Raw genomic sequence first — 72,089 nt, 5'->3', positions numbered from 1 at the left:
GGAAGGGGGTTCTTCTGACCAATATTTATATCTTGGCCATTACCAGAGTCATCTCTCAGCAGGATTGGTCTTTAATTCTGGGAAACAGACAGGTATGGCAACAATGCAGGAAGTTTTCAGAGGTTAAATACGAATTCCAGCTGTGACTGGCACTTTAACCAGAACTTCTCCTTATGGTGAAGTCTGCCACCTGGTGGTGGAGATGAATGATCAACGATTATTGCAGAAAGAAAGATCAGGGTGGCCACCTTCCTTAATGTAAGAGGTGCATATGATAAAGTTCAGATATTTGAGAGCCACAAGACTTTCATTTTTTGAAAAAAAATCACACGCACGTTTTCACTCATAAAATTTTTGTAACAAAATGTGCATGTATAAATATTAAGAAATTCAGTACATATATGTAATAATATTTATTCATGCATGTAGTTTTTAAACTGCTTATTTGTATTAGTTTCAGTAATCAAAAAGTACATAGATACATGCCAAATAGCTTTTTAAAATCCTGACTGATTACTCCTAGTCTCCATCTTGTCTGTGAGTTGTTGAAAATTCAGCTGGTATGTTGTCAAGGCTGTACAAATTAGCTCTATCAGGTAAGGATTGCAAGATCCTTCAACTTCACCAACTTCATTACAGATTCACACCAAGTATGTTATGTTGAAAATTGAGACGAGTTGCACACTGGTTTTCTTCAGTTAGGAGATTTTATTTCTGGAGCTTGCTTCCAGAACTCAATTGCAGCCTAGGAGTTATGGATTATCTTTAGACCCAGTTTAATTCTATTAATTGCATTTCTATAGCAGACGAATCTTCAACCAGAGTGCTGAGAACTGGACACCCATCATTATCACATCATCCGTGAATGGATTGACAAGAAAGGTGAAGGGGGCTTCAACTTCTGCAATCCTGGCTAGGAAATTATCAAATAGTCCTTGTAATTTATCTTTGTATTCTTCCTGTTTGTGGTCTTTTATTTCAATATTAGGGAATGTATTTACTCTCCTTTGGAGACTGGGAAAGTGACTGGTTTCTTGATAATCTGTCTCTTTGAAAAATTCTTATTATATTCTGAAAGCTGAAAATTGTCTGAGTAAGATCAAAAACAATCCTATCCTCCCCTTTTAGTGCCAAGTTGAGAGTTTGTCGATGATTCATTATATCAGTAAGGAACATTAGATCTTCCATCCATTCCTCATTTTCCCATTGAGGATAGAAACTTTTCTTCAAGAAAAGTAATGATAGACTACAACAGATCCACAATGACAGTAACCTCACACTGCAGTAGAAAGAGACATCAATGGGTTTATCTTCAAGCTCCAGTTCTTCAAAAAAACATTTTGAACTGTTGGTGGGTCTTCCCATTTAAGTGTATGAAACTGACAATCTTAAGGACAGATTTCATAACAGTATTCGGGGTGGGCGGGGCCGCGGGGCGTCAGGAACTAGAATTGTCTCAGCCAACATACTTTCATGAGCCACACGTTATATGTCAAAGAGCCTAAAATGTGGCTCAACAGTCATAGCTTGGGCACCCCTGTTCCAGATATTGCAAAACTAAAATTCTTTCTTTCTTCTTTGGCTTGGCTTCGCGGACAAAGATTTATGGAGGGGTATGTCCACGTCTGCTGCAGGCTCGTTGGTGACTGACAAGTCCGATGCGGGACAGGCAGGCATGGTTGCAAGGGAAAATTGGTGGGTTGGGGTTGGGTGTTGGGTTTTTCCTCCTTTGTCTTTTGTCAGTGAGGTGGGCTCTGCGGTCTTCTTCAAAGGAGGTTGCTGCCCGCCGAACTGTGAGGCGCCAAGATGCACGGTTGGAGGCGAGATCAGCCCACTGGCGGTGGTCAATGTGGCAGGCACCAAGAGATTTCTTTAAGCAGTCCTTGTACCTCTTCTTTGGTGCTAAAACTAAAATACATGAAACAGAAAATCATCAGCGCAGAGTATCAGTCAATATTTCAACTCAGTGACCTTTTGTCCAGACATTACCATTTTAATTAATCATTGACAATAATAAAATGTTGGGGTGGAAAAAGAAAAACCATTGTGAACAGGTGCATAGTTCCATGAGAGCGGCAACTTGGATGGACAGGATAGTGAGGGAGGCATGTGGCAAGCTCATCTTCATTGGGCTTCATTGCAGTTGTACAAGGCATTGGGGTGACCATGCATGGAGCTGTAAACAGTTTGGGTTGCACAGCTGTAGGAAGAATAGGAATGTTGGAAAGGGTGCAAAAATGATTCCCAGCATGCAGCTGGGACTGGAAGGCTGGAGATATAAGAGAGGCTGAATAGTTGCCTCTTTATTCACTGAGCACAGAAGGCTGAGGGATGACCTTATAGAGGTTTATAAAATCATGAGGGGCTCTTCCTCCTGATGTCGTGCAGGAGGGTGAGAGTCCCTGGGGACTGCACCAGTTATAGGTGAAGAGTACTGATGAAGAGTTTCAGCTCAAAACATTCTTTTTCTCCCACAGATGCCATTTGACCTGCTGAGTTCCTCCAGCAGATTCTATTTGGCTTGGTGAGGGCCAAGTCAAATCTTACAATTTGTTGGCCTTCTTTAATGAGGTGTTCAAGATTGTGGATGAGAAGAGGGGAATGGAATTGAAAGAAAAGTTATGTGAATTAGCAGTAAACAAGGGGATGAGGAACATTTTTTTTAGAAACAAAGGATAATTAAAATTCGAGTGAGATGATGAAGTATGAGAGTAAGTAGTAACTAACATTAAGGCAGATAGTAAGAGCTTGTATACCTCTACCGGCATCACCTACGACTCCTAGAACGCTTCCACCAGCGTTGTCTCCGCTCCATCCTCAACATTCATTGGAGCGACTTCATCCCTAACATCGAAGTACTCGAGATGGCAGAGGCCGACAGCATCGAATCCACGCTGCTGAAGATCCAACTGCGCTGGGTAGGTCACATCTCCAGAATGGAGGACCATCGCTTTCCCAAGATCGTGTTATATGGCGAGCTCTCCACTGGCCACCGTGACAGAGGTGCACCAAAGAAGAGGTACAAGGACTGCCTAAAGAAATCTCTTGGTGCCTGCCACATTGACCACCGCCAGTGGGCTGATATCGCCTCAAACCGTGCATCTTGGCGCCTCACAGTTTGGCGGGCAGCAACCTCCTTTGAAGAAGTCCGCAGAGGCCACCTCACTGACAAAAGACAAAGGAGGAAAAACCCAACATCCAACCCCAACCAACCAATTTTCCCCTGCAACCGCTGCAACCGTGTCTGCCTGTCCCGCATCGGACTTGTCAGCCACAACCAAGCCTGCAGCTGACGTGGACATTTACCCCTCCATAAATCTTCGTCTGCAAAGCCAAGCCAAAGAAGAAAGAAGTATAGATAACTAACAAGCCACAGTAAATGCTGATGACAGACTGGAGAATTGATTATGGAACATGTTTTGGACTGGGCCTCATAGTGGAAGGAAGGAAGAAGATCCCAATGATAGCAGATAATCCAAGGTTTTCAGGGAAGGAGAAAATCAAGGAGGCAGAAGGCTGATGGGTTCTCTGATTCAATAGCTGCAAAGATAATGGTTTGGGGTTAGCATCTACCAAAATTCCCTGGATTCTGGAAATAGCAAATGCATTGCCAATATCCAAGGAAGGATGGAGGTTGTAGCATGAATGAATGTTCTCATAATTGGAGGCAGAACATACGCTTTTATAACTGAGGGTAGGGTCTTACAGTGGTCTTCAGAGGGGCTCAGGGTTTAGGAGGGAAACCAGGATTATATAGGGGTAGATGGGGGCAGAGCCAGCCATCAGTATAACACACCACCAGTGAATCTCAGTTAACACGACATTTGCCAGTGATAAAATGCAGAAATCCATTGCTCAGCAGGACGGTTAGAAATTCACGGCCATGTATCGCGTTTTATGAAGGGAAATCATGCTTGAGAAGTTTTTGAAGTAATCAACAGGATAAAAAAGTTGATTTCCAGAATGCATTTGATAAGTTGCCACATGAAAAGTATGATGTTATCAACTTTGAAAGAAAAATGAAAAAACAAATCATTATTTGAATAAACTATTTGAACAATACATTTGACAGAGCTAGGATTTTTCTTATGGAGCGATGAAAAATAAGAGGTGACTTAATAGATTAATAATATCATGGGTGCTTAGATAGGATGAACAGCCTGCATCACACCAGCAAATACCAGAGGATACTTTGTTTAAGGTGAGTGGAGGAAAATTTTTTAGTCGGAGGGTGGTGGGTGCCTGGAATGCATTGCTGCGGTTATTGGTGGAGGCTGGTACAATAGGGGAATTGAAAAGACTCATAGGTAGGCACATGGATGTCAGAAAAATGGAGGTTTATGTGGGTGAGTAGGGAAAAATTAGATTATTGTGGAGTAGGTGTACATAGGTTGCACAGCATCATGGACTGAAAAGTTTGTACTGTGCCGTAATGTTCTATGTTCTAATGTGGCTTAGTAAAATTTGGTACAAAGCAGTTTGCAGGTGGTGCTTGAAGCTTAAAGGAAAGGAACGTTAATGGAATGTTGACCTTTATTGCAAGAGATATTGAAGATAAAAGTGGAGAGGTTTGGGTGCATTTTTGTTGGAGGTTGATGAGAGTCCAATGCCAATACTTGTACAGTTTTGGCTTTGATGTTTAAGGAAGGGTGTAGATATGTGAGGAGCAGTGCAAGGGGGGAAACAAACTAATACAGATATGAGGAATCCCTTTCCTCAGAGGATTATGGCTCATTTTAATACTTCAGCTCAGAGAGCTATGGTCAATCAACTATATTTAATGTAGCAATGAATAGACATATGAACTGGCATGGAAAGAGGGTGAGAAATTGGTGTTGATGCCAAAACAGAACATGATGTCAGCGATGGTGGAACAGACCAGAAGACCTGATTGCTCTTCTGCATCTCAAATTTTAATGTTCCTTCACTAAACTCACAGGCTGCCACTTTTCTTAAAGTTATAGTTTCTTAGGGTTTCCATTTCATCGTGACAGTTAGAGAGTGCGTTTCTGATATGGAACATGCATTTAAAAACAAATGCCTTTCTTCCAACATTTCTTGAATGTTAGAAGGTGTTTTGAACTGAGGGGTGAGCGGGTGGGTGGGCTGGTTGAAAACCACCCGCATATCTTTTCTAGTGCTTGTTTCGGTGATATCATGACTTTCTTTTTGCAGGGAAATCAAATGAACTTTCCAGCTATACACAGCACAAGTTTAGCCCTCCAAAAATAAAAAAGTTGAAATCCAATTTCTGGGCTCAGCATCCCACCTCTCTCCCTTCTATTTGAATCATTGGAAAGACTGCCCTGATGTGGATGCTCGCCACATTCCCCATTGCAGGCGGAGTGAAATACTTTCACTTACCACTTCTCCACCACGTATTGGGGAGGGAAGTTTGGGGTCACCATTGGACACTTTGGCCTTTGGAATTCACTCGGATGAAACTGCAGATAATTCTCCCCATTGGCTTTCCCTGCTAATTCATAAGGAGAGGGGAAGGAGATTGCAACTGATTCAGGGCAGAGTGGTGAAGTCGAGGTGGTTGATATCTTGGAAGCAGTTGGAAATGTGGAGGTCCTGAGCTGACAGATGGGCTTAGGCCCGAAATGCCTCCTATCGACATTGCGAGACCTGCTGAGTTCTTCCAGCATTTCTGTGTTTCCTCTAGATTGCAACTGCTGCTTGGTTCCTGCAGAACCAGGTCAGAGCTAAAAATAATGGCAACTGCCTTGAGGGACAGTGGAGGCACTGCTCTGAAACAGGATCTCATATATCAAGGAATAGAATGAAGCTGCCTGGACATACTAACGTCACCATATAATATGAGTGGCCACTTGCACACACCAAAACCATGCAATTGAAGTCAGTATTGGGAGAAAAATCTTACTACCAAAAAATACCTGCTAGAACTATGATAGCCTTCAATCCTTGTGGTAAACCCTGCAGGTTAAATGGATCTCCGGTCCTGTAAAATTCCACCTGTGAACAGACTAACAAGCTTCATCTGTAAAAAATTTGATATCAAGTCATACAGTAACAACAAATATTAAGGAAGAGAAACACTGCTTTGTGTTGATTAATACAAGATTTCTTAGCCTTGCTGACAGACAATTGTTATTACTATAAACGGAAACAAGCCACAGTTTCATGTTTACTGATAGAAAATTTGTTAGCATTTCAGATAGACAAATTAGCATTTATATTAACAGAAAGAGCACTGCTCTATGCAGACTGATAAGCGATCTGTCAGAACTTACTACCAGTCACATAAACAAACGCAGAAATAACACAGTGAAGAGAAACTTCCTTTACTTTGTGTGTTAAAGATTTGAATTAGCCTTCAGATTAATAATTAACATTGGATAATTAGATTGAAACCAAAGCTACACAGAAACTAAGATATTTGATATATACATTAGAGACAAACCCTCGAGACGTTAAAAATGTGTGAAGACCCGAAATTTAAATGGCATTAACTATTAATGTGATTAACTGTTGACGTCAGTAATTTTCATTCCTAAGAACCACAAAGGCAGATGCTCATAAGGAACAGGAACAATCTTCTTCAAACAAACTTGTTTAACAACTTGTGAGAAATGTACTGCCAAAATCACTGCATTGTTTGTGTGAGTTCGGTACTGAGGAAGGGTGACACCGTCCACCTGACTTTTGTATTTCTCACTAACGCTAACGTAATGAAATAAACTTGGTAGTATGCTTTGTGGTTCTCTCTGTATTTTCTGTTGTTACAGCATGGGCTGTCTATCACACATCCATGGAGAGATAGCAGGCTGAGCCATGACCTCTATGCATTTAAAGGAGCATGCTAACATATGCATTCAAAATTTATGATGTCAGCGGAGTCACGTGATGGAGTAGTGGCCGGTAGGAGAACACCAGCACTCTCTAGAAAAGAAGGAAAAAAGTGAAGAAAAAGCAAAGCCCCAGACACACAAATCACAACAAATAAGAAATAAAGGTGTGGAGAAAATGGCACCTAAGAAAGAAAATCCAAAAACAAGGGGAAGAAAAGAAGAAAGAAGGACACCGGAAGAGAAAGGTGAAGGCCTTACCTGCATGAAAAACCAGGGACCCGCCGTGGAAAGAGGAGCCCACTCCTCAAGGTTAGTGGCGACCCCGCAGGGTCATGACCCATCGACTGCAGGACTACAAAAATGGCTCACGGAGCCAAACAGGGGTGTGCAACTGCGCATGCATGAGGAATTGCACATGTGCGATGCGCACGACAAGGAGAACACCGACGGGAGGGGGGGGCCAGCTGGGGAGTGAAACTCCACAGCACCAACAGCTGAGAGAGGCCCGACAGCAGGGCCCCCAGCTGGAAGATAAAGAAAGCAACGGGAACGGGAGGGGTGAGAAAGAAAAAAGGAAGCAAGAGACACAACAGATAACCAGCCCAGAAGAAGAGGAACAACATCAAGAAATCATGGAAAAAATAAATACCCAACAAACTGAGACGAGCAGCTCAACAAGAAAGTCAGAAGAGACACAGATACAAGGAAGAGAAATAGAAGACACAAACCCAAGAGCAGACACAGAAGAAGAAGAAGAAGAATACCAAGCTCTGCACCAAGGAATAGGAGGTAAAATGAATGGACAGTACATAGCTAAAAAAAATTTTCAAGAACAAATGAAAGTATTAAAAGAATGGCTGACACTAGAATTTAATGAAATGAAAAGAAAAATGAAAAGTACAGAAGAAAAAGTGAGTAGAATAGAGCTGGTTATAACAGATGTAGGGAAAAGATTAGAAAATGTGGAAGAACATGTAATGGCAATAGAAATGGAAGTGAACGACTTAAAAAGAAAATTGGAAGAAAGTAACAAAAAAGTTAAAGAAACACAGGAGTTGTTAGCTCAGAAGATGGATATAATGGAAAACTATAGTAGGCGAAACAATATAAAGATAGTGGGCCTTAAGAAAGATGACCAAGGCAAAGATATGAAAGAATTTATAAAAGAATGGATCCCAAAAGTCCTGGGAATGCCAGAAATGCAGGAAGGAATGGATATAGAAAGGGCACACAGAATATTAACCCCGAAACCAGAGTCACAACAAAAACCAAGATCCATTTTAGTAAAATTCCTGAGATACACGACAAGAGAAAATATATTGGAGAAGGCAATGAATAAAAGTAGAGAGGACAAAAAAACCACTGGAATACAAAGGTCAAAAAAAAATTTTCTACCCAGACATAAGTTTTGAGCTCGTAAAGAAAAGGAAGGAGTTTAACGCAGCAAAATTGATCCTATGAAAGAAAAACTATAAATTTATGTTAAGATATCCAGCGGTGCTTAAAATAGTTATCCCGGGGCAGCAAAACAGACTGTTCTCCGGATCTGGAGAAAGCACGAGAATTTGCAGAACGTCTGCAAGACAGAAAGAGAGGTGAAGAGATGTAACAAGAACAAAGAACAATGACAAACTACATATAAAGAAGTAAAAATAATGTATAAGAACTAAAGGAGGGAAGAAAAGGGAAGTAAGGGAGAAGGGGGGGGGAAGAGGAGGGGTTAAAAAAAATTTTAAAAAGAAAAAGAAAAAGAGAAAAAAGAAGATGAGCTTTGTTGTAATGCGAAGATAAAAGTCTTTTCTGGAGGGGGTTGGGTGGGAGAGAATAACAGTCACTGCGAAATCAGTTGACACATGCAAACGGGTTCACAGTCCGAATGGAGAGGGGTGTTGTGGTTGCCCGGCAAGGGACAAGGGGTGACTCAGAGGGGTGGGGGGGGGGAACACTTGGGGTTAAGAGAATTATAGGTTGAAATATTTTATGTTTTAGAAGTGTTGTCATACAGTGCGTTCAAAAAAAAACTGAGAAATGGAAATGGGGAAAAGGGGAAAGGAGGTGGTGAGGAAGCGGAAATGAGATGTAAACAAAGTATGAGATGGCCATGTTGCACTATATGTTTATAAATATTAATGGAATGCATAACCAAATCAAAAGGAAGAGGCTCTTAAATTTACTGAATAAAGAAAAAATAGATACAGCATTCGTGCAGGAAACGCATCTAACTGAAGTGAAACACAATAAATTAAGGAGAGACTGGGTAGGGCACATAACGGCAGCATCATATCACTCAAAAGCCAGAGGTGCAGCTATATTAATCAATAAAAATGTACCAATCAAAATGGAGGAGGAAATAATAGATCCAGCAGGGAGATATGTAATGATAAAGTGTCAGATATATTCAGAGCTCTGGAATTTGGTCAATATATGAAGAGGATCAAAAGTTTATGCAAGATATTTTTTTGAAGATTGTAGATACGCAGGGGAATATATTGATAGGAGGGGACTTTAACCTTAATTTATATTCAAAGATGGATAAAGCTGGACAAAAGACTAGCAGAAAGAAAAAAGTAACCAAATTTATGGTTAAATCATGCAGGAAATGCAACTTTTGGATATATGGAGGAGACAACACCCAAAGGAGAAGGAATACTCATATTATTCGAGTAGACATAAAACATACTCAAGGATTGACCTATTCCTGTTGTCAGCCCATATCCAAGGGAGAGTTAGGAAAACGGAATATAAAGCTAGATTGTTATCTGATCACTCACCCCTGTTATTAGCAATAGAACTGGAGGACATCCCACCAAGAACAGAGATGGAGATTAAACTCCATACTACTTCAAAGACAGGATTTTAGAGAATTTATTGAGCGCCAAATTAAAATCTACTTTGAAATAAATACGGAATCAGTGAAAGACAAATTTATATTATGGGATGCAATGAAAGCCTTCATCAGAGGGCAGATAATAAGTTATGTAACTAAGATGAAAAAGGACTACAATCGGGAAATAGAACAGCTGGAAAGGGAAATAGTAAGTACAGAAAAAGAACTAGCAACAAGGGAAGATACAACAAAAAGAAGAGAATTGGCGGACAAAAAAATAAAATACGAAACACTACAAACGTATAAGGTGGAGAAGAACATAATGAAAATAAAGCAGAAGTATTACAAGCTAGGAGAAAAAACGCACAAAATACTGGCTTGGCCGCTTAAAACAGAACAAGCTAAAAGAATGGTATTGGCATCAAGGAAAAAGGACAAACAAATTACATATAACCCAACATAGATCAATGAACACTTTAAGAAATTTTATGAGCAATTATACCGAACTGAAAACGAAGGGAAAGAAGACAAAATAGATGAGTTTCTAGCTAAAATTGAACTACTGAAATTGCAAGAAGAGGAACAAAACAAATTGATAAAACCATTTGAAAAAGAGGAAATACAGGATATATTAAAAAAGCTACTGAAAAATAAAACGCCTGGGGAGGACGGACTCCCAATAGAATTCTATAAAACATTTAAAGAGTTACTAATTCCTCCTCTCCTGGAAGTAATGAACCAGATTGAAGAAATACAAAACATGCCAGATTCATGTAAAACAGCAATAATTACAGTAATACCAAAGACAGGGAAAGATCCACTAACACCAGCATCATATAGACCAATATCTCTATTTAACTCAGATTATAAGATAGTAGCAAAATTATTAGCAAACAGATTGGCCGACTGTGTACCAAAAATAGTAAAACTAGATCAAACTTGATTTATTAAGAAAAGATGAACAACAGACAATATCTGTAAGTTTATTAACTTAATCCATGAAGTACAAGGAAATAGGACGCCAACAGTGGTGGTTGCTTTAGACGCAGAGAAAGCCTTTGACAGGGTAGAATCGAATTATTTATTCAAAGTACTACAGAGGTTCAACCTACCAGAGAAATATATTAACTGGATTAAAGCATTATATAAGGGACCATTGGCGAAGGTGACAGTAAATGGATATATATCGTACCAATTTAAATTAAGCAGGTCAACTAGGCAGGGTTGTCCACTATCTCCCTCACTGTTCGCTTTAGCTATAGAACCCTTGGCAGAATTGATAAGAACAGAAAATAAAATAAAAGGGATAAAAATAAAAGAGAAGGAATATAAAATCAGTCTATTTGCAGATGACATCATAGTATACTTAACAGAACCAGAATTATCAATAAAAGAATTACATAAGAAATTGAAGGAATATGGAGAAATATTGGGGTACAAGATCAACGCAAATAAAAGTGAAGCGATGTCAATGAATAATGGGGATTTCACAAAGTTTAAGAAAGAATCCACCATTTAAATGGCAAACACAAGCAATCCGATACCTAGGTATTAGACTAGATAATAATCTAGGCCATCTATACAAATTAAATTATCAGCCATTAATGAAGAAATTACAAGATGACTTAGAACATTGGAAAGATTTACCACTAACACTGATAGGAAGGGTAAATTGCATTAAAATGAACATCTTCCCAAGGATACAATACCTATTTCAATTGTTACGAATTCCCTTAACAGAGAAATTCTTCAATGAGCTAAAGAAAATAATAAGGAAATTCTTATGGAAAGGGGGGAAACCGAGGATAGCGCTAGATAAATTAACAGAATGGTACAAACAAGGGGGCTTACAGCTACAAACTTTAAGAATTATTATAGAGCAGCACAAGTAAGATATCTATCAGATTTTTATCAAACAAGGGAAAAACCAGATTGGACCAGGTTAGAGCTAGATAAAATAGGGGAGAAGGTACCAGAACATATACTTTATAAGTGGAATGAAAAACTGGTGCAATATAGAAGTTCACCAGTACTGCACTATCTCCTCAACATTTGGAAGAAGATTTACGTAGAAAGGAAAAAAACAAATTACCAACTACCAAAATTATTATTGACACAAAATCAACTAATCCCTTTCACAATAGATAACCTTTCCTTTAGAGAATGGAAGAGAAAAGGGATAAAAAGAATGGAAATTTGTTTTTTTGGAAACAATTTATTATCTTTTGAACAAATGAAGTACAAATATGGAATAACTCACGGTACAATTTTTGCATACCACCAACTGAAAACTTACTTAAAGGACAAATTGGGAAGCAAGCTGAGGTTACCAGAAGGAAGCAGCTTTGAATATGTGATTACAGACACAATGATAATTAAAAGATTTATAACAAACATGTACATCAAGCTGCAAGAGAAAGAAAATGATGAAATAAGCTGTAAACCCAAACAAAAGTGGGAACAAGATCTAAACATAAAGATAAAAAATGAAATATGGGAAAAGCTATGCACCAGAACTATGAGAAATGCAATAAACACGAGGTTACACATGATACAATATAATTGGTTATAATCATGCCACAAAAGTTAAATAAATGGGACCCAACAGTATCAGATAGATGTTTTCGCTGTAAGAAGGAAACAGGAACAACAGTACATGCAATTTGGGCATGTGAGAAAGTGGAAAAATTTTGGGAAGATCTAAATCAGGTATTAAATAAAATCACAAAAAGCAACATACCAAAAAATCCAGAGATCTTTCTTCTAAGTAATATAAGAAGTAAAGAATTAGGTCTCAAACTGGATGAAGCACAAAAAAGATATATTATGATAGCCCTAGCTGTAGCAAAAAAATGTATAATGTCAACCTGGAAATCAGAAGAGAGCCTGAGAGTACAACAATGGTACATAGAAATGAATAAATGTATTCCATTGGAAAAAATAACATATAATTTAAAAAATAGAGTCACATTATTCGAACAAATTTGGGAACCGTACATGGAACACAACAGAGAGAGCCTCCTGCGGACCTCCACCCCCTAAAATGATAGAATGAGAAGAAGACGAAATGAACTGACCCAGTGTGTAAAAGTAGATGACACAATTTTCTTGTTTATTTTCATTGTGTGATGACATTGTTTAATGGTTTTATTGTATTGTATATGTTGAACATTTAATGGGTTTGGAGGGGGTGGGAAGGAGGGAGGGAAGGGAGGGGAAAAAAGGGGAGAAAATGACACTGTATATTCAAGAGGGAAATGTTTGTGTGTATTTTGGTTAATATGGTTCATAGTGTGAAAAATTTAAAAAAATTAAAAATTTATAATGTCCTGCACAATATATATCCCTGCTCAATTCACTTGGCCTAATGCAATCATGTAAAAACACACAGAAATGGTGGAGGAACTTGGCCAGTCTTGCAGCGTCAATAGGAAGTAAAGCTATATTACCAACATTTCTGACCTGAGCAGGCAGGCAGCTCAATAAAGCCTGAGAGAGGAAGGTGGAAGCATGAGAGGGGAAGGAGTCCAGACCAATACGCAAAAGGTGTTAATTGGATATGATAAGAGGAAAGGTGAAGATTGATTTTGGCTCTATGAAACGAGACAGGGTAAAATGGAAGCGAGAGACAGAGCTAGAGGAAAGGAGACAGGGGGATGAAGATTGATGGGAGTGTACTTATGATAGAAACTGGAGAAATCAATGTTAATGCCATCTGGTTGGAGGGTACCCAGCAGGAAGATGAGGTGATGTCCCTCCAATTTGCAGATGATCTCAGTCCGGCAGTGCATGAGACCATGGACAGACATGTCAGCAAGGGAATGAGCACCTTCCACCTGGATGGCATTAACATCGACTACTCCAGTTTCCATTAAAACTACCCCCGCAAACTTCATTACCCTGTCTCCTTTCCCCTAGTTCTCTCCCTTTCTTCCTTTTTCTCTGTCTCCTTTCACAGTCAAAATCAATTCTCAACTTTCCTCATCATAACCAATTAACACCTTTTGTTTGTTGGTCTGGACTCCTCCCCTCCCATTCTTCCGCATTTCTCTCTGTCTTTATTGAGACCCCTGACTGCTTTTTGCTTATACCTTGAAAAAGGGCTAAGATCTGAAACGTCAGTAATGTATCTTTACCTCCTATGGCCGCTGCAAGACTGGCTGAGTTCCTACAGCATTTACTATGTGTTTTTACTACAATCATAGCCTTCGCAGACTTCCGTATTTCAATTAATTCTTTCATCTGATTTTTTTTTCAGAAACTAGGCATCACCAGCACTTACTGCCCAACCCCAACTGTGTCTTAAGAAGCTATTTCAGAGAACAATTCTGAGTCAGTGATAGGTCAGGCAAGGACGCAAGGAAAGTGGAGCCCATGATCTCCTACTGTTGTTCACCCTGGAAGATTTTTCGTGAACTCGGGTGGGTTTTATTACAAACTAGTAGTTTGTGATCAGGACTGTCACCAATGTTTGTAAAATTTAGATTATCCATTAACTTTAATCTCTCCATCTGCCACGGTGGTATTTGAATACGGGTCACTTTATTACTCACCCACTAACTTAACTATTGCGTTACAGTTATTATTTGTGGAAGTTTGAAGAGTGCAAATTTTGTTTTATATTTCCTGTATTGTAACTTTGATTGGTGAAGTACATTGGGGCACCCGGTCCTGATGAAGTTTCTCTATCATCATTCAAAGTGAGGCTCTATCTGCTTCTGTAACTAGATTCAGGACTTCCTAACAGAAAGACCACAGTCTGTCCAGGTCAGTAGCAGAACGTCAAGCGCCATCACACTGAGTACTGGCACACTGCAGGGCTGTGTACTCAGCCTGCTCCTGTTCACACTCCTTACCCACGAATGCATCGCCAGATCCAGCTCTAACAGTGTCATCAGGTTTGCAGATGACACAACAGTATTTGGCCTCATCAGCAACAATGATGAGTCGCACTACAGAAAAGAGGTGGAAAAATCTTGTGATAGGGTGCGAGAGTAACAGCCTGAGTTTCAATTAGAACAAGACAATGGAGATGATCATGGACTTCAGGAGGACCAGAAATGACCATCCTCTCCACACACCAATAACTCTGAAGTGGAGAGAGTGGAGAACACCAGATTCTTTGGAGTTCACTTAATTAGTGGCCTATCATGGCCACTAATCTTCACTTGTCAGGAAGGCTCAACAGCAACTGAACCTCCTGAGAAGACATAGGTGGGCAAGGCTACTGGCCACCTGTCAACCTTCTACACGACCTCTATCGAGACTGTTCTGGCCAGCTGCATTACAGTGTGGTATGGTTGCTGCAGAGAAATAGATTAGAGGTCAATTCCCAGGACCGGAAGAGTGGCAGGGAGAATCACTGGAGTCTTCTCCCGCACCCTCCCCCCCCCCACCACATCAATGTGATCTACCAGGATTGTTGTCTGAAGAGGCCACGCAAAATCATTGAGGACCCCTTCCACCCTGCACACAGCATCTTTCAGCTGTTCCCATCAGGGAAGAGATACAGGAGTATCAGAGCCAGCACCACCAGGCTGATGGACAGCTTCTTCCAATGGGCAGTGAGAATGCTGAATGACCAAAGGAACTGCTCACACTAACCATTCGAGACTCCCATATTTATGAAACAATATTTATATATTTATTTCTACATATGAATACTTGTCCTGCATATGTATTTTATTGTATATCTGCACGTGTGGTATGTCCGGCAATGTGTCTGTGCGAACGCTTTTTCAACAGGCTGTACTTGTGCATTCGGATAACAATAAACTTGACCTCTATCAAACTTCTCTGGAACAGTGGCAGGAGATCAAGGTTGGAGAGGTCATGGGAGGAGAGGGGTGGGGATTTTACAAACATCAATAAAATGATGGACGTGTTCAGCCAACTGTTCACCCACTGTTTAGCCTCCTCTTTGAAGAGTCAAGATTGTGAGCAGTGAAATCAATATGTGGGAAAGAAAGAATCAATATATGGAAGAGAAAGAAATGAAATGTTTGGCACCTTGGATGTCACAAAAGTGAAAGAGCAAAGTGGCCATTGAATGGTGGTGTGGGAAGGAGAGCCTGCGTTCTTTCTGATTTAAGACGGGGGTGTGGGAGGAAAACAGAACATAAGAAAGAGGAGGAAAAACAGACCCTACACTGCCTGAACCCTGCTTCATTATTCAACAAGATTGTGATGGACATAGTATTGCAGGCATGTTCCCCACTGAGCTGGGCAGGCTGGCCCACCTGCTGAACCAGTAGCCCCTCCCCTTAAGACCCCTAATAAAGGCCGAGAGCCCTAATCTCCTGCCTCATACCTGCCCTTGGACTTGAGCCAGCAGCACTCTTGGATCTTTAGATCAATAAAGCTTTTGGCCCTTACTTCATGTCTGTGAGGTGTCATTGATCGTGCTACAAAAATAACACTGGGTCCACAGCCTGAGGCTTTTTCTCATCAGAAATGTCTGCTTATTCTTGCTTACATTTAGTCCATCCGCCTTCGGACCTTTTCCAGAGGTAAGTGCAATGATGTAAAGACGGAGAATCTCTGCTTTACATTTGCCGTTTTTCTCCATAAAAAGACCTAGAGATTCAGCCTCCACCAGACTCTGCAATGGAGAATTCCAAAGATTCACCTTTCTCTTGAGAAAAAGTAATTACTCCCTTATCTCCATATTAAATTGGATTCTGTGTTATTTTACTGCATTAAAGCTGTCATGCAGTTGGATAATCATGTTGAGGAACTTTGGGGGACATCCGATGCGCTCTAGTATTTGCCAAAGCCCTTTCCTGCTCACGGTGTCGAAGGCTTTGGTGAGGTCAACAAAGGTGATGTAGAGTCCTTTGTTTTGTTCTCTGCATTTTTCTTGGAGCTGTCTGAGGGCAAAGACCATGTCAGTAGTTCCTCTGTTTGCGCGAAAGCCGCACTGTGATTCTGGGAGAATATTCTCGGCGACACAAGGTATTATTCTATTTAGTAGAATCCTAGCGAAGATTTTGCCTGCAATGGAGAGCAACGTGATACAGCAATGAGCTCTCTGAACCCTTCTCCATTAACAATGGCGTGAAGCAAGGCTGTGTTCTGGCACCAACCCTCTTTTCAATCTTCTTCAGCATGATGCTGAACCAAGCCATGAAAGACCCCAACAATGAAGACGCTGTTTACATCCGGTACCGCACGGATGGCAGTCTCTTCAATCTGAGGCGCCTGAAAGCTCACACCAAGACACAAGAGAAACTTGTCCGTGAACTACTCTTTGCAGACGATGCCGCTTTAGTTGCCCATTCAGAGCCAGCTCTTCAGCGCTTGACGTCCTGCTTTGCGGAAACTGCCAAAATGTTTGGCCTGGAAGTCAGCCTGAAGAAAACTGAGGTCCTCCATCAGCCAGCTCCCCACCATGATTACCAGCCCCCCCACATCTCCATCGGGCACACAAAACTCAAAACGGTCAACCAGTTTACCTATCTCGGCTGCACCATTTCATCAGATGCAAGGATCGACAATGAGATAGACAACAGACTCGCCAAGGCAAATAGCGCCTTTGGAAGACTACACAAAATAGTCTGGAAAAACAATCAACTGAAAAACCTCACAAAGATAAGCGTATACAGAGCCGTTGTCATACCCACACTCCTTTTCGGCTCCGAATCGTGGGTCCTCTACCGGCACCACCTACGGCTCCTAGAACGCTTCCACCAGCGTTGTCTCCGCTCCATCCTCAACATCCATTGGAGCGCTTACATCCCTAACGTCGAAGTACTCGAGATGGCAGAGGTCGACAGCATCGAGTCCACGCTGCTGAAGATCCAGCTGCGCTGGATGGGTCACGTCTCCAGAATGGAGGACCATCGCCTTCCCAAGATCGTGTTATATGGCGAGCTCTCCACTGGCCACCGTGACAGAGGTGCACCAAAGAAAAGGTACAAGGACTGCCTAAAGAAATCTCTTGGTGCCTGCCACATTGACCACCGCCAGTGGGCTGATAACGCCTCAAACCGTGCATCTTGGCGCCTCACAGTTTGGCGGGCAGCAACCTCCTTTGAAGAAGACCGCAGAGCCCACCTCACTGACAAAAGGCAAAGGAGGAAAAACCCAACACCCAACCCCAACCAACCAATTTTCCCCTGCAACCGCTGCAATCGTGTCTGCCTGTCCCGTATCGGACTTGTCAGCCACAAACGAGCCTGCAGCTGACGTGGACTTTTTACCCCCTCCATAAATCTTCGTCCGCGAAGCCAAGCCAAAGAAAGCTGTCATACAAATGTAAATCGTCTCTAATGGCAACTATTAAATATTCAACACCCAGAACCTACTTCATCCACCAAGGTGTGGTTGTGTACGTAAAACATAGGTGCAAGCAATTAACATCAAACTAGTTATTCAAGTTTTATTCAATGACACCAGTTCCTCTACTGACACAGTCTGTGGATTTCCTACTGTGCTGGATTCATCCAACAGGCTTCTGTGGTTTCAGAACTTGGAGCAAAGTGTGATATTCCATCGATCCGGACTTCTGAAGAAACTGTAGTTTCTCCATCAAAAGCCTCAGAACTCCAGGAATGGCATCTTACAAGGTAACTAATCGTCAGTGGAGCTGATTCTCAGGCATGGCTTCCAAAATGCTTGGTTAAAGAACATACCCAAAAAAAAATTCTATCCCAGTCTCAAGCTGACAGTTTCTGAAAATGAATTTATTAGTGAATTTATTATGAACAGAAATGATCGTTTTGCTATTGCTGCGTTCAGCCCCATTTAGTAGATTTAGATGTGTGCATAGAACAGATTTATCATGTGAGCCACACAACGTAGTGATCGTTTGCAGAACAGGTGTGTGGGCAGAATCTAAGATCAGAAATATTCAAAAAGGGCTGCCAGTGAGCATGTCAGAATGCGTGTATGGGATTGCTTCCATGGGCAGGGTAGTTTGTATGGGGTTAGGAGCGATGTGAAGGGCATTGGTTGTGTGAAGCATGAGAACCTAGTTGCCAAAGAATGTAAATGGCTGTGGGGAGGGGGAGGTGGGGGGGGGGGGGGTCCAGAACAAGGGTCCCTTCTTATGATAAGGAGTGAGTCAACCATAGAAACATAGAAGATAGGAGCAGGAGTAGGTCATTCGACCCTTCGAGCCTGCTCCGCCATTCAACGAGATCATGGCTGATCTTAAAGTTCAGTACCCCGTTCCCGCCTTCTCTCTGTAACCTTTAATACCCTTATACTGAAGAAATAGATCTAATTCTCTCTTAAATATATTTAATGAACCTGCCTCTACTGCCCTCTATGGCAATGAATTCCACAGATTCACCACCCTCTGGGTAAAGAAATTCCTCCTCATCTCGGTCCTAAATGGTTTGCCTATTATCCTCAAACCATGGCCCCAGGTTCTGGATTTTCCCATCATTGGAAACATCCCATCTGTCCAGTGCTGCCAGAATTTTATAGGTCTCTATGAGATCCCCTCTCAATCTTCTAAACTCCAGCGAGTACAATCCCAATTTGTGCAATCTTTCCTCATAAGTCATTCCTGCCATTCCAGGTATCAGCCTGGTGAATCGCCTCTGCACTCCCTCCTTTGCAAGAACATCCTTCCTTAGATAAGGTGACCAAAACTGCACACAATACTCCAGGTGGGGTCTCACCAAGGCCCTGTACAGCTGCAGTAAGGTATCCTTGTTCCTACACTCAAATCCTCTTGATATGAAGGCCAACATACCATTTGCCTTTTTAACCGCCTGCTGTACCTGTATGCTCGCCTTCAGAGACTGGTGTACAAGTACCCCTAGGTCTCTCTGCACTTCCCCATCTCTTAATCTATTGCCATTCAAATAGTAATCTGCCCTCCGGTTTGTATTACCAAAGTGGATAACCTCACATTTATCCACATTGTAGTGCATTTGCCATGTATCTGCCCAGTCCCTCAATTTATCCAAATCACACTGGAGCTTCCTGACCCCCTCTTCCGTGCACACAACCCCTCCTAGCTTAGTGTCATCTGCAAATTTGGAGATATTACATCCAATCCCCTCATCCAGATCATTAATGTAAATTGTGAACAGCTGGGGTCCCAGTACAGATCCCTGTGGCACCCCACTGGTCACCGCCTGCCACTCAGAAAATGAGCCATTTATCCCAACTCTCTGTCTTCTACCTACCAGCCAGTTCTCAATCCACATCAATACTTTGCCCCCAATCCCATGAGCCTTGATTTTGTAAGCCAGTCATTTATGCGGGACCTTATCGAAGGCCTTTTGGAAATCCAGGTACACCACATCCACTGGCTCTCCCCCATCTATTTTACTTGTCACCATCTCAAATAATTCCAATAGATTTGTCAAGCACGATTTACCTTTTGTAAATCCATGTTGACTCTGTCCGATCCCTTCTCTGCTAGTCATATGCTCCGCTATTACATCCTTATTAATGGATTCCATCATTTTGCCCACTACTGATGTAAGGCTCACCGGCCTATAATTCCCCACTTTTTCTCTACCCCCCTTTTTAAATAGTGGGGTAACATTAGCTACCCTCCAATCCATGGGTACTGATCCTGAGTCTATCGAATTCTGGAAAATAATTCTTAAAGCATCTGCTATCTGAATGGCCACTTCCTTAAGTACTCTAGGATGTAGATTATCAGGCCCTTGGGATTTATCTGCCTTCAATCCCATCAATTTCCCCAAGACCATGTCCTTAGAGATACTGATTTCTTTCAGTTCCTCCCTTGCATTAGTCTCTGTTTCCCAACATCCTTGTGAGGTTATTTGTATCCTCTCTTGTAAAAACAGAACTAAAATAAGAATTTAATTGGTCTGCCATTTCCTTATTCCCCATTATATATTCCCCTGATTCCGACTGCAAAGGACCTACTCTGGATTTCACCAATCTTTTCCTCTTGACATATTTATAAAAGCTTTTGCAGTCAGTTTTTATATTTGCCGCAAGCTTACTTTCGTAATTTATTTTTGCTCTCTTGATTATTCCCTTTGTCCTCCTTTGGTGCATCTTGAACTGCTCCCAGTCTTCAGTTGTGGTACTTTTTTTGCCAATTGATATGCTCTCTCTTTGGACCTAATGCTGTCTCTAATTTCCCTTGTTATCCACGGTTGAGTCACCTTTTTTGATTTATTTTTATGCCAAACCAGTATAAACGATTTTTGCAATTTCTCCATTAGATCTGTGAATGCTTTCCATTGTCTATCCACAGTCAACTCCCTCATAAACACCACCCAATCAATCTTACTCAACTCCCATCTCATACCATCATAATTCCCTTTATTTAAATTCAGAACCTTAGTCTCAGTTTTCATTTCTTCACTCTCCATGTCGAGTGAGAATTCGATCATATTGTGATCGCTCCTACCCAAAGGACCTCGTACAACAAGATTGTTGATTAGCCCCTTATCATTACATAATACCCAATCTAAAATGGCCTGCTCCCGAGTTGGTTCCTCGACATATTGGTCTAGATAACCGTCCCGTAAACATTCAAGGAATTCCTCCTCCTCAGTATTTTTACTAATTTGGCTAGTCCAATCTATATGCAAATTAAAGTCTCCCATGATGACAGCTGTTCCCTTATTGCACGCTTTTCTAATTTCTCTTTTAATGCCTTCCCTCACCTCTACACTACTATCTGGAGGCCTATATACCACCCCCACTAACTTTTTCCGCCCCTTGCTATTCCTCAGTTCTACCCATATAGATTTCGCATCTTCTGAGTTGATATCCTTTCTGTCAGTCGATCCCTTCTCTCACCATCAATACTACCCCACCCCCTTTTCTTTCTTGCCGATCCCTCCTAAAAAGGAGTTAATTTTTAAACATTTTCCACCAAACAGGCTGTGGAATTTAATTTTTTAAATTTAGACATAGCACAGTAACTGGCCCTACCATCTCATGAGTCCATGCTGCTCAAATATCCTCAATTAACGTATGACCAAATGTTTTGAAGGGTGGGAGAAAACCAGAGCACCCAGAGGAAACTGACACAGGCACAGGGAGAAGATATAAACTCCTTAAAAACACTGCCTGATTTGAACCTGGGTCACTGGCACTGTAAAAGTGATGTATTAGCTACCAGAGTCTCAGTTCCTCAGTATATTTAAGACAGTATTTCATAAATTAATAGATGTTAAGCAAATCAAGGAATACAAAGATAGTGCAGTAGTGTGAGCTGAAGTAAGACTCAGGCATGACATTATTGAAAGGCAGAGTAGGTACAAGAGACTGAGTGGTCTATTTCTGCTCTTAATTTTTTATGGTGACATCTATACAATGGACAGACATAAGACAGAGTCCCTATTCCAGGTGGACTTCATACACAAGGGGTCAAACTATGAACAGCATATACTTGTATGGTCTGTGTACTGGAGTCAACACAGAGGCTGAGGTTCTGTACATCATGTGTGCAAGAGTCTGTAAACTGAAACAACCCAGGTTCTGCATATCATCAAGGACTAACATTATGGTGTGGTATAAAACGATGGGACAGGATTGCATTGGAATGCAAAGCACAAGAAGGGATTTTATTAATTGCCAGGATTTGGCATCTCTGGAAAGCCACCAGTTTTCTCTAATGAAAAAATTGAATGGCAGGAAGTCCATCTTCGTAATGCTATGTGGGGGCTGGATGTGTGTATTGATGTATTGGTTAATCCTTGATTGTGATGAATGTCTTGTGTCGTGATGGAGCTGCATTCACCAGATAGGAATTTTTTTAATAGACATACTGCTAAATGAAGTGTGTGTGCAGGTGGGGGGGCGGGGGGTGTGCATAATCTCTCACTATACAATATAAATGTCTTTATAAGATTGCATGATCAATGAGAAGGGGGTGGTGTGATCCCATCACATTTGCCCAGAATTCCCTCCGTCCCCAAACTTGACCATGGAAGAGTACTCTATCACTCGTCTAAATCACACTTTCCAGACTGTGCGAAAGCTATGTGGTGTCAGAATATGAGTCACTATGGGGCCTGCCCTTACAAAATATCTGGTTGGAGATTGCATTTGAATGGCTCAGTTGTTACCTCTTACTGAATGTTCTCTTGATGTAGCTCAACATGGCTGCAGATTGCATTATCTGAGGAAGCCAAGGAATAGTTTGTGCACAGAACGAATTAGGAGATAGTTTGTATATGGAATAGAAGTGGCAACCTAGAGAGCATATTCACATAATTGGGTCCGTACATTGGGAAAACATGGCAGACCTAATAACTTCACTCTTCTGAAAATTCATGTATGCTGAATCTGTGGATGACTCTGTGCATTAAGTGCATTGTATATGTGATCTGTGCTCCTAGAACGCTTCCACCAGCGTTGTCTCCGCTCCATCCTCAACATCCATTGGAGCGCTCACACCCCTAACGTCGAGGTACTCGAGATGGCAGAGGTCGACAGCATCGAGTCCACGCTGCTGAAGATCCAGCTGCGCTGGATGGGTCACGTCTCCAGAATGGAGGACCATCGCCTTCCCAAGATCGTATTATATGGCGAGCTCTCCACTGGCCACCGTGACAGAGGTGCACCAAAGAAAAGGTACAAGGACTGCCTAAAGAAATCTCTTGGTGCCTGCCACATTGACCACCGCCAGTGGGCTGATAACGCCTCAAACCGTGCATCTTGGCGCCTCACAGTTTGGCGGGCAGCAGCCTCCTTTGAAGAAGACCGCAGAGCCCACCTCACTGACAAAAGGCAAAGGAGGAAAAACCCAACACCCAACCCCAACCAACCAATTTTCCCTTGCAACCGCTGCAATCGTGTCTGCCTGTCCCGCATCGGACTGGTCAGCCACAAACGAGCCTGCAGCTGACGTGGACTTTTTTACCCCCTCCATAAATCTTCGTCCGCGAAGCCAAGCCAAAGAAAAAAAAAGAAATATGTGATCTGTGCAGGAATCTAAATATACAGTGAAGTTCGGGTGACAGTGTCTGACCAAAGCAAATTAGTTAATCTCCTTTTGACTGGCATTAAAAATTACAGCCAGTCAATCCCCACTCTATTCTAACTAATTCATCTGCCTCGAGGTTGCCACACAGTAGTGGAGTTAAAATCAATTGGCATTTTTACACAGAAACTTTGGAATTATTTCAAAAAACTATTAGCATACTTACCTCTGGTGTGTCCCGATGTGGTCATCTACACAGGGGCACTTTTAGGGCACTTTTACACAGCCTTCCTGTATTGTGGAGTTTGTCAAAGGGGGAACATCATATTCATTAGGCCTGTTTCTTACGGAGTGGCTGTGGTCATTTTACACTGCAGCCGCTCCATAAAAATGTGTAGAGGAAAAATTATGGGATGGAATTTACATAATAAATTCCGTCTCGACTTTTTTACATTGCCTCTGGAGCAGAATATTTCCTGCTCTTCAGCAGCTGTGTAAATGTCCCTACTGTTAGCAAAGTACACCACACTGTTTACAGGCTGTATTCTGACCAGGGCTTGGTCAAAGCAGGAGACATGGTTGGTGTAGCAGTTAGTGTAATGTCTATACCGCCAGCGATTGGGACCAGACCAGGGTTCGATCGCTCCCTGTCTGTAAGGAATTTGTACATTCTCCCTGTGTCTGTGTGGGTCTTCTACGGGTGGGGGGGCTCCGGTTTCTTTCCACCATTGAAAAACGTACCAGGGGTGTATGTTAATGGGGTGTAAATTGGGCAGTATGGGCTCATGGGCCGAAATGGCCTGTTACCGTCTGTATGTTTAAATTTAAATGACAAAAGCAAAATAAAGAGCAAAGGAAAACAGACTGAACAGGCTCTCAAGTCTTGAATAGAAAATATGGCTTTTATAATCAATCAAGAAACCGGTTAACCAAAGGCCTTGGATCTGTAAAAAAAATAAGTCACAGATAATTGCTCTGAAAATTATAGACTTGCAAAGCTGTTTCAGAAGTCCAGAGTTGACCATATTACTGTGAATCTGGGTGTGGACGCCTGTTTCCTTCTCCAAAGTACACCTGTGAAGCAGCTGGACAATTGGTTAGTTTCATGATCACCTTTTCCCATCACTTTTAATTCTGGCTGTATTTAATTGAATTTAAATCCATAAATGATGTAGTGGGATCCATGCCGAGGATGCTCGGCTAGTAAAATAATCAATCCACTATCATAACCTACAAACCATATATGTTAGGTACCATTAGATGTAAGGTTATCATTGAAGCAGCAATGGAATCTTGCCGGTTCATATACGTGAATCCAGGCACCAGTAAAAGGAAAAATGGTGATGTTAGCAGTTGTCGCAAAGAGGCAGCAGCAGGAAAGTAAATATTGCGGAAATTCTAAGGGGATTTGGTGAGACCACATTTGGAGTATACTGTGCAGCCTTGATCTAAGGAAAAATAGACTTGGTTTAGAAGCCAAGCCATTTAGATTGGTACTGAGATTAGAGGATATAAGGAAGGATTGAGTAAATTGCCGAAAACAGATCAGAATGATGAGTGATGATTTCATTGGCACATATAAGATTCTGAAAGGGACTGTCAATATAAATGCTAAGAGGCCTGGCATTTAGGGGAATAGTCTCAAAAGGCTAGCCTTTCATTTAAATAGATGCTCGTAACTCTACATTTTTCAGAATCAGAACTTATTGCCATGAAATTCAGTGCTACAAACATTACTAGAAAACAATAAAAATAATAGTGCCTGAAAAGTAAGGCAGTGCCTCTGGTTTATTAGTTGTTCAGGAATCCGATGGCAGCGGGGAAGAAGCTGTCCTTGGGCCGCTGAGGGCTCGTCTTTAGGCTCGTGAGTCTTTTCCCCATTGGGAGCAGAGTGAAGAGGGCATGGCCTGGGTGGTGAACGTCTTTGAGGATAGAGGCTGCTTTTTTAATCCACCGCCTCGTCTAGATGTCCGCAATGGAGTAAAGTCTGGTCCCTGTGATGTTGCAGGCCGAGTTAACAAACCTCTGGAGTTTATTCTATTTTTTTTTGAGAATTTTATTTTGAGAATTTTCGATCAACATGCAGTCAAAATGGAATAATCAAAAAGAAAAGCATCAATATCAATAATATTAACAAAAAGATACAAATATCAATCTGTTTGTCGATATTAAAGAAAGTGAGAAAAAAAGAAGTGTCGACATGTGATTCAATTATTGTAAAGAATAAAATAATACTACAAAAATGCAAATTCAATGTCTATGTTGAACTAAAGGAAGAAAAAAATAAGAGAGAGAAAAAAGAACAAAATAAGTCCCCATGAAACAAGAAGAAAGAGGAAAAATAAGAAAAGAGTAAGAAAAACCTAGGATAAAACCCCACTCCCATCGAGGGACAGATAACCTGACTTATGTGGGGACCTCAGGGCTGCAAGCGCTGGGGGGAAGAGACAGGAGGGGGGAATCGTTAAAGATGTACCTTGGGCATGATTTGCATATTCTTGAAAATACATCATACCTGTTTCTGAGGTTATAGCTGATCTTCTCCAGGGGAACACAATTATGCATTTCTCTCTTCAGCAGGCTAAATCTAGTTGGGAATCAGATTTCCAAGTAGCTGCTAGGCATTTCCTGGCCACTGCTAAAGCATGCATAATGAATTTTAATTGATATTTCGACAGCCTCATTTTAGGTCTTACATCTTCTAAATTCCCCATTAAAAATAATTCAGGTGCCTGAGGATATCGAATTCCAGTAATTTTTTTTCCAGATTTCCTAAATCTTCCCAGAAAAGCCTCACTTCAGGGCACAACCAGGTTAAATGCAAGAAAGTTCCTATTTCTCGATCACCTCGAAAACATTGGTCTGATATTTCCGATTTGAATTTGTGTAACTTTTGTGGAGTAAGGTATAGCTGATGCAAGAATTTATATTGCACCAGCTGATTCCTTACATTAATCATGTTAATCATGTTATCCCGACATAAGTTAGACCAGCAAAATGGATCGATTTCTATGCCCAAATCTGATTCCCATCTTTGTCTTGATTTGTCAAACCTTTGTTTATGGTTTCCTGCCTCAAGTAAGGAATATATTTTTGAAATAAATTTTTTTGTTCTTCTCCTTTTGAACCAGAGTCTCTATTTCACTACACTGTGGTAAGGTTAGTGCTGGACCCAATTTGTCCCTTAAATAAGATCTTAACTGAAGATAGCAGAAAAAAGATGTATTTAAAACTCAATATTTATTTCTAATTTGCTCAAATGTTCTTGCTCATAACAATTCTCAATACACTTGACCCCTCCCTAGGACTGAGTGTCCAAGATTTTATTAGCAATCGTTAATGGAATTAACATATTTTGAGCCAGGGTGTTTTAGGTAAAAGACCCCCCACCCAGTCCTAACTTGACCATTAATTTTATTCCATGTTATAATAGGGGGCTTCTTTAGGGCCAGATAATATTTTAGAATTCCATTTATATATTTTTGCTATCCTCTCACCAACCTTATACACTCCAATTTTACTCATGAAGACTTGTCTCATCCGTCAAAGAGAAAGGTGACAAACTTTGATTGGTTTGCCCAAAAATTAATCCTCTCAATTCACTGAAGTTTATTCTTGTCCTGAGAGTTGGCGCCTCCATACCAGGCAATGATGCAACCAGCCAGAATGCTCCCCACGGTACACCTGTAGAAGTTTACGAGAGTTTTCAGTGACATAACCTTAGACACCTTGCAAAGTATAGCCACTGGTGAGCCTTCTTTGTGATGGGCATCAACATGGAGGCTCCAGAACAGATCCTCGAAGATGTTGACACCCAGGAATTTGAGGTTCCTGACCCTCTCCACGATGAGGACTGGGTCATGTTTCTTTGACTTCCTCTAGAGTCCACAATCATCTCCTTGGTTTAGCTAAAGTTGAGTGCAAGGCTGTTTTTTCTTTCTTTTTCAATCATTTTATTAATCATATCATAGGGAAACAATACATGAGGAGAATAGTACATAATCAAAAGGAAAAAACTCACTGAATGACGTCATATAATATATCTTTGCATTACACCACAATTAATGAATATGTTCTCATCTCCTCAAAATGAAATCTTCAAAAAAAGAAAAATGTTATCATATAAAACTCCATCTATTCTAAGAAAAAAAAAGAAAAAGACTGGATATCCTATCCTGAGAATTTATTAATAAAAATTAATCATCTGGTCTTCAAAGGTTGTTGTTGCTACACCATTCAACGAGCTGATCTGTCTCCCTCCTGTACGCTTCCTCATTGCCATTTGTGATTCTGCCGACAACTGTCATGTCATCAGCAAATTTGTGGATGGCATTGGAATTGTGCCTGGCCACACAGTCATGAGTGTATAATGAGTAGAGCAGTGGGCTAAGCAAGCATCCTTGGGGTGCGCCTGTGTTGATAATCAGTGAGGAGAAGACATTGTTTCCAATCCGTACCGAGCGTGGTCTTCTGATGAGAAAGTCAAGGATCCAGTTGTAGAGGGGGGTACAGAGGCCTAGAGTTTGTAGCTTCTTGACCAGCACCGAGGGGATAATGGTATTGAAGGCTAAGCTGTAGTCGATGAAGACCAGCCGTTTTTGAGGTGTTCCAGAGCTGAGTGGAGAACCAGTGAAATTCCAACTGCTGTGGAGCAATTGTGACAAAAGGCGAATTGCAGCGGGTCCAGATCTTAGCTTTTCCTTTCTCAAAAAACAATGGATTCTCAGTCATTGAGTATATTAAAGACTGAGTATATTGAAGACTGAGATTGAATTTTGGAGAACTGGACAAAAGGCAGAATCAACCATGATTTTATTGAATGGTCTTACAGCAACTTCTATTTCTTATGTGTGCTTGTTTTTATTTTCAGAACAACCCTTTGTTTTGAGATGCCTTGCAGCAACCACTTTAATCCAATAACTGGTATTGCTTTCTTTCTTTGGCTTGGCTTCATGGACAAAGATTTATAGAGGGGTAAAGTCCACGTCAGCTGCAAGCTCGTTTGTGGCTGGCAAGTCCGATGCGGGACAGGCAGACACGGTTGCAGCGGTTGCAAGGGAAAATGGGTGGGTTGCGGTTGGGTGTTGGGTTTTTCCTCCTTTGTCTTTTGACAGTGAGGTGGGGTATTGCTTTCTTTGGCTTGGCTTCGTGGACGAAGATTTATGGAGGGGTAATGTCCACGTCAGCTGCAGGCTCGTTTGTGGCTGACAAGTCCGATGCGGGACAGGCAGACACGGTTGCAGCGGCTGCAGGGGAAAATTGGTTGGTTGGGGTTGGGTGTTGGGTTTTTCCTCCTTTGTCTTTTGTCAGTGAGGTGGGCTCTGCGGTCTTCTTCAAAGGAGGTTGCTGCCCGCCAAACTGTGAGGCGCCAAGATGCACGGTTTGAGGCGTTATCAGCCTACTGGCGGTGGTCAATGTGGCAGGCACCAAGAGATTTCTTTAGGCAGTCCTTGTACCTCTTCTTTGGTGCACCTCTGTCTTGGTGGCCAGTGAAGAGCTCGCCATATAACATGATCTTTGGAAGGCGATGGTCCTCCATTCTGGAGACGTGACCTACCCAGCGCAGTTTGATCTTCAGCAGCGTGGATTCAAGGCTGTCGGCCTCTACCATCTCGAGAACTTCGATGTTAGGGATGAAGTCGCTCCAATGAATGTTGAGGATGGAGCGGAGACAACGCTGGTGGAAGCGTTTTAGGAGCCGTAGGTGATGCCGGTAGAGGACCCATGATTCGGAGCCGAACAGGAGTGTGGGTATGACAACGACTCTGTATACGCTAATCTTTGTGAGGTTTATCAGTTGGTTGTTTTTCCAGACTCTTTTGTGTAGTCTTCCAAAGGCGCTATTTTCCTTGGTGAGTCTGTTGTCTATCTCGTTGTCGATCCTTGCATCCGATGAAATGGTGCAGCCGAGATAGGTAAACTGGCTGACCGTTTTGAGTTTTGTGTGCCCGATGGAGATGTGGTGGGGCTGGTAGTCATGGTGGGGAGCTGGCTGATGGAGGACCTCAGTTTTCTTCAGGCTGACTTCCAGGCCAAACATTTTGGCAGTTTCTGCAAAACAGGACGTCAAGCGCTGAAGAGCTGGCTTTAATGACTGTTTAATGGCGGTGCTGCCAGAGCTGCTGTAGCAGCAGTGCCGCCGGTGGTGTCGACCAGTGGGGTGCGGAGATGCAGCGCTCCTGTGGGTTCCAACTGTCCAGTCGGCTGCCATCAGCTCTGCACGGGCTTTGAATGGCCCATTGCGAGAGCCAACGGTGGTTTTATTTGAAATCCCACGACTGCAGATCTGAGCCCAAGATGGCGGACCCTAGTAATCAGAAGCAGCCATGGGGGTGCTGCAGTCTGTGGGGAAGAGGAGGCCTGGAGCAGGGGACCAGAGGATGGGAAGATCACCCCCTCCCCACCCACCCCCCCTTCTGAGAGGAGAAACAGAGAAGATGACCCGCAGGGACAGTGATCACAGTGGTGGACCAGCAAGGGGGCTCTGCAGCTGAGGGGCCAGTGCATGCGGCGGGCTGTTGGGAGATTCACGCCAGGCCACAGACTGCTGGAGACTGGCTCGAACTGGCTGGAAGGGTAACTGGCTGGAAGGGTACCAGGTATCAGAACCAGGATGCGAGGAGGGGCTGAAGGGTTCCTGACCTGAGGTTCAGATCTGGACCTCAGGTTGCCAGTGGTTTGGACTGGATTCTGTTGCTAAAGGGGCTGAGGAAGGGCTGGAGGCAAATATACAGACACTCGGTGACTCTGGGGGACTCTCCTTTGCTTTTCCCTCTCTCTCTCTGACTGTAAGTCTGACTGTAACACTGTAAGAGGTACTTAGGCAATTCCTGACAGTGGCGAATCTGTCTGCCTTATGAAAAGAAATTTCATGTAATATGACACTGTTTTATTTCTATGACAATAAAATTCAATCTTGAATCACAGCAATGGTACATAGAAATGAATAAATGTATTCCATTGGAAAAAATAACATATAATTAAAAAAATAACATCACTGTATTCGAACAAATTTGGGAACTGTATATGGAACACAACAGAGAGGGCCTACCGCGGACCTCCACCGCCTAAAATGACAGAAGGAGAAGAAGACGAAATGAACTGACCCAGTGTGTAAAAGTAGATGACACAATTTTCTTGTTTATTTTCATTGTGTGATGACATTGTTTAATGGGTTTATTGTATTGTATATGTTGAACGTTTAGTGGGTAGGGAGGGGGGTAGGAAGGAGGGAGGGAAGGGAGGGGGGAAAAGGGGAGAAAATGACACTGTGTATATTCAAGAGGGAAATGTTTGTGTGTATTTTGGTTAATATGGTTCATAGTGTGAAAAATTTTTTAAATTTTTAAAAAATTCTTGTGATTTAAAAATGTGCTGTTCTTCTAGGTGTGGACATAAAGGGTCATGTTACCACACAAGTGGGATTATAGAAATTCACCTCAGGTCACAGAATAGACATGCACATCTTGACAGAGTACACTTGCTATAATTGTCTTTCAAAGGCAATCAAAGCAAATTTGGAAATAGACTTCTAGATGCATGTATTCAATATAAATCATTGAATGTAGGTGACTGAAGATGAATTTATAACTTCAGATATCTGCACCATTTTACTTCTGGCTTGTCTGTACATCCCAAATTTTAATCAGTTTGCTGTTGATGGCTGTTCTTTCAGATGTCAGCCCAAACCAGGCCTTATTTATTTTTCTCTCCAACATCCTTTTAAGGTGGTCATCAAACCTAACTCATGGATTATGACTTTGTCCTTATGTAAGAACTGCAGCAGATCAGGAAGGAAAATCACAATAACCTTCTCAAGTGCAAACAAGGATGGGCAATAAATTATATCCTAATCAGTGATGCCAAAGACTTTGAAATTAGCTATATAATTAAAAAGGGAGATAGTTTTCCATTAAAAATTCAATTTGACCTCATGCAGTTTGAGGCGATTTTGCAGTCCAGTTGAAATACTATTGATCTCCCTGGATTCTAATGCAGCCTGTCGAGTTAGTCTGAATCAGTGACAGTAACAGTGGACGTATTGTTTCACATTCATGAAATATACCTGAAGTCCCGGTCTGTTTCACAAAGCAATGATGCTGCATGGCAATAGTTTTGCCAGCATTACTGCCTTAATGTTTGGTCATAATACCTGTGCCTGGTCAAAACTGCACATTGAACAGAGAATTTTCTGACTGGCCTGGGATTTGAAAGCACCAACAAAACCTCCAGTGTTTAATGAATTGCATGATTTACCTACAGATAATTAAATCAGGCTGATAGCTTCTGGCAACTAGATTCAGGCTGGACAGTTCTGTAAGACTTAAATTAATTACTTTACTATTTACTTCTGCGTGTTATTTTTTTCTCTTCTTGTTCCTTGCATGGTTTTGCCAGAATATTCATGTCATCAGATAAATGAATTCCTCTATCTTCTGTTACCTTTGCTGTTTATATCAAAATAGCAGACAGATTAAAGGGCAGGTTTCCAAATTCAGATTGTTTTTGTATGTGCAACCCAAGAACCTGAAAATATTTTCAACCAAAATTAGTCCCATGTTTATCAAGGCTCATCTAGCCTCTATTCAAATTTCACCAAAATAAATTAATTCCCTTCTCACCTGCATGCTTATTTAGATCACCAAGAAATTCATTGACACTTTTAGCCACATGTATGCCCATGGTAACATATTCATATTCTCATCAATGAATACAGAAAATTCCTCTGAATTCTCTCCCAGTGGATTGATGGCCTCTAAATTTGCCTTTCTCACAAATGGAGAAGTTCCTTGTATGAGAGCAAAATGGTGCAGATGATGAAAAGCTGAAGTAGAGAGAGAGAGAGAAGATGGAGAACATCTTGAAAACAAGAGAGAAATAGACCTTTCACTGCACTCTGGGTGACCACACCAGAACCTTCTGTCATTGTATCATGGCGGCACAGGTAATAGAGTTGCTGCCTCTCAGTTCCAGGCACTCTGGTGCAATCCTGACCTCAGGTACTGTCTGTGTCCAGACTCTCCTTGTGATCACATGTGTTTCCTCCGGGTGCTCTGGTTTCCATCTGTATCCCAAAGACGTGCAGGTTGAGAGATTAATTGGCCACTGTAAATCACCCTAAGAGAATGGGGGAGTGGTATAATCTGGGGGGAGTTGGTGAGAATGTGAGAATAAAATGTGGGAATTGAAAGTAGGTGGGCGGAAGAAAGTGGAAGGATCCAGAAGACGTGGCCGTGTCCTCGGCCTGATCACGCATTCTTATCCCATCATCTTTGTTTCTATTTCCTATTCTATGCCCATCTCCCTGCTGGATTCTACAGTCCTAACACCCCTACCTCTCCCCCCACCACAAACAGTTCCATCTGTTCTCTCTTCACATCATCATTCTCAGTTTTTAAAGCATTAGTTTTGGATAAAAGCAATTACAGGACACTGAAAAAAGGTGATAATAGGAAAAAGTGAAATTAATTTATTAAAGAATTCCTTTCTTTATTTCAGAATTTTTATAGCAGTTATTCACCAGAGCACATTCAACCGCCAGCAAATGGAAACACACAGGAACCATATCCGCCACCGCCTTACTCCAGTGTATCACAAGGACAACCACCTTACAATGGTGCTCCATGGTATCCTGCTCCACCTTACCCCAGCACAGACCCAGCATGTCAACAGCCTTATTACATTCCTGCTCCAGGTCCACAACATCCTCCAACTCAAATCACCCAACGTAAAGGTAGGCATGAAGTGTGTGTCTATGCAGGTGCGTGTGTGTGTCTTCAACAAATGTTTGCTGTTTTACCTGAGGACATGTGTATTTGTAACTGAATATAAATCTGTGTGTGAATGTCCGCATGTGTGAGCCTTGGGTCTAATAAATCAATATGATTAGAGACTCATCCCTGATTTCAAGTGCTTCTATATAAATAACAATACAGAGAAATATGTTTGAAATATGTAGAAAATGTTGCATTATACTGAGTCTGTCAAACTTTAGGTTCTTTGAGTTAAAGTATGTTAATGTAAGAGGGACTTGTAAACTAAGATGTTCAGTAATGTGGCTTTTTGGCATAAATGCATGATAAAGAGACCAAAATATGCATAAGTTCAATAGTTAGTGAAAATTTTTTAAAAAACACTCAGCAGCTAAAGCATGGCATACTGACTCAGATGTTTAACCTTTCAAGAAAGAATTAATGGGTTTTATCCATAGAAGCGTATACTGTGGAATTAAGATAAAATGGAGAGAGCAAAAAAAATTTACATGAGGAATCCAGAACCAGTGATCATAATTATAAGACAGTATCTATAAATATAATTCAAAGGAACTCCAAAGAAACTTGATTATCTAAAGTGTAATGAGAATGTGGAATCTGCTGCTACACAGAACAGGTTGAGTGAATAGTTCAGATACATTAAGCAAAAGGTAGATAAGCATGAGTGAAAAATGAATGGAAGAGTTTGCTTATAGAATTGGATGGTAAGAACGGAGCACAGACATTTCTGTAAACCATTTGGGCCAGAGGCTTAGTTCCTGATGTTTATTCTTTGTAAGCAATGTTATTGAGTTCTACACGCCCACTGAATACTATAGGAGTAAATCCGCCTCAGACAAATAAGAAATTTGTGTAAGTTCGCTTCAGCCCCCAAGTCTGTTACTTAGTGCAAAATCCTTCATATGTTCTCCACTTTCTTTCAGTTTCAAGCTCTTCACAATGCTGCAGTCCAAAAACGAAGACGTATGGTTGTATCATCACACTATTTCTGGTCCTTTCTGCTCTGGGCATTGGTGCTTGGATTGTTTGTGAGTGCACTTGCTAATGAGACCCATTCATGAGACTTGAATGTCTGAGTGGATGAAAAAGACAATTGAAGAATACGAGACTAAAATGAAATGTTTAAACACACACGGTCCTACGGATGAATCTGTTAACAGACATTGTTTTCTGGTGTAGAAGGGGTATGAGGAATCTGGGGACAGGAAGGCCATCCGTGCATAATCAGAATTTATTGTCAAGAAAATATCACCAAATCTGTTGTTTTGCAGCAACATTACAGATGCAAAATTGCTAAAAATTACAGTTAAAAAAAATGTACAAACCTGTTTCACCATCCAGTGACTTTATAGCTGATATGAATCTCAGCTCCATCTGCTCATCTTATTTCCCAAACTCTTTACACTCCAACCCAACCAAAATCTTTTCATGCAGACTGAGCAATCACTTCCCTGAGCACTTTGTCTCTCTCTGCATCACCAGTGGCCAACCATTTCAATTTTATGCTCCACTCACGCGCTGACATGTTTCCCCGTGCCCTCATGTACTGTTAAACCAAGACCACCCGTAAATTGGAGGAGAAAAACCTAATTTTACGTCTGGCACTCTCCAACCAGATGGCAATGATGTCGACTTCTCCAGCTTCTGCTAGCTTTCTCTCCATTCTCCCTCTCTTCCCCATCCCTCCACCCCTTTCCCTCTCCATTCATAGAGCCACACCCCCCCCCACCTTGTTTGTTGGTGTGCCCTCCCTCCCTTATCCACCTGTTACTTATGGCCTATGCGGCTGTGCTCCTCCCCCTGCTCCCCCCCCCCCCCCACCCCCCAGGACATTTTGATCTGGCTCCTGTCCACATTTTGTCCACATCTTGATGAAGGGCTCAAGCCTAAAACGTTGGTTATGTATTTTTATCTTTGCACTGCTTGACTTGTTGAGTTTCTCCAGTGTTGTGTTTTTACAAAATCTTATTAATCCTCTTTTTGGAATTTTCCTCTGGCCACCAGCTGCACATGCTGTGTAAGAATTCCATATTTCCCACGCAGCTTATATAAAGTGCTCTCTAATAGCACCCATGAATAGCCCAGCGATAATCTTAAAGTTATTTCTTCTTTTTCTGGATTCCCATTGGAGTGAAGGTCAAACAGAATGCCATCAGTAGGCCTGTATCCCAGCTCCATGTTGCTTTTACTATTTAAAACAGTGGTCACTTAATATGTTGAATTCTCCACACCTCAGTAACTATACTTTGGTGAGAGATTGAAATTTTAAACATACAGCACAGTAACAGGTCCTTCTGGCCTACGAGCACCCGGAGGAAACCCGTGCAAGTCACGGGGAGAACGCGTAAACTCCTTAGAGACAGTGCCAGATTCGAACATGAGTTTCTGGCGCTGTAATAGCGTGACGCTAACCACTGAGCTAACCGTATTAGTGTCTAGAGGGGCCTGGGAATTCTTCTCTATGAATTATTGAAAGTCAACATTCAAGAACAGCAAGCAATTAGGAATGCAAATGGTACACTAGGCTTTATTGCAAGAGGATTTGAGTACAAGAATAGAGATGACTTAAAGAGCTCATATGATTCACTCAGACCATATGGTGGAGATCCACCATTGAAAATATTCAGAACAAAGATTGATACAAAGTGGCGACTCTGTCTTCTTTATGGTAGACAAAGTTAAAGAACTGTGACAATGTGACAATAATGGAAACTTTACCTTTTACATTTTCTATCTCTAAGTAGTTAAACAAGAAAGCCTGCAGACACTGTGGTTATAGTTTACATAAAATTGCTGGAGAAACTCAGCATCTCACGCAGAATTCTTTATGTAGGGGAAAAAAAACAGTGTGACTTGCTGAGTTTCTACTCCAGTTTTCTATATTGAGGATATGGAGTTAGTTTAGAAAGTATAACTTAAGTAAAAGATCAGTCATGAAATTGGGGAATGGTGGAGCAGGTCCTGCTACTGTTTCTTTGGTTCTTAATTTCTAGTTACTCCAAAATTAAATAGAAGTGCATTATTCAACCCTTCAGCCTGTTTCAACATTCAAGTTCATCATGGATGTTCTGAGGATTGGAAAACTTGAGATGATCTCAACTCCATCTTTGACACCATAATCCTCAAACCTCTGCATGACAACAAACTATCTTTCAGTTTTAAATTTTACATTTAAATTTAGACATACAGCATTTTAACAGGCCCTTTTGGGCCACAGGCTCGTGCTCCTCAATTACACCCAACTTACCCATGGTAAGTTTTGAACAGTGGGAGAAAACCGGGGCCCCTGGGGAAAATCACCAAGACATGGGGAGAATGAACAATCTCCTTACAGATAGTGCGGGATTCGAACCCTGGTCCTGATCGTTGGCACTGTAACAGCGTTGCACTAATGGCTATGCTAACCCTGCCACCAATTTTAAAGTATGAAAATTCAGATTCCACCACCTTTTGTGTGAAGAAATTCTTCCTGCTATGATCTGGTCAAAGGCCTGACTTAAATGTTAAATGATTCTTTATATTTTTAACTCCTATGAAGACTGCAAGACCGGCTGAGTTCCTCCAGCATCTCTGTGTTTTTACTACAATCACAGCATCTGATTGTTTCACTCTGTTAAATTATTCTTCCCAGTACTCAATTCTCCCACCTGACAAAATAGTTTATCTCCATCTAATTTTTCAAATTGCTTGATCATTTTTGACATCACAATTAGAAATTTCATACTCTGAGGAATAAATCCATTATCTCTGCAACCTCTGCTCATAATTTGCTTTGAAAACGCCTATTATTTTATATATGTATACATCTCACAATGTACAGGCTGCATGTCAACAAGTTACTTTGCTTCCTCCTGCTAGTCAAGTTTGTAGTGGTTAGTTCGAATGAATCCTCGATCAGCCACTGTTCAAGCACGATGACCCTGTGCAATGGGATCAGTGAATGCCAGGACAACAGAGATGAACTGGGATGTGGTAAGATGTCTTGGCCCACAGTTATTCATGAAATATCTTTCATTGTAATGGAACAACTTAAATAACCCATTTCTTAATTTACTCATCCAGTGCAATTCAGTGGAAAGGAGTCACAGCTGCAGGTCTATGACTGGAAAGCCAAACAATGGTCATCTATTTGTTATACAGCCTGGAATCAATCTTTGGCAAACAAGACATGTCAGCAATTGGGGTTCCGAAGGTATGTTGAAATGGGGTACAGGAACAGATTACACAGGATGTTGCAGAGGGTGCTAAATCTGCTGGTGGGATGCATCATTTGCAACTGTGTTGTCGGAGATGCAACTGGAATACTGAGTTATAAAAGCCAAGGATTTGGATGTAAGGGCAGAAAGGCCAAGGCCCGTTAAAAACAGAATTTGACAAAGCAGTAGCCCAAAGTTAGAAATCTGCTGGTCCACAGAAAAATAATCTCAGGGTTGTATGTGATGTCATGGAGGTACTCTTGAACTTGAACTTTGAAAATTTTTAATAAATCTCTACTGACCTTTTGAAATTGATCCATACTTGCCCAAGGAATTGTTATTTCTCTCCCTAATTATCTTTACCAACACTCACCCCAACCCTAAACCTAAGTTGTTCAACTTGCAGTTATTGGGTTCACCCCTTCTTCCTTTTATTTTGTATGGGGCTAAATCATCTCAAGTTTTCCAATCCTCAGGCACACGCCCACACATGGAACATAGAATTGGCCATTCACCTCATGCTGTCTGTGCCGAACAGGACGCCAAAATGAGCTAAGTCCCTTCTGCCTGCTTATAATCTATTTCTCTCCACTATTGTACTCCTCAACATTTGGAATATTATGGCCAAGGCCTCTGTAATTTCTTCCCTCAGCATTTCATCCTGATCAGGTGACTTATCAACTTTAAATATCGCTGGCCTTTCTAGTATCTCCCCTTTATCAGACTTTGGACTATTATCTCAGCCACACTTCTTTTGCAAGGATCCCAGCAATCTCGTCTTCTTTGGGGAATACATGTAAAGTTCTCATTCGGTATCTCAGCCTCCATGAGATTTCCTTTACAGCCCCTATCATTCCTCCAATGAATCTTTTACCGTTAAGTATTTTTGCATTCCTTTTTATGTCTGTCACCATGCACTTCTCCTTTGTCCTTTTCTAGTATTAATCTGGTTCTCAGTTATTAATTTGCCATAGTTTTTGTGACCTCTGCTTTTACAATGGCAGAACGTCTATTCTTTCACAGAAAGTGGATACAACATTGTTTAGTTTTCCAAAGACCATGTTATGTAATTGTTTTTCAGATATAATCAAACCAAGCATATGACTGGAAGTCACTCTTCATCCCTTGTTATTGACACAACAAAAAATGGGCCAAATCTACAAAGTATGCTGCAACACAGGTGTGTAATTAATTGTTGAATAAAATGAGAAGGTCCTTGGAGAAGTTGTTATAAAGCAGTGGTTCCCATCCTTTTTCTTTCCACTCACATACCACTTTAAGTAATCCCAATGCTATCAGTGCTATGTGATTAGTAAGGGATTGCTTAGGGTGGTATGTGAGTGGGAAGGGAAGGTTGAGAAGCACTGCCCTAGACCCTAGACAAATTGTCATTGGCCCATTTCCTTTGGAGTTATGAAACTGTGCACATAACAAGCCAATTAGGTACAATTAAAACAGTGGTTTTCAACCTTTTTCTTTCCACCCACATACCACCTTAAGCAATCCCTTACTAATCACAGAGCACCTATGGCATAGGGAATACTTAAAGTGGTATGTGAGTGGAAAGAAAAAGGTTGGGAACCACTGTTATAAAGTAATGCAGCACAGAAAGAAACCAAGGCCTTGAAGGCAATTCACACTTATCCATCATAGAGCCCATTTTATTCTCCCATATTTCCATCAACTCTCTCCTGCATTCTACCATTCATGTACACACTAATGGCTATTTACAGCAGCCATTTTACCTGTCAGCACATGCCCTTATGATGCAACAGGAAACCAGAACACCTGAAGGTTTGTCTACACTGCAGAATGTCAATCTAAAAAGAATGATTGAAAGAAATCTCTAACATAATACTGACTACAGCTAGGCCAGCACTCTTAGACCATAAGAGATAAAAGAATTAGGGCATTCAACCCATTGACTCTTCTCTGCCATTTCATTCATGGCTGATGTGTTCTTCCTTTCAACCCCATTTTCCTTCCTTCTCCCCATAATCTATTACACTTTTTCTAATCAAGAACGATCAACCTCTGCTTTAAATCGACCCAATGACTTGGCTTCCACAGCCATCTGTAGTAACAAATTCCATAGATTCACTACCCTAATTATTTCATCTCCATTCTAAATAGGTGTCCTTTTATTCTGAGGCAGTGTCCTCTAGTTCTAGATTCTCCCACTACTGGAAACATCTCCATATCCACTCTATCAAGCTTGATCAATACTCAGTATGTTTCAATAATATCTGTCTTCAGCCTTCTAAACTCCAGTGAGAACAGTGCCAGAGCCATTAAACTCTCTTCATGCATGAATCCTCCCATACCTAGAATCATTCTCATCAACTTCCATGGGATCCCTTCCAACACCAGGACATCCTTCCGTAGATATGGGATCCAAAACTGCTCACAAGACTCCAAATGTGGTCTGACCTGCACCTTTTAATGCTTCAGCATTACATCTTTGTTTTTATATTCTAGTCCTCGCAAAATAAATGCTAAATTTTGCATTTGCCTTCCTTACTTTTGACTCAACCTGCAACCTGGCTCTCAGCCTGGCCTTGAGATTACCAGTGCAGCTAACACATAAACACACATGCACACACCAAATTTTTTCTCAAATATAACAATTTTAATGCAGTCATTATTCATAAGGAACTGAAAAATATTGAATTTTTGGCAGATTATTTATACAATTTTATTATATATTTTATTACAAGATCTGAAGCATTTTATTCTTTAAAAAAATACAGCACATTCGTCAACCATCTGTCCTCCCTTATGTTACATTAATGCACACTGTAATGGTCTACTTGATCTGCAAATCTTCACAGAACCAATTTTATATTTCACTGACCAGTAATGATTTGGTTTTTTTTTCCCAGCTCCCAGTGCTCCACCAACGATGTTGTCTGTCTCAGTTGTATTGGTAAGCGTAATTAACCTCAAGTTAAAATTCAATCATTGTTCCCCAGAAGAAAAAAATATTTTGTTTGAAAATTACCAATGTTGGGCAACAGGATCCGTTCACCCCTAGACACAGAGCCAATTGCATTGCTTCCATGATAGGTTCTGCACAGGTTACAAATAGAATAAAGTTCTCTTTACATTGTCCTGTTATATGTTCCTCTATATAATTCTCATATTCACTGCTCATATAATTGCTAAAAAGTTTAATCATTTTATTGACAGAATAGAGCTGTACATTTCAGTGATTTTAAAGTGTTAATACTTCTGTAATATTGCAAGGTTATAAATGCTAGTAATTCTGCAGGAACCATGGGACCACTATTACAGGTCTTGAGGAATAAATAATTAGGTGTAATCAAAATATACAATTCCCGAACTAAAACCAACGTTCAAAGTATTTGTGAGAGGAAGAATATCAAGGGTCACCGAGAAAGAACATGTATCCAAACCCATACCATGCACCCCACCCACAATCCTGCATTATTTGTTTAATTTGGAGAGTTTGGTTTAAATTTCTTGCCTACATTTAATGAGCTGGAAGTTTCATTTGGATGCTATAAATATCAAAAGGAAGAGTTGTTCTTGTCAAAGCTCTATTGAGAGCATCCTGGCTGGCTGAATCACTTTGTGGTATGGTTGCTACAGAGCATCAGATTGAACATCAATCCACGGGACCATAAAGGAGGGAGAGAGGATGACTGGGGTCTACCTTCCGTGCATTGATGTGATTTACCAGGATGGTTGTCTAAAAAGGGCTCATAAAATCAGTGAGGACTTCTACCACCCCGCATGCAGCATCTTTCAGCTAGTCCCATCGGGAATGAGATACAGGAGTATGAGAGCCAGAATCACCAGGCTGAGAAACAGCATCTTCCCATGGGCAATGAGACTGCTGAACATCAACTGCTCATACAAACCCTCTGTGACTCTGGGAGAATAAATATGGGAGAATAAAATGGGCTCTATGACTATGTTTATATGTGTGTTTGCAGAGTTTTACATTGAAGATCAGAGAAAACTTTCATCACATTCTATTTGTACAATCAGATGATAAATAAACGAACAAATATAAATAACACCGAATACCACCTCTTTGTATGTAGATTGTGGAAGAAGGTTCAGACTATCAAACAGAATCGTAGGTGGGGCACCAGCCCTACTGGGGAAGTGGCCATGGCAAGTGAGTCTTCATTACAAGTCACGTCCAGTGTGTGGCGGATCCATCATCTCACATGATTGGGTCATCACTGCAAGTCACTGCTTCTTTAAGTGAGTAACACGGATGAAATAGGTCTTCATTCCTGGTTCAAAATGGACAGAAAGAGACAGGATCCAAAGTGGAAAAGTTAGGGGGAGAAGGGATGATGTCAGAATGATTTGGAAAAGTTACTGATGAGAAAATGTACAGACCATGTAAAAATACCTGTCTGTAGCTGATTATTAGCTGATTATAAAGCACAAAATGATAGGGACATCATAATCTATGATTTTATTTATCATTGGGATTGGAGGTTAAAAGGGTAAATCTAAAATTAAGGAGAATTTGAAAGAATAGGCTGATTGTTGATAGTATGTTGAAAAAACATAAAATGTAAAACTTCAAAGATTCTAAGGAGAGTTGTCAGGGTGAAGACTGAGAAATTGTTTCCCTAAGTGCCACCATCTAAAGCTGGAAGACATGATTTCAGAATAAGAGGTTGCCCATTTCAGATGGACATGACAGCAATTGTGAACTTCTGAAATACTCAGCTCCAAAAATTCATGGAGCTAGAGAGATATTAATTTCAGGGAGTTATCAGTTATGAGAAGAGATGGGAAAATCTTGTTGAGGCCTTGACCTAAGTAACCATGATCCCACTGACTGGTGGAAAAGTCTTGAGATGCTAACTGGCTTATACCTGCCACTGTTGCTGCTCCCCTTCTGTGTCCCCCAGGAGGGGAAAAATCCAAAGTTGGAGGATTGCTCCCAATTCCTCCTAGTCCCTTAAGAAAGACTTTAACATAAATATGGAAAATCTTTGCTCTATGAGCCTTGATCCCCAGCAGGGATAATTCTTCTGTCTTGATGAAGGGTTTCAGCCCAACACATAGATCATTCTTTTTCCTGCCGAGTTCTTCCAGCAGAGTATGTTTAGCTTCATATTCCAGCATTTATGCCAACATAATTCTACCGACATCTTCTTCAGTTCTTAGGATAAAATAACAGATCAGGGCTTCAGAAATTCCATCTGGCTCAATGCCAGACTTTGGGTGTATTTCCACGCTGTTCTGGATTGCAGTCAACCAGACTAGAGCAGAAAAGATATGGTGAAGCCAAGGAGAGATACAATGAAAAACTTTGTCACTGAAGTCAGCCTTTCCTTCATTACACAGTGATGAATCATTAAAACCATCCAGCTGGAAAGTGTACAGTGGCTTCATTTCTCAACTTCAACTCTCAAGAGCAACTTTGAGATATGTCTCAAAAATCATCACTCATAGGATCTACAACCCAGATACCAATGATAATGACATTGCTTTGATGAAACTCCAGAAGCCATTGGAGTTTAGAGGTAATGTCCTGCTGAAGCCATTTGGCCATTTTGCATTATTATAAATGTTTCCCTGAGGTCTCCATGAGACCACAACTAGAAATTAGTGGGTTGAATGGTTCAATCAAGTAGCGAATGATGTTCTCTACTGTGGAGGTCCAGTGGTGAGCTGGGTAAATTCTACCTGAATGTACATGTTTGAGAAAATCACTTTGATTATCTTGCATGAAGTGATAGACATCACATGTTTTCCAGATAAAATTCAACCTGTCTGCTTGCCATCCTTTGATCAACAATTCCCAGATGGTATGTCTTGTTGGATTACAGGATTTGGTCACGTAGAGGAAGAAGCAAGTAAGTAAGGGTGTGCTTGCCTGTGGGTGAAAGGATTGGGGATTTTATTTGCCTTTCTCCTGTGCTGAGTATACTATTCAGCAAAACAAGATGAACAAACATTTCCATTTCTTAGAGGTTTGAGAAAAATAAGGCACTGTCTGTAAGGAGTTTGTACGTTCTCCCCATGACTGCATGGGTTTCCTCCGATCCTTCAAAACGTATGGGGGTTGTAGGTTAATTGGGTGGCATGGGCTGATGGGCTGGAAGGGCTTTACCGTGTTGTATGTCTAAATTTAAATTTAAGGCAATTATTTAAAAGATCAGGTTCCTCAACATTGCTGCACAAAATTCTTTTATTTATTGTCAGTCTTTTGCTTTTCCATTAGGAAGAACCAAGAGCTGAACTTTTCATTGGAAAAAATTCTCTTTTGATTTCTGACCAGCAATTCTTGTCAGGGCATCCCAATGGCATTAATTTTACTTCATTACTGATAACTCATTTGGAAACTTTAGTTATAAAACTTCTCCTGTTTCCATGCTGTAATTGTTATATGATTATAAATAAAGGAAGTGGGATGGAATTTTCCCTCAAACTCTGATACCCTGGGAGATTCTTGTGTTCCTCCAAATCTGGCCACTTGTACCTTTCTGATTTTGACCTTCCATCTTTTAGCTGAAAAAGTCAGGAATTCCTTTACAAGGATTTTTTTTCTCCTTTAAAACATTCCCTTGATAGTCATATTTTTGATCCCATTTTTTTTGTGTTCTACTATCCTTTTTTTGGTAAGGTGTACAGTTTTAATGAATTGTGTATTGTGTAACCTACAGGTTTGTCTGAGATATTTAAAGTGTGTTGGAAACAAGGAACTATTTTTCAGATACTCTACCTCACTCCCTTACTGAATGATGTTCGTGTCATTTTGCACATCAGCTTTAATTCAATTGTCTGCTTCAGATTCAAGTCTGAGTAGCCAGCTTCTCTCAGGTGTTCTGAGTTTAAAACCTTATCCAATGCATTTCAGCCTCAGTCTCTAACATCCTCCTTGAAGCTCAAGTTAAGATAATCGGCAGAGAAATCTGTAACCAACGAAACATTTACAATGGACTTATAACAGAAAACATGATCTGTGCTGGCAAGCTCTCCGGGGGAGTCGATTCCTGTCAGGTATGAGTGAGCAACCAAGCAACCTGATTGCTCTCAGCTGTTTGTTCCTGAGAGAGAGGCAGACATTCCTTTGAATGTTGACATATTATTACAGAAGCAAGGGAAACAGTTTGAGGATCCTCACTTCCATGTCCTGTACAGAATCTATCACCACAGATAGCACAACCTTCTCTCATTACTGCATTGGAGTGTCAGAATTTGTGTTCAAGTCTCCAATGTGGAATATGAAACCCACAGTCTTCTGGCTCAGAGGTACAATGCCTGGGATAAATTCATCCAGATTTTAATCTTTACACCAAGCCTCAGCCAAAGGAACCATACTGTATATTGTCTCATCAGACATGAAAATCCCTGTACAATAAAAGCTACGTCAATACTGATCTAAGCAATCACATTCAATATTCAAGTACAACATTAAACTTTCCATCACTTCAATATTGAAATAAATGACTGATATGTTGAAGACAAACCCCTAGGCTTTCCATGGGGCCCATGATCTGTGCGCCAACCAACTAACTGCAAAATTGTTTTCTTTAAACCCTAGGGTGACAGTGGTGGGCCTCTGGTATGTGAAGTGTCTGGTACCTACTATTTAGCTGGAGTTACAAGCTGGGGTTTGGGCTGTGCTCGGATAAACAGGCCAGGTGTTTATGTCAAGGTGACGCAATTCACAAATTGGATCTTCACACAAATTGAGGTAACAATGACTTTCATTTTCATGCTCATTCATGAAAATATTTTGTGACAAGAACAATCTTCTTTTGTAGAGCTCCTTTAATATATTTGATGCACCATCAATAATTACAAAAGTCTGAAATTGTGAAACTGATAGGCTTTTTTTTAACTATAGACTGGAACAGCCGTCAACCTCATCAACTGATCAAGGCAGATTGGAATGGGGAGCAAGCAAAGGGCTATGGGTAGGATCAGTCTCAGGAAGTGTGTCCAGCAGGCAACAGGCAGTATACAGTGGTTTACAACAATATTAAAATACAATAAACCCCCTGGTATCTGGAATTCATGTATTCGGCAGCCTCAAGTAACTGGCAAAAAACATTGAGAAAAATAAATAAGAATAAAATAATAGGTTAAAAATGTGTTTAAAATTTGTGTGCCTTGCCTTTTATTTCACCAATCCACCACTTGCATGCCAGGTGACAACAGCAACCTTTTCCCGTCTTGTGACCAACATAAACAAGAAGAGATTTTGTTTCGTGGGACATTATTTTGGACAAATTACCCCCTAACCATTACCATGTCGAAAGAAAAACAAACAGGCAGGCATAAACATGGAATGCTTACCCTTAAGCCAGTGGTTCTCAACCTTTTCTTTTCCACTCACATTCCACCTTAAGTAATCCCTTACCAACCACAGATCATTTATGGCATCCTTTACCAAAGGTGCTCTGTGATTAGTTAGGGATTACTTAAGGTGGGCGTGAGTGGGGGAAAAAAAGCTTGAGAACCACTGGCTTATGCAGAAGATGGAAATATGTAAGAGACTGGAAAAAGGTAACAGTCATACAGTGGTAATGGAGGAATTCAACCATCTATGACATGAAGGCCCAGTCTCAGAAAATGAAGCAGTTTTATATGAAATACGATACTGATAAAAGTGTTCAGTGACGTCACATTCTTCATAGCTCCAAGATGGACTTACTCGACCAGTCTTTTTTTTTGAATGGTTTAGTTTGAAAAGGTTAGAAGGTGTTTGCATATCAGAACCCATTTTGCAAGAAATAGGAAAGGAGTTCCACGTGAAGATGAATATTGAGGCACAGTGTTCTTTTTCAAATGGCTGGCTTAGTAGACCCTACCGTGTTTCTCTGTTAAGATTAAACATAACCGTCTGCTGTAAATTAGAGCAAATCAATGCCTTAGAACCAAAAGTAAATTTTCCTAGTGCAACAAACAGATACTCCCATTCCACCCTATCAAATGCTTTTCCAGCATCTAATAAAAGAAAACATTCTATCGATCGATATATTAATAATAATCATTTTTAATAAACCCTGTTTGATCTGAGTCTATAATCAATGGTAATTTTTTTCTAATCCATATGCTAGAACTTTTGATAGAATCTTCATATCCACATTGAGTAATGATATAGGTCTATAAGAAGTACATTCAGTGGCTCTTTCCCTTTTAAAAAAATAACAGAGATACAAGCCTTGTTAAATGATAAAGGTAGCTTCTCTTCTTTAAATGAGTCAGCCAATACTAGGCTTAAATGGGGTACAAGCTCTTTGGAGGATTTATAAAATTCAACAGGAAATCCACCTTGTCCTGGAGATTTACTAGACTGTAATGAGGAAATAGCCACAGCTATATCCCGCAAAATAGATTTTGCTAAACTTGCACATCTCTCTTGAGAAAGTACAGGTAAATTCAACTGATCTAGGAATTCCAACATTAAAGCATAGCCATTATTAAATTCAGAAGTATAAATGTTAGAATAAAATTCTCTAAAGGTCTTGTTTGTTTTGAAATAATCTGTTGTCATATTACCACCACTCATGCAAATCTTATTTTTTTTGCTTTTTAGCTGAAATTCCTTTTAATTGTCCAGCTGGTAACTTAGTAAATTTTACCCTGTGATTATAAAAAGACTTCTATTTATTAATCATTGCTGTTCAATTGGATAAGTAGAGAGAAGATCAAATTTAGTTTCAACTTCTACTCTTCACTTCTTCCTTCAAGAGTGGTTAATGAGTGCAGGGTCTGTATCTGAGACAGGAGGGAGGATTCTCTATTCAGCATGAAGTGAATCCTGGCAGAATTGTTATTTTGTGTGAAGCATTCATTGCAAATATTTTATTCTATGAATGGCTGATCACTGCCATTAATGCATTGAAATGAGCAGTATGAAATTACATCCTTTGCAAACTTAATATCTTGTCCTTGACTCTTGCAGGGTAACAAATAATGAGAAGGACTGACAGTGAACACACAAGCAGCTACAAGCCATGATTATTAGCCCCAGTCTGTGTCACGTTTCTAAAAGACTTTCATCGGGGCAGGTGACTTTCTGACATTGCTTAAGGCACTGAAGGTACCTACCGTATCAAGGAGAGATCATATTGGTTGTGAAGTGCAGATCAACAAAGAGAAAAATTCTTTACATATCAACTAGTGATACACTTCATCCAGAAATCAAGTCAATCAGATTATTTTTGTCAGCCTTTCACCACTTCAAATTGCTTTAGGTCAAGATTTCTTCTGACCCCCATGGTTATTCAGTTGGAACTTTAGCTCTGTGTGTACAAGGCTCCCTCTTCTTTCCAAAGCCTAAGCAGAAATTTTCAGATCCTTTTTAGATTCCTTTTTAGGTCAGTTGGCAACATAGGTTACAACTAAAACTGAATTTTCTTTTGGAGGTGCTTTTCCTTCAAAATGAAATGCAAATTTTGTCATGGACAAGTAGAAAGCCAATGACGCAAACATATATTTAAAGAAATTGGTTTTAGGTAGTTTTTTTTCTTTTTATTTCAAAAGTAAAACCTGATGCAATTAAATGAATGTACAGTTCAAAATTTAAAGACTAAAATGACTTTTACGAAACATACAGAGCCAGTTCCAGTGAAATACAAAGAATTTCTTGAATTTAGAAAATGTCACATTCAAAAGCTCCTAAAATGCTTATTTGGTTCCCTTTGAATTTAATCAGTTTAATTTTACAAGGATCTGCAAATGAGTCCAAATACCTTGAAGAATTGCTCAGGCCCGAAACATTGGTTATATATCTTTACCTCCTATGGATGGTGCAAGACTTGCTGAGTTCCACCAGCAATTTTGTGTTTTTACTGCAATCACAGTCTTTGCTGTATTGAACTCCTTTCTCTTCTTCAGGAGTTCAAAACTTATATCTGGATAAATGAAGATTTTTCACCCTTTGTACTCCAGTGGCTTGTTGTCCTCTCTTACTTTCTCCATTGTTTTCTCCAGTACCTTTTCTCTTGTAGTATATCTTAGGAATTTTACTAAAATAGATCTTGGCTTTTGTTGTGGTTGTGGTTTAAAGGCCAATGCTCTATGTGCCCTTTCTATTTCCATTTCTTGCTGTAGTTCTGGACATCCTAGGATCCTGGGGATCCAATCTTTTATAAACTCTCTCACATTCTTGCCTTCTTCATCTTCCTTAAGGCCCACAATCTTTATGTTATTTCTTCTGTTATAATTTTCCATTATATCTATTTTCTGAGCTAACAGCTCTTGTGTCTCTTTAACTTTTTTATTAGATTCCTCTAATTTCTTTTTTAAGTCCTCTACCTCCATTTCTACTGCTGCTCCTCGTTCTTCCACCTTGTCCATTCTTTTTCCCATTTCTGATAAGGTCATATCTATTTTATTCACTTTCTCTTCTGTATTGTTTATTCTTCTTAAATCGTTAAATTCTTGCGCTTGCCATTCTTTAAATGACTCCATGTATTCTTTAATAAGAGAAAGTATATCCTTTGTCTTGCCTTTCCCTTCTTCTTCTATTTCACTATACTCTTCCTCTTCTTCTTCCTCTGGGTTGACCATCTGTTGTTTCTTTGTTGTCCTTTCCTTCTCTTCTTTCTTGTTTTCGTTGTCTTCTATGTTCTCCTCTTGCTGCTGCTGTTCTGCAGCTGTCATTGCTGGCTGTGGAGATCGACTCCCCAGCTGGTCCCCCCTCCCGTCGGTGTGTTTTTTTGCATGCGAATCGCGCATGTGCGACTCCTCGCGCATGCGCGGTTGCGCACTTTTACTCGGCTCAGCGAGCCATTTTTGTAGTCCACTTTCTACCGACCTGAGGGAGCGGGTTTCTCTCTCCACCACGGGCCTCTTCGAACAGGTAAGGCCTTCTCCTTCTTCTTCCGTTGTCTTTTCTTCCTCTCTTCTTACCGTTGGTTTCGATTTTTCTTTTTTCGTCGCCATCTTCTTTCCACCTTTATACTCACTTTACTTTAATTTTTATTTTTGTGCCTTTGTGTTTTCCTTTATTTTTTCCGACTTTTCTGGAGAGGGCTGGAGTTCACCGTCCGGCCACTACTCCATCACGTGACTCCTCCCCTGCAATCACAGTCTTGAGACTTTTGTGTTCCACTCCAACTAGCAGAGAATCCTTGTTGGGACTGGAGGTATGAGGATTGGGCAATGCCCAGTATGTTCATCTAACTGTTATTTTTATAAACTAATGTAAAATGGTGCAGAATCTCAATTTACATTGAATGGAATTTGCAATAAAGGGCAAACTACACCAAATAATAATCAACTGCAGGATTTAAATTAAAGTTTGGAAGAGATGGACTCTTGGAGGTGCCTAGAGGTCGTCCAAGGTATGGCCAAGGCACTGCATGCTTCAGTTCAATACCAGTGAGTAGCAAGTGACTAGTACCCTTGCTCAGCTAAAGAGTACTGTAGACTTAAAAACACAATGCTGTAGAAACTCAGCAGGTCAAACTTTATGTAGCAGAGATAAAGATACATAATCAATATTTTGGGTTTGAGTCCTTCATCAAGAGATGGGCAGGTTTGTTATGTATCTGTATCTTTGCTCCATAATGTACACTGACCTGCTGAATTTCTCCACCATTTTGTTTTTACTTCAATCATGGTGTCTGCAGACTCTCAGGTTTTTACCACCAAAGAATAGATTTACTTGTTTTCATGACCATGATATCAATACACCGTTAGAACATAATAAAATGGAGCAAAGAATCAGTCTCAAAGCCACTTGAGACTCCTCTATATTTGACAAAATTAAGGCTCAATTTCCAATTCCACCATTTCCCCAACATTTTTCTTTAGCACCAATGTGCACAGACCTAATCTAAAGGACCCTTATTATCATTCTGTTAAAGAAAAATGTGAGACATCACCATACCAAAATATTACTCAATCCAAGGATCATGGAGCTTTTTAATGTTGTTGTAAGCTGTTGGTTGCAGGTAAGGAAATTTGCCTTCCCTTCATTCTGCAGCTCTGAATTCCATCCACTGCTGAATTTAGTATCTTGATCAAATCAATGTTAGTTACAAGTCAGGAGTCCAATTTGTGGAGCTACTGCCTTACAGCTTCAACAACCCATGTTCAACCCTGACTAGGAGCCGTCTGTGTGGAGAGCGTTGTGTTCTCCCTGTGACCATGTGGGTGCTCCAGTTTGGTTATTTGGCAACAGTAAATTGAAAACTAGTATGTGCATGAGCAGTAGGATCCTAGGAGATATCATGGAAACATGGGGAGAATAAAATGATTGGTGTAATATTGGAATAAGTGGGTGCTTGATGGCTCTCATGCACTCACCAAACGACCTGTTTCCATGCTTTATGTCTCGCTGGTGGTCTTTAGACTGCAGGCATGTAACGGCACAATTGATGAAATTTGCCATTACATGGGCAGTCTAAAAAAGGAAAGTTCAGGAATTTCTAGTCAATTCCTGCTCAGCGATTATCCTGCAGGGCCTCTACTACTTTTCGGGAGAACCCTGCAGTCTAAATCACACCACAAAACTCACCTTGTGAATTGGACTTCTGGCCGTTGACTCGGGCCATGTTCCTCCACGTAAAAGCCCCAGGACTTATGTGCACAGGAACTTAAGACATGCAGTGTAAATGACCACAAGGTGAGTAATTATGTTAATTTAGGTTAAATTTTTCACAGATTTTTTTAACATTGCTCTCTTAAAAAAAAAACACTACTGACACACCCTATGAAATCAAAATCTGCACTTGGTCCATTGCTATGAGAATGATCGTTATTGTAATCTTCAGATTTCTCCTCCAAAGCCAATTCTGTCTTTGCTTCTCCTCAGTGTACTCAAATGGGGGAAGAACATGAGAATAACAACTACTTGCACTTCTAAAGCACTTTGACAGGAATTATTGAACAAAATTTAATACCAAGCCACTCTAAGGTGATTTCAGGTCCCAATGAATGGATGGAAGAGGAAGGATTTCTGAAAGAAGAGAGGGGTAGAGAAATAGAGACGTTAAGGAAAGAACTCCAGTATATGGAGGAGTTCAGGCAATTGAAAGTGTAGCAACAGTTAGTGGACCAAACACTAATATGCTGTTTGAATATACTTTGGTATTCTCACCCAAAGTATTATAGGCTGGAGTGGTTGTATAAATAGGGAATAGTAGGGTCATGGAGATTTTTGAAAAAACAGGACCTATTACCTAACCAGTGGTTACCCAACCTAAATTTACTAATTTCAGATTTTAATTGAACTACTTTGCAGGAGGGACCATAAAAAAATTCTGAACTTCTCCCACAAATAGCCTGACTTTGAAATGATATTACAAGAAAATAGTAAATCAACCTTTCTACCTTCAAAGGTGGACAATTGCAATCAAATGTGATGGATGGATTAAATATTACATTATTTATATATGATTTGATATATTTTTCTATTCTCTCTAATAAATGAAGGACAGAAACAAGCCTTTTATTGTATGAAAGGCATAGGAAGTAGTTGATTTAAACAACAGAAATTGAGATCTTGAACTCCTTTGGTGTAGAAAATACAATGTAACATCCAGTGTTGGCCAAAGCCCCTTGAACACCAGTAACTTGAAAGCACAATATTTTTTGAAAGGAATCCAGTCAAACATGAATATGGAAACAAATCTGATGTTTTGTAATTATTTAGATATTGCATTGAATTTTGTTTTCTTCAGAAAATAAAATGAGATATATTTTCATTCATATTTAATGGTTTTTGCATTGACTGATAAGAAGGTGGTAAAATGTTATTGATATCTATCCCAGTAAAAATTGAGATATTTTTGTATTTCCTTCTCTGATTTTGAAAGAGAATTCAAGATTTTGGCCAGACTTGCATTCCCTTTTGGCACAGTTCAAACAGGACCAGGCCATTCAGCTCATTAAAACTATTCTACCATTTAATTAGCTCTTGGCTGATCATAGAATATAGCAGAACATAGATCAGTCAAGCACCAGAGCAGGCCCTTCAGCCAAACATCATGTCGAAGTAAAATAAACTCTGCTGCAAACCACATAAAACATATCCATGTGTTTATCTAGAAGTATAAAACTTCATCCAACTTAGTTCCATAATCCTCACTAAATTTACCCGATGTTCTAATTTTAAGGTATATCCTCCTCTGTCCTGGCCTTTCCCATCAGAGGGAACAATGCTTCTATCAGATCTGTGAACTGGTTTAATAATTTAATGATGTCAAAGAGTTCAATTAAATCAATCGTTAATCTTGACGATAGAAGAGAATACAAGTTTAGTCTATGCATCAACACTCCTTTTCTTTAACTGCCAGTGTAATCGCCAGAAGTGAATACAGTTCTTCCAATGAGATCTGTATAGAGCCTAACATATTAAAATAACTATCACTGTTTTGTATACCAACTCCAATCAGACAAATTTTGTCTGTTTAGTTAAATCTTGGTACCCACATCATTTGCTATTATTGTACAGATATCCTGAAATCTCTCCGATGCTCCAAATTCCCAACTTTTCATCATTTAGAAAATATTTAAATCAATCTTTCTTCCATTCCCCAGGTCTTTGTTCCTCCCACTGTAGGTGATCAGCATCAGGATAGACATTTTTAAATGGGTTTCATATTATCCACCATGCTTACTCCAAGATTTTCATATTTCACACAGCTTGGTGGTGCAGACATATTGGACACAATATGCCACTGTTCAAGGTGTGTGCTTATTCTTAATTTTCTTACTGGGTTGCGTTTTGGAGAATGATCAAGATTTTTTTTGCCTCCACCAGAGCCAGCCTTACCTTGAAATTTCAGAATTTCATCCATAACCTTTCCTTTCTCTTTTCCATTCCATTTGCCTCTCCCACCAAGCTTTTGAAGATCTGCCGTACGATTTCAAGTTCAAGTTCATTGCCATGTGATTGCACATATGCAACCAGATGAAACAGCATTTCTCCAGACCATGGAGTACTTACATGCACACACAACACAAACATATATAAATAAATATACTGTTTGTAAATAAATATTTTGGCTTGCTCTCAATATTTTGGTTAAACCTGTTCCTCTGAAGTGCCATGACATCTTTTACTACAATAAAGGCTCTTCACATAAGTTACACAATGGAGAAAACATTACAAAGGTGTGTAAAGCACTCTGTATTTTCCACACCATTTTATCATTTTGGATCAGGAATGAGGGGTTTAACTGGGTTTTACTGAATAAACCTTGAAGACGTTAAATGGTTTAGCAGCTTTTGCACAGAGCCGATAGGTCACAGTCCACACTCTGATTGACAGTTGTCTGAAATGGCAGCTGACATCCAAAGAACATCTTTGCTGGCACTGTTGCAGTATGTAACTTTGTGCAATTCTCTGAGGCAGCCAATCTGTTTAACCCGTTCCAGTCCGATAAAGAAATTCTTTCTAGAATTCTCTCTGGATGGTTTGTGTTCTTTTTCACTGTAGAGAATTAGAACTGGATACTTTAGCTGTATATTTGATATTTTGGCTCCATTTTAATTTCTTCATTAGTGTAATTGACCTGCTGACCTTGACCACTTTAATTTTATTTAATTTAGACATACAGCATGGTAACAAGCCCTTTCGGCTCATAAGCCCATGCTGCCCAATTACACCATATTGACCTACAGCCCTGGTGCATTTTTAAAGGTGGGAGGAAGTCGGGGCATTGAGAGGAAACCCTCGCAGACACATGGAGAACATACAAACTCCTTATGCACAGTGCCAGATTTGAACTCTGGTCGCTGGTGCTGTAACAGGATTGCACTAACCGCTACGCCCACTGTGCTACTTAAGAAATGCACTGTTCTGCTTTTCTCAACATTTTACATTCCTTTATCTGTATTTTCACTCTCTAAACCTTTAAACCTATCATCCCCATGACAACCCTCATCTAATTCCATCACAGTAATTTCCTTTGTTCTGTTCATCCCTATCTCGTACACCAACCATTCACTCCAATTTCCCTATTCTGACCTTGTTTGTTTTTTCTGCAAATGCTGCCTGAACTCCTGGGTGTTTCCAGCAGTTCCTAATTTGTTTTCAGTTACCAGCAGCTGCAGATTTTGCTTCATATTCTATTTACTATAGATGATCAAGGGATTCTCTAAAGTCCAGGAGCTGACTCCAGATGTGGGGTTTTGAGACAGTAGCTGACCCCATGATTCAGGTTCTCTGCTAAGCACTGTTAACAAAGCCTCAGCAGTTCGAGTGCCCTGGATGACAGCTGCCAATAAGCCATCAACTGCAGGATATCTAACATCCAGCTACCTTAATGAGTAATGACAGGTTGTTAAAAGCTAGGGCTTTTCGCTTTGGAGCAACGGAGGATGTGGTGACAACAGGTGTATAAGATTATGAGAGGCTAATCCCAGAGGACGCCTGTTTCAGTTGAGTTGGAGGAAAGTTTAAGGGAGATGTCAGAGTAGTTTTGCACAGAGGATAGTGAGTGGCTGGAATGCACTGCAAGAAGTGGATGCATTAGATGACTTAAAAAAACACAGGTGGGGGCGTGGCAAGATGGCGTAAGGATCAGACGTGCCTTCCAGTCCTCTCCTGACTCTATCTTATTGTTTTGTCTAGAAATGCCCGTTAAAATTCTTTAAAAGTTTAGATAACTTCAGTGCTGTTAATTTAACTTCTGATGGTACAATTGGTGAAAAAGAGCAAAAAAAAACGACAACAGATCAAAAAACTACATTTTCCAAAAGTTCAAGTTTTGGAGCCTACCTGTAGAAAAGATACTGGGACTCAGCGTGAAATGGATCCCAGGTTAGTTTAAGATGAAGTGAGAGTTGGGGGAGAGAACTGGATAGGCACTATTTTCTGAAAGTCATCTGCTACGTGTGAGTTATCTCACACCCATTTTTTTTGGGGAGTTACCGCATTGCGCGGTTTAGACGGGAGGGGGTATTTTTAACCTCCTACCCGTTTTTTTTTTCTTTTTTTTGTATTATTAGATTAATGAGTGAAGGGTTTTTTTTTGTTTAAATAATAAAAAGTTTTTTTCCTTTTTTTCTCTTTCTTTTTTCCTTTTTTTTGATCGTATTAAGAGAGGGTAAGGTGGTAAGAGTTGGGGTTTTTTTCTAACTGTTGTAAGACATGTCGAAATTTAAATTTGCTTCTCTTAATGTTCAGGGTTTGAATAATCCTATAAAGCGTAAGAAAGTACTTGCTTATTTAAAAAAATTTAAAGAAGATGTGGCCTTTTTACAGGAAACTCATTTGACAGATAAAGAACATTTGAAACTTAAGTGGGACTGGGTTGGACAAGTCTTCTATTCATCATTTAATTCAAAGGCAAAAGGAGTTGCGTGAAGTTTTGTTTGGTTATGGAAAGAATATCTTTTTCTATACAAGATAAGATGTCTTTTTATGAGTTAAAGTCGACCCCATTTATTGATTATATACAATTTAAATAAGTTTGAATTAATCTTTTTTTATTATATATTTTTTTAATATATATGTTTTCTTTTTTTTTCTTTTTTTTAGTTTTTTTATTATTAGTTGTTTTTTTTTCATTTAAGTTCTTTTTGTTTTTGTTTTTTATATATATTCTTATATAATAAAAAATTTTTGGATTAATAATGAATACTTAATTAATATATTTTTTTGTTTTTTTATATATATCGATCTTTTTTTAAAGATATATATTTTTTTTTAAATTATACTAATAGTATTAATTCTTCACTCTTTATCGTGGGGGTGGGGAGGAGGGGTTTTAGGGGTTAAAAATAGTTTTTTTTTAGTCTTAGTTTTTAGTTGTTAGGGGGAGATGCCGAGATTGGTATTGTATTAACTATGTTACTTTGTACTTGTATTACTTTATTTTGTATTTTTTCTGTACGTGAATTACTTACTTTCTTCATATGTTAAAATTAATAAATAAAGTTTCAAAAAAAAAACCACAGGTGCAAAGATGTAAGAAAAATGAAGGTTTATGTGCTGTGAAGAATAGATTCATGTGAAGTAGATTTATATCAGTCAACACAACATTGTGGCTGAAGATCCCATACTGTACTGAAAAAATGATTTATCTTCTATATACATCAGTACAACGTCTCCAGAATGGAGGACCATCGCCTTCCCAAGATCGTGTTATATGGCGAGCTCTCCACTGAACACCAAGACAGAGGTGCACCAAAGAAGAGGTACAAGAACTGCCTAAAGAAATCTCTTGGTGCCTGCCACATTGACCACTGCCAGTGGGCTGAAATCGCCTCAAACCGCGCATCTTGGCGCCTCACAGTTCGGCGGGCAGCAACCTCCTTTGAAGAAGACCGCAGAGCCCACCTCACTGACAAAAGACAAAGGAGGAAAAACCCAACACACAACCCCAACCAACCAATTTTCCCTTGCAACCGCTGCAACCGTGTCTGCCTGTCCCGCATCAGACTTGTTAGCCACAAACGAGCCTGCAGCTGACGTGGACATTACCCCTCCATTAATCTTCATCCGCGAAGCCAAGCCAAAGAGAGAAGAAAAGAGACATCTGTACAATGCACTGATGCACCAAAAATCTTACTAGCTGCAGCCAAACAGGTATGTAAGATAACACCAACTGAAATAGTATACAATAAATTACCTTAATATGGCAAAGCAGAAAAAGAGATAATAAATATAAAAGGATAGATCAATAAATATTTATACTTACAGTTAGTGCAAAAGAGGCAACATTTCAATAATCAGGAAAATATATTTTGGTGGTCCTGGACTAGTTTATGGTTAGGGTTAGAGCAGCTCAGGAACATTCCAGGGCCTGACAGAGGTTGGCTGACAATTGTTCTTCAACTTCGAGGGGCTGGAGCTAAGCTACTAAGTAGCTAATCAGATACAAGAATTTCAACAGACAGCAAACCTGTAATCAAAATATTTCTGAGAGAAGTTCTCGCAAAAAGTTCACATCTTAACTCACTTTTTTAACACTTTTGAGTCAAATAAAGAAAAATGCTGAAACATCACAAACAAATTTTAACAAAACAATCTAATTTAATTTCAATCTATGACATATTGAAATGATCATTTTGAAGAAATGACAATCAGACTGGTCATTTCTGGGGTCGGAAGTGAATAATCTGTTCATCATTGCTTGCTACTCTATGAAAATCAGTTACACCTTGTTATATGGTGGAAAACATTTTAATGTTTTCCATATTCAGAATCATTCAAGTCGCTGCATTGATTCCATTGGCAAACACTGTTCCAGGGCATCCAGACACCACACCAGACATTAGTTTAACCAGGTCTAGGACTTTTTGGCACCTAACATTTTGGCCCTCACAGTATGGCACCCACGATTTGGCATCGGATATTTTGGCAGCCACAGTTTGGCACTGGACATTTTGGCCTGCCTGCCCCACTCACTGTCTGCTGGCCAACTCTGTCCTGCATCCTACTGCACTGCCTGAATCCCCAGCATTGCAGAAGCCCTCTCCCCCAGGAAACTGCTCCCTCAGCAAACAAGGGCTTTTCGTAGCTTATAGCGATATATTTAAATTATTAAAAACAGTCAGGGAACAATCAAAAACAAGGGCTTTTGGTAAATTATAATGACATTGTTATATTTATTTTGTGTTATTATTGGTTTCCTGGGGGGAGAGAGTTTCTGAAACGCCGGGGTTTAGGAAGTAGCAGACAGTGAGTGGGGTGGGGAACAAGGACATAGCCTAACTGTGGGCAACAAAATGTCAAAAGGGCTACAAAAGTATTTTTTTCACCAAAATGTCCAGTGCCAAACTGTCCACCAAAATGCAAGTGCCAACTGCAGGTGCCAAAATGTCCAATTTATTTGTCCATAATTATTTGAACTAAAATATTGTGAGGCTTCATTAAAGTGCATGGAATACGCCAACAGGATTATTAAACTAGTAATCCAAAAAATTTATCAAGTTAATTTGAATTCAGGTCCAAAATAAAAATAAAAACTGGGGTTGTCATTATGGCAGTGAATTGCTGTAAAAACAGAACAAGTTTGCAGATGTTCTTCAGGGTAGAAAACTACTTATGGATTTAGAACATCAGTTTAGAGGGGAGATAAGAATCTGAATGACTGAAATGATCAGATTCTTAGGCCCCCCATACTGTGTAATGTGAATAAAAGGTCTCACGGCTGGAATGAGAACAAATGCTTTTATTAGCCTATAACTATGGGTAGGGTTTCACAGTAGTCTTCGGAAGGGTTTTGGGTTTAGGCAGGAAACCAGGGAGATATGTGAGCAGATGGGGGCCAGGGCCAGTCATCAGCACAACACCCTACCAGTGAATCCCAGTTCACTGAATTCACCACTTCCTGCAGAATTTAGGATCTGTGAATGAAGACAGAGAACATGGGTTCAGAAAAAAAGTCAAAAAAATATAATTATTTACAAATTTACGGTTTTAAGAGGTCCGGGGTCCAGAGATCCTGGTGGAGCGACTTAGCATCAGGGGGCCTTGGACTCCTTGGGTCTCCTGGTCCCCTTGGGTGGGAGGAGAGGCAGGCTGGGTCTCTGGCTCAATGGTGGAGGGGGGGGGGGGATGCCCTTTCCTCCTGAACCGGATTCCCTGAGGCCTTGACTGGGGATGGTGAGAATGAGCTCCGTGGCTCGCAGGGCACTTCTGGCAACGGACCCTCTGTTCCTGCGGGTGCCAGGACCCTGGTGGAAACAGTGTCCTCCCTGCCATCTGGGTACTCCACATAGGTGTACATGGAATTGGCATGGAGCAGTTTCACCCTTTCCACCAGAGGTCGGTCTTGCTTCTCCTCACGTGCTTCATGAGATGGACTGGACCAGGAGAGGTGAGCGAGGTTGGGAGTGTAGTTCCCAATGCCGACCTTCTTTCAAAATTGAATAGGAGCTCGTGAGGAGTAGCATTGGTCGCAGTACATAGTAGCGACTGGATGGAGTGGAGTGCCCTAGGAATGACTTTCTGCCAGCATGAGTCTTGAAGGCCTTTTGACTTCAGGGCCAGTTTGACAGTCTTCCAGACCATGGCATTCTCCTTTTCAACCTGCTTGTTCCCCAGGGTTGTAATTTGTAGTCCTGCTGGATGTGATGTTCCTTGCCAGTAGGTTCTGACGTAGTTCATCACTCATAAAGGATGAGCCATGGTCACTATGAATATAGCTGGGATACTCAAACAGGGTGAAAATGGAATCTAGGGCCTTTATGACTGATGAAGTGGACGTGTCTGGACATGGAATAGCGAATGAGAAGTGGGAGTACTCATCAGTGATAGAGAGGAAGAAAGTGTTCCTGTTCATGGAGGGGAGAGGTCCCTTAAAATTGACACTGATCCATTCGAAGGGCCTGGCTGACTTGATCAGGTGTGCCTTTCAGGATGGTAGAAGTATGGCTTGCACTCCGCACAGACCTGGCAAGACCTGGTCATTTCCCTGATGTCTTCCATGGAGTAGGGCAGATTGCGCGCCTTGATAAAATGAGCCATGCGGTGACCCCTGGATGGCAGAGCTCATTTGGCCGGTGTGTGCAGAGGCACAGCTACCTCTGGATAAGGCATCTGGAGGGTCATTAAAAGGTCCTGGCCGATAGGCCATGTCATAATTGTAGGTGGAGAGCTCAATCCTCCACTTAGCAAACTTGTCTTTCTTGACTTTCCCCTCTTGACATTATTAAGGATGAATGCGTCCGAGCGCTGGTCAGTGAGGAACGTAAATTTCCTACCAGCCAGGTAGTGTCTCCAGTGCCTCACTGCTTCTCCAATGGCTCGAGCCTCCTTTTCCACTGATGGGTTCCAGAGTTTGTGGCCTTGCAATGTCCAAGAAAAAAGTGCAACCGGCCTGCCTGCCTGATTGAGGGTAGCAGCCAGGGCTACGTCCAAAGTGTTGCTTTCCACTTGGAAAGGTACATTCTCATTCACCACGTGCATGGTGACTTTTGCAATATGATCCCGGAGGTAGTTAAAAGCCGTTTGGGCTTCAGCCGAGAGTGGGAAATTAGTGGCTTTTAAGAGAGGGCGAACCTTATTAGCATATTGAAGGATTCACTGGGCATAATATGAGAAAAATCCCAGGCATCTCCTCAAAGCCTTTGTGGTCCTGGGAACAGGGGGCTCTAACAGGGGTCGCATTCTATCGGAATCAGGGCCAATGATGTCATTCTCCACCACATAACCAAGGATAGCCAATCATTTAGTCCTGAACACGCACTTGTCAGAGTTATAAGTGAGGATCAGGGCTTTTGCCATGTGGAGAAAACTCTGGAGGTTAGCGTCATGGTCTTCCAAGGTGTGGCCACAGATGGTGACATTATCAAGGTAGGGGAAGGTAGCCTTCAACCCATACTCATCCACCATTCTGTCCATCTTCCTTTGAAAGATAGAAACCCCATTAGTGATACCGAAAGGGACCTTCCAGAATTGATAGAGATGACCATTAGCCTCAAATGCCATATACAAACGGTCCTTGGAATGGATTTGCAGCTGGTGATAAGCAGTTTTCAGGTCGATGGTCGAATAGACCCGATACTGCGCAATATTATTCACCATGTCTGAAATTCAAGGGAGGGGGTATGCATCCAGAAGTGTGTACCAATTAATAGTTTGGCTATAGTCAATTACTAGCCTGGACTTGTTTTCCCTTTTTACCACTGCCACGTGCTCTCCACAGGCTGGTGCTCAGTTCAATGATTCCTTCATCGAGCAGACGTTGTGTCTCAGACTTTATAAAATCTCGCTCTGCTGTGCTGTACCTCCTGCTCTTGATAACAATAGGTTTGCAGTCTGAGAACAGATTCAGGAAGAGAGGTGGGGGTCGATATTCAGTGTGGAGATGCTGCACGCGGGTACTGATTTTAGGGTCCCTCCGTTCCAAACCATTACGGGGGGAAGGGACCAGAATACTCCAAGGTCATGCTTTTAAGGTGACACAGGAAGTCCAGACCCAATAACACCAGAGCACATAGGAGTGACCTTACAGAACTACCCCCCCCCCACCTTCAAATTATAGATGTTGTTGAATACATGTAGAATTCGAATGGTACGCAAGGAATATAAGATAGTTGGAAGGATACATCTTTAGATTGTATTTTTGTACAGTCTGTGAGTCTATGAAGCTTTCAGTAGAGTCTGTGTTAATTAGACATTTAGTGGAAGGTCCGTTTACCTTCACAGTCACTATGGGATTGCTGAGCTGGTGAGGTCTGTCCTGATCTAGAACCATCGAGACTAGGTCCCTGAAGACTTCATACTCCTCACTCAAGTGGCCCCCACCGTCCTGGGTTTCCCTGCATGGATAAGATGGCATCGACTTCGTGATGCAGAAAGATGGCCGCCCTCCTTCCTCCTTTGACAATGATGGTGTCGAGTTTGAATTTGAGTCATGGCAAGATGGCTGCCAAGCCTCTTCAAACCGTTTCCTCACTGCCACTGCCACCCTCCATCGATGTGTAGCATAGCAAGTGGGTTCGGGTGAAATCAAGGCAGATGGTTTGGAGCTGGAATCTGATCCGGGAGCAGTGCAGGCTGTGGACTTCCCTGGGCTTCCCCTTGCATGGCAAACCCTCAGCCAATGGCCTTTCTTGCCACAGCTGGAACACACTGAGTCTTTAGTCAGGCAATGAGATTGGGGATGGTGGCTCTTGACAGAGAAAAAGCACTTTCCAGCATGGGAACCCTCCCTAGCATGGGAAGCGGCAGCCATTAAGGCTGGGGTAGCGGGAGCAGCTGGTCCTTGGAAGGGGTCAGTTGGGTGAACGAGCTTGCTGGCTCAGAGGTCATTGTTCTCGAGCTTGGCCTGTTCCAGGAACTTGGTCAGTTCAACATGTCTAGCCAGGTCCTTCTTACCTGACTCAAGAGTTCCTGCCTCATGAACCTCGAGTGGATCCCCGCGACTAGAGTGTCCTGGATCTGTACTTCTTCACAAACGTGGCCCGTAGCTGCTTTGCACCTGCATTCCTTGGAAAGTGTACACAGATCCAGCAGATAGTCATCAATGGTCTCTCCTGGCCGTTGGTGATGTAGAGCAAGTCGGTACCACACTAGGACCTCATTTTGCGACTTCAGGTATCAAGCCTTCATAGCCTCGATGGGAGTGTCATATGTAGTGCATACCTTTTTGTTCCTACCCTCGAAATGAGTGCAGACCTCATGAGTTCATCAATGTGGAAGACGCCTCTGGTCACCTTCAGGTAGGCCTGGAAGCAGTCTATGCAGTACGTGAACTCCTCAGCCGTGCCGCGGGACAGAGGGTCTATCAGCAGCGTGCCTGGCTTGAGTAGCGCTTCCATCATTAGGGAATAAGCTAATAAATTTTTTGTGCAAATAAAAGCTCATGATTAGAGGAAGAACAAATGCTTTTATTTGCTTATAACTGTGGGTAGAGATTCACAGTAGTCTTCGGAAGGGTTCTGGGTTTAGGCAGAAACCAGGGTTATATGTGAGCAGTTGGGGGTGGAGCCAGCCATCAGCACACCCTACCATTGAATCCCAGTTCACTGCAGCCCGTAAAGTGACCGAGTGTACTGCTGTTCAAGAAAATGCTCACCAGTGTCTTCCCAAGAAAATCAGGGATGCACAGCCATGCTATATTGTACACTAGGAATGAATTACAGGTACTCCCCGACTTGCAACCTATGTGGCTTGCATCCATCCACACCTACGACCGAGAAAAATATATATTTAGGTGGTTATTGTTGTATTTGACAAATTATAACAGGGATACAGAGAATGTAAGAGCCAAAATGTGTGTACTTACCTTGTTAGTTGGAGCTCCAGGGTTATAGGCTGGGCACGGCCATCTTGATTCCTGTGCATCTGTGCAAGTCTTCAGTTGGCGCATGCATGGTGGGTTCGTGTATTGGATTTCGGTCGGTGCATGCGCGAGAGTTAAGGGCACAAATTCAATACTGTCAGGGTGTTTAACTCTTGCACACGCGCCAACTGAACTCGAATCTGTGAACCCATCAGGCCTACACCAACCGAAGACTTGCATATGCACATAGATATTAAGATGGCCGAGCCCAGCCTGCAGACCCCGGGACCCTGCAATGCTGACTAACAAGGTAAGCATGGACCAGAATGTGGAAAAATTCACCAAGGTTGATTGACAAATTCAGGAAGCTTTAGGTTGTTATTGTCAAATCTACAATAAAAAAATTGGATTAAAAAGTTTGCTTTAAGACTTTGGTACTCCACGTACAAGGGCAAAATTCTGACTTGCATCCATTTTGAGATACGACCAATCCTTTGGTCCTAATTATGTTCATAAGTCAGGGAGTACCTGTATTACAAATATCATTGGTCATCCAAAAAATTGGCTTCAACGCTTTGTTTGAATTCCTCAGCACTGTGGAAGTTGCCAAAGAGTGTCACTAGGGGTTTAAGCTCCCACAGATGATAAATTAAAACACAGGAACGGTGATAATGTGCATATTGGTTTTTGAGTAATAACCTGAACTTTCTAACCAGAATGCTAATAAAATGTCATCAGATTTGTTTCTAGCCATTGAAGTTAAACGAGACTAAGGTTTGATGGAGCTGGTTACTTAGGCTTCAGTGCTGTTCTCCTGTCCAATTACATCAAAAATGATCTGGACCCACAACCTTCATTCCACATCCCTCGGAATTAAGAGTGAAGTGGATTGAAGATCAAATATTGACTAGGACACCAAGGAGAACTCTTTGAAATTGCACTATGGAATATTTACAATGGGAGAGAATCCCCTCTGATACAGAGCTATCCCTCACCACCATCCTTTAACCTGCTTCTCTTCCCCAAATTAAATAGGAGTGAACTGCATTGGCCTCAACATCAGTTCAGTAGTTTCATGGTAACTTGTGTAAAGAACATAATAGGAGTCAGCCTTCTGGTCCATCCAGCCTGCTCTACCAAGCAGATCATGACTGATAGCCATGGACCAAGATGCCTTTTCCCCTACTATGCAAAAATCTATATGTATCTTAAATGGGGCAGCCTCTGCCTTTCCTTGAGCAGAACACTACACCACAATTCCACCTCATCTCCGTCTTAAACCTATCCACCCCCACCTCAATCTGAAGACAGCGTGTCTTAGTTCCAGGCTCACTTACCAGCAGAAATTACTTTCCTAAACCTTGATTTTTATTCCAGATTTGGATTTGGGACATTGCATTTCAGTTCCGAAGTTGCTATGATGGGGGTTCACTTCATCACTCAGAAACAATTAATTTCTGGTGGAGGAACATGACCACAACTCTTCTACCCACCCTGTATCCACTTGACCACTCTCAAATCCTTTCCACTCAAGGGGCACATGGACAACCCCATGGAACATGCACAAGAAGAAAGCAGGAACTTTCCGGTCAAAACGGTTGAGTCGGGGGGGAGGGCCATTTGTCAGTCCTTCACTGCGATTAACCAGCTGGTGGGCGGCTGCTGTTTGTCTCCCAACACATCTTTCCGGGGGTCGTGGCTGGTTATCTCTCTCAGCCCCCATCTCTCGGTCACAGCCTGTCTGGAATGGGGACTCTGCCGTCGAAATACGGACACAAGACAGTGAAGCTGGCGAAGTGAGACCCTGGTCCACTCCGCCCAGCTTTCGGCGCCCCCCTCCTCCCCTCCTCCTCCACCACACGCACAGGCAACCCGGCGTTCATTCAACAGGGGTTTGGTTCCCCCTCGTCTCGTTCCGACAGGGAAGAGGGTGCGGCGAGGTAAGGTCATTTACCCCCGAATGCAAGAGGGGAAAAGGGTGGGCAGCACTTGCTTGTGTTAATCTCTTCGAATTGTAAAACGTGTTGAGCGTGGATATCAAAGCGGAGGGCGTTCAACAACAAGGCATATGTATTGTGTTCTCAGCTACTCTGGGCGACCGTTCAATGGTGGGCTCGGCTTTTTTCGATGTTTGTGTGAAATACGGGAAGGTTGAGGGTAAAGGAATACGGCGGGTGGAATTTTTGTGACAGACGCATTGTAAATATTTCTCAGATCTCGGTGATGACAATGTACGTCTCCTTGTCTCACCACCACCCACCCCCAACCCCCACCACCCTTCCTCTCCTTGGCCCCCCTCACTCCCTTTCCTCTCCTTGGCACCCCCTCCCTTTCCTCTCCTAGTCCCCCCCCCTTTCCTCTCCTGGTCCCCCCCCTCCCTTTCCTCTCCTGGTCCCCCCCCCTCCCTTTCCTCTCCTGGTCCCCCCCCCTCCCTTTCCTCTCCTGGTCCCCCCCCCCTTTCCTCTCCTGGTCCCCCCCCTCCCTTTCCTCTCCTGGTCCCCCCCCCTCCCTTTCCTCTCCTGGTCCCCCCCCTGCCTTTCCTCTCCTGGTCCCCCCCCTCCCTTTCCTCTCCTGGTCCCCCCCCCTCCCTTTCCTCTCCTGGTCCCCCCCCTCCCTTTCCTCTCCTGGTCCCCCCCCCCCTTTCCTCTCCTGGTCCCCCCCCTCCCTTTCCTCTCCTGGTCCCCCCCCTCCCTTTCCTCTCCTGGTCCCCCCCCCTCCCTTTCCTCTCCTGGTCCCCCCCCCTCCCTTTCCTCTCCTGGTTCTTCCCCCCACCTCCCTTTCCTCTCCTGGTTCTCCCCCCCACCTCCCTTTCCTCTCCTGGTCCACCCCCCTCCCTTTCCTCTCCTGGTCCCCCCCCTCCCTTTCCTCTCCTGGTCCCCCCCCTCCCTTTCCTCTCCTGGTCCCCCCCCTCCCTTTCCTCTCCTGGTCCCCCCCCTCCCTTTCCTCTCCTGGTCCCCCCCCTCCCTTTCCTCTCCTAGTCGCCCCCCCTTTCCTCTCCTGGTCCCACCCCTGTTTCCTCTCCTGGTCCCCCCCCCCTTTCCTCTCCTGGTTCCCCCCCCCCCCCGTTTCCTCTCCTGGTCCCCCCCCCCATTTCCTCTCCTGGTCCCCCCCCGTTTCCTCTCCTGGTCCACCCCCCTTTCCTCTCCTGGTCCCCCCCCCTTTCCTCTCCTGGTCCCCCCCCTTTCCTCTCCTGGTCGCCCCCCCTTTCCTCTCCTGGTCCCCCCCCTTTCCTCTCCTGGTCCCCCCCTTTCCTCTCCTGGTCCCCCCCCTTTCCTCTCCTGGTCCCCCCCCTTCCTTCTCCTGGTCGCCCCCCTTCCCTCTCCTGGTCGCCCCCCTTCCCTCTCCTGGTCGCCCCCCTTCCCTCTCCTGGTTGCCCCCCTTCCCTCTCCTGGTCGCCCCCCTTTCCTCTCCTGGTCCCCCCCCTTTCCTCTCCTGGTCCCCCCCTTTCCTCTCCTGGTCCCCCCCCTTTCCTCTCCTGGTCCCCCCCCTTTCCTCTCCTGGTCCCCCCCCCTTTCCTCTCCTGGTCCCCCCCCTTTCCTCTCCTGGTCCCCCCCCTTTCCTCTCCTGGTCCCCCCCCTTTCCTCTCCTGGTCCCCCCCCCTTTCCTCCTGGTCCCCCCCCTTTCCTCTCCTGGTCCCCCCCTTTCCTCTCCTGGTCCCCCCCCTTTCCTCTCCTGGTCCCCCCCCTTTCCTCTCCTGGTCCCCCCCCTTTCCTCTCCTGGTCCCCCCCCTTTCCTCTCCTGGTCCCCCCCCTTTCCTCTCCTGGTCCCCCCCCTTTCCTCTCCTGGTCCCCCCCCTTTCCTCTCCTGGTCCCCCCCCTTTCCTCTCCTGGTCCCCCCCCTTTCCTCTCCTGGTCCCCCCCCTTTCCTCTCCTGGTCCCCCCCCTTTCCTCTCCTGGTCCCCCCCCCTTTCCTCTCCTGGTCCCCCCCCTCCGTTTCCGCTCCGTGTCCCCCCCTCCGTTTCCGCTCCGTGTCCCCCCCTCCGTTTCCGCTCCGTGTCCCCCCCTCCGTTTCCGCTCCGTGTCCCCCCCTCCGTTTCCGCTCCGTGTCCCCCCCTCCGTTTCCGCTCCGTGTCCCCCCCTCCGTTTCCGCTCCGTGTCCCCCCCTCCGTTTCCGCTCCGTGTCCCCCCCTCCGTTTCCGCTCCGTGTCCCCCCCTCCGTTTCCGCTCCGTGTCCCCCCCTCCGTTTCCGCTCCGTGTCCCCCCCTCCGTTTCCGCTCCGTGTCCCCCCCTCCGTTTCCGCTCCGTGTCCCCCCCTCCGTTTCCGCTCCGTGTCCCCCCCTCCGTTTCCGCTCCGTGTCCCCCCCTCCGTTTCCGCTCCGTGTCCCCCCCTCCGTTTCCGCTCCGTGTCCCCCCCTCCGTTTCCGCTCCGTGTCCCCCCCTCCGTTTCCGCTCCGTGTCCCCCCCTCCGTTTCCGCTCCGTGTCCCCCCCTCCGTTTCCGCTCCGTGTCCCCCCCTCCGTTTCCGCTCCGTGTCCCCCCCTCCGTTTCCGCTCCGTGTCCCCCCCTCCGTTTCCGCTCCGTGTCCCCCCCTCCGTTTCCGCTCCGTGTCCCCCCCTCCGTTTCCGCTCCGTGTCCCCCCCTCCGTTTCCGCTCCGTGTCCCCCCCTCCGTTTCCGCTCCGTGTCCCCCCCTCCGTTTCCGCTCCGTGTCCCCCCCTCCGTTTCCGCTCCGTGTCCCCCCCTCCGTTTCCGCTCCGTGTCCCCCCCTCCGTTTCCGCTCCGTGTCCCCCCCTCCGTTTCCGCTCCGTGTCCCCCCCTCCGTTTCCGCTCCGTGTCCCCCCCTCCGTTTCCGCTCCGTGTCCCCCCCTCCGTTTCCGCTCCGTGTCCCCCCCTCCGTTTCCGCTCCGTGTCCCCCCCTCCGTTTCCGCTCCGTGTCCCCCCCTCCGTTTCCGCTCCGTGTCCCCCCCTCCGTTTCCGCTCCGTGTCCCCCCCTCCGTTTCCGCTCCGTGTCCCCCCCTCCGTTTCCGCTCCGTGTCCCCCCCTCCGTTTCCGCTCCGTGTCCCCCCCTCCGTTTCCGCTCCGTGTCCCCCCCTCCGTTTCCGCTCCGTGTCCCCCCCTCCGTTTCCGCTCCGTGTCCCCCCCTCCGTTTCCGCTCCGTGTCCCCCCCTCCGTTTCCGCTCCGTGTCCCCCCCTCCGTTTCCGCTCCGTGTCCCCCCCTCCGTTTCCGCTCCGTGTCCCCCCCTCCGTTTCCGCTCCGTGTCCCCCCCTCCGTTTCCGCTCCGTGTCCCCCCCTCCGTTTCCGCTCCGTGTCCCCCCCTCCGTTTCCGCTCCGTGTCCCCCCCTCCGTTTCCGCTCCGTGTCCCCCCCTCCGTTTCCGCTCCGTGTCCCCCCCTCCGTTTCCGCTCCGTGTCCCCCCCTCCGTTTCCGCTCCGTGTCCCCCCCTCCGTTTCCGCTCCGTGTCCCCCCCTCCGTTTCCGCTCCGTGTCCCCCCCTCCGTTTCCGCTCCGTGTCCCCCCCTCCGTTTCCGCTCCGTGTCCCCCCCTCCGTTTCCGCTCCGTGTCCCCCCCTCCGTTTCCGCTCCGTGTCCCCCCCTCCGTTTCCGCTCCGTGTCCCCCCCTCCGTTTCCGCTCCGTGTCCCCCCCTCCGTTTCCGCTCCGTGTCCCCCCCTCCGTTTCCGCTCCGTGTCCCCCCCTCCGTTTCCGCTCCGTGTCCCCCCCTCCGTTTCCGCTCCGTGTCCCCCCCTCCGTTTCCGCTCCGTGTCCCCCCCTCCGTTTCCGCTCCGTGTCCCCCCCTCCGTTTCCGCTCCGTGTCCCCCCCTCCGTTTCCGCTCCGTGTCCCCCCCTCCGTTTCCGCTCCGTGTCCCCCCCTCCGTTTCCGCTCCGTGTCCCCCCCTCCGTTTCCGCTCCGTGTCCCCCCCTCCGTTTCCGCTCCGTGTCCCCCCCTCCGTTTCCGCTCCGTGTCCCCCCCTCCGTTTCCGCTCCGTGTCCCCCCCTCCGTTCCCGCTCCGTGTCCCCCCCTCCGTTCCCGCTCCGTGTCCCCCCCTCCGTTCCCGCTCCGTGTCCCCCCCTCCGTTCCCGCTCCGTGTCCCCCCCTCCGTTTCCGCTCCGTGTCCCCCCCTCCGTTTCCGCTCCGTGTCCCCCCCTCCGTTTCCGCTCCGTGTCCCCCCCTCCGTTTCCGCTCCGTGTCCCCCCCTCCGTTTCCGCTCCGTGTCCCCCCCTCCGTTTCCGCTCCGTGTCCCCCCCTCCGTTTCCGCTCCGTGTCCCCCCCTCCGTTTCCGCTCCGTGTCCCCCCCTCCGTTTCCGCTCCGTGTCCCCCCCTCCGTTTCCGCTCCGTGTCCCCCCCTCCGTTTCCGCTCCGTGTCACCCCCCCCTCCGTTTCCGCTCCGTGACACCCCCCCCTCCGTTTCCGCTCCGTGTCTCCCCCCCCTCCGTTTCCGCTCCGTGTCTCCCCCCCCTCCGTTTCCGCTCCGTGTCTCCCCCCCCCCTCCGTTTCCGCTCCGTGTCTCCCCCCCCCTCCGTTTCCGCTCCGTGTCTCCCCCCCCCCTCCGTTTCCGCTCCGTGTCTCCCCCCCCCTCCGTTTCCGCTCCGTGTCTCCCCCCCCCTCCGTTTCCGCTCCGTGTCTCCCCCCCCCTCCGTTTCCGCTCCGTGTCTCCCCCCCCCTCCGTTTCCGCTCCGTGTCTCCCCCCCCCTCCGTTTCCGCTCCGTGTCTCCCCCCGCCTCCGTTTCCGCTCCGTGTCTCCCCCCCCCTCCGTTTCCGCTCCGTGTCTCCCCCCCCCTCCGTTTCCGCTCCGTGTCTCCCCCCCCTCCGTTTCCGCTCCGTGTCTCCCCCCCCCTCCGTTTCCGCTCCGTGTCTCCCCCCCCTCCGTTTCCGCTCCGTGTCTTCCCCCCCCCCCCACATTTCCTCTCCTGGAAGTGGAAAGATGTCTCCGCTGTATGTTCAGCCTTCTCTTACTTCAGAGGTTCTGTGGGATTTAATCCTGGTGATTTGCAGATTTCATTCCCCATGTATGTGGACCAGACACCCTACCATTGCAAATGACAACAACAATCATATCAATGGAACGCAGCCAGCATTCTTCACTGAGAGAGAACATTCTCACTGCTTATCAGGCTCAGCACAATGTTACAAGCGGTTTAACTGTTTAATTTTAAAGAGCGGGTTTTACTTTGTGAATGGCTGCAGGAGGCACACCTTCTTCTCACCCTTCGCTAACCCCACCATACTGCCATGTCTTCCCTCCCCTTTCCCCATAACAACCCCTCCCACTTCCCTAATCACCCAGCACCACCCTCTCTTCCTTCTATCACTGCAAGTCCTCACCTCTCCTCCTTCCTCCCACCCTGCCCTTGACTATCCCTTCTATCAGTCCCCAGCTCCCCACCTCCTCCATTCTCAAACCCCATCACTGGCCCCTCCCCTTCAACAATCCCCCTTCCTTCCCTCATCATTGTCCTTTCATCTCCCTCCCCTCCATGCTCTTTCCTGACCCCCTTCACCTCCCCCCCCACCTTCATCCCTCAAATCTCATATCATTGCAACAACCCATCTTTCCATACCTCCCTCTCTATACAACTCTCACATCCCAAACTCCACATCCCCTTGGCCTCTTTCCCAGTTCCCCAACATGGTCCAGCCACGTCTCGTTCTGTTTTCTCTACTTCACTTCTGCCTTCTTTTGCCCCTTCCACCTCTCTCCTCCCTAAACTCTTCCATCCTCATCTGTCCTCCCCCACCCCTCTCCTTTCCCTTTCCCTTTCTCTCCTCCCCACCTCTTTCCCCTTCCACTGCTCTCTTGTCTTCCCCTTCTCTCTCTAACCCCTCCATCCTTGCCCATTATCTCTTGCTCTCTCTCCCCACCCCACTTCCCCAAGCGGTTTCTCCTTCTTCGACTAAGTTTCCTCTCCCATATCTCCCATTCCCTTTTTCCTATTCATCCTCTCTCATTCTTCTAGTCTATCCCCATCTCTCGTCACCAGTCTTACTTTCTGGATCTCTCTCTCTCTCTCCCTCAGAGATTTGACTTACAATTGATTTTAAGCAAAATCAATAAGCTAGACTGTTTGTACACAGTTTCATCAAACATTACACAGTCCACATTGGTTATACAGGTAGTAAAGCTTCCATTTCAGTGATCTTCAAGACACCACTAGAGCAGACACAGCATGAGTTTGATACAGAATAAGGCTCCCTGTGCTCTATCCAATCCAATGCTCCCAGGACAGCTGCAACATAGATTAATATCAGTCCAAAAAAAATTATGCATGAAGCTGAATGTCTGCTAAACCAAGCAAAGAGATTTAAGTATGAATTGTGAACGTTATATTTAGAACTAAAGTCATGAAGTATTACTTCATACAATATGAAATCAGCAGCTGAAATATGTCACCAAGGAGCTTAGTTGAGCTGGGACAGTGGACTTGAATATAACAAAGTTGTATTGCACTTTATTGATCTGGTTTGAAGTTGTCATGTGATGTGAAATGGAAAGTGATCTCTCCTTTCCCGTATTTTATTTCAAAATATCACATGTGCTGCGTAGTATTCTATTTTTACCAGTATCAATTTATGGACTCTGGGTTTCTGTTACCAGCTAAGTAAGAACATTTCCAAACTCCATACTGATAGTTCTCTAAATAGCACTGGAAACAGTTTACCATAGATGCTCTGAATGCTGGTGTATATATCTCCTGACCTCTTTGTGCATGACTCCATGTAGAACACACGATCCCTCTGTTTGCAGGACATACAAGACACACTTAATACACTGGGCCATCAGCTCATTCCTACTTGTACTTGGTCTTCATCTCTCTGCAATGTTCCAGAAATACAACTCAGGTTAAAATCATTTCAATGCATTACAATACAGTCCTGGCTATTTCCAAGTTGTAAGCTCACTGAGGAAGGAGAGTTAATTCATCAACCTCACTGAATTAAAAAAAAAATCAAATTAAATGCATTGTTTAATGAGCATCTGGAAAAGTTCAACATTCAAATTTATTGTCAGTACAACCATAGGATTC

At 43.0% G+C, this 72,089-nt stretch overlaps 1 protein-coding gene across 2 annotated transcripts; it reads left to right on the top strand.

Moving 5' to 3' along the window:
• The first annotated feature begins 18,025 nt into the window (after positions 1 to 18,025).
• On the top strand, positions 18,026 to 52,159 carry LOC138741152 (transmembrane protease serine 3-like). Of its 2 annotated transcripts, none has more exons than XM_069894781.1 (13): positions 18,026 to 18,209; positions 33,017 to 33,251; positions 34,215 to 34,319; positions 37,150 to 37,263; positions 37,354 to 37,483; positions 38,569 to 38,667; positions 40,370 to 40,413; positions 41,558 to 41,723; positions 42,828 to 43,006; positions 43,241 to 43,339; positions 44,344 to 44,486; positions 45,031 to 45,183; positions 47,401 to 52,159. In XM_069894781.1, exons 1-13 carry the CDS (start codon positions 18,195 to 18,197, stop codon positions 47,410 to 47,412), a joined length of 1,494 nt encoding a protein of 497 aa, XP_069750882.1. In that variant the 5' UTR covers positions 18,026 to 18,194; the 3' UTR covers positions 47,413 to 52,159. The 2 variants fall into 2 exon arrangements, with proteins under 2 accessions (XP_069750882.1, XP_069750881.1); XM_069894780.1 differs by lacking the exon at positions 47,401 to 52,159 and adding an exon at positions 45,337 to 45,592.
• The last annotated feature ends 19,930 nt before the right edge of the window (positions 52,160 to 72,089 follow it).

Source organism: Narcine bancroftii, chromosome 8, assembly GCF_036971445.1.
Source record: "Narcine bancroftii isolate sNarBan1 chromosome 8, sNarBan1.hap1, whole genome shotgun sequence".
Taxonomy (NCBI): domain Eukaryota; kingdom Metazoa; phylum Chordata; class Chondrichthyes; order Torpediniformes; family Narcinidae; genus Narcine; species Narcine bancroftii.
The sequence above is the reverse complement of the archived record's forward strand: the minus strand, read 5'-3'. Positions and strand labels throughout refer to the sequence as shown.

What these genes read in the sequence shown, in the direction of transcription:
- LOC138741152 (XM_069894780.1), top strand. An exon ending in CAGCAATTGGGGTTCCGAAG is followed by an intron (nt 37,484 to 38,568) that starts GTATGTTGAAAT and finishes ATTGTTTTTCAG; the next exon opens with ATATAATCAAACCAAGCATA. An exon ending in GGATCTTCACACAAATTGAG is followed by an intron (nt 45,184 to 45,336) that starts GTAACAATGACT and finishes TTTTAACTATAG; the next exon opens with ACTGGAACAGCCGTCAACCT.